General features: G+C 40.7%; 1 protein-coding gene and 1 long non-coding RNA gene across 2 annotated transcripts; one reads left to right on the forward strand and one right to left on the reverse strand.

The window, feature by feature from the left end:
* The first annotated feature begins 36499 nt into the window (after positions 1-36499).
* Positions 36500-37650, forward strand: LOC149201651 (uncharacterized). Its single transcript, XM_089401320.1, has 3 exons — positions 36500-36890; positions 37026-37219; positions 37363-37650. Exons 1-3 carry the CDS (start codon positions 36500-36502, stop codon positions 37648-37650), a joined length of 873 nt encoding a protein of 290 aa, XP_089257446.1.
* A 22166-nt stretch (positions 37651-59816) lies between these two features.
* LOC149201652 (uncharacterized) lies at positions 59817-60402 on the reverse strand. The gene is made up of 3 exons (XR_016253463.1): positions 60280-60402; positions 60088-60151; positions 59817-59941 (listed from the first exon to the last, which is right to left on the reverse strand). It is a non-coding gene; the product is annotated as an uncharacterized LOC149201652 (long non-coding RNA).
* Positions 60403-72089: the final 11687 nt, after the last annotated feature.

Raw genomic sequence — 72089 nt, forward strand, 5'->3', positions numbered from 1 at the left:
ATGATGTAATGGTAGAGACTCCTTTTCTGTGACAAGTGTGGGATATTTTTGACATTTTGTTATATTCTCGAGTTAATTCAAGGTCAACTTGTGAACTTTGACCTAGTTGAATGCTTAGGTAAACACTTTTAGTGGTTTTATTTTAATATTAATATAATAAGGATTGGTTACCCTTATATAAATAGAGAGGGGCCTTATTCACTGTTCATCATCATTCATTGCCGCACTTCTCTCTCTTTGGGAAGTGTGCATTAGATTTTGCCTAATTTATACTTGCACGAAATGTAGATCTATAGTGAAATTGCTCTTGGAGGTGGATTTTTTGCTTGAAGATGTCTTCTTGAGATTGATTGAGGAGATTCTTGTGGAATTTTTTTTAGTTTATTGCTCATCTTCTATATTTTGCATGCTATATTGTGCAAATTATGGTTTCTGCATGTGCCATGGTTAAAATTGTTGTGTTTTTCTAGAAATTCTAATCCTCTATGGCATGTGAAATTGTTTTCTTTGAACCCTTTAAGAGAAATCCCAGTTTTGCATCTCTCAAATCTAAAATATCCCTATTAGGGGAGTCGCTAGGGTTTGTAAGAAGAGGATTTACATCTCTCACCCTCTTAAACAAGGTTGTCCTCATTGAAGTTTGCCTAGGTAACTCCATTGTACATTTCCATCAAGGCACTAGTCTAGGTGGTGGTGATAAAGGCTTCCGATTTTAGAAATTTCTCTTTCTTCTCTCTTAAATTCAAGATATCTAGGGTTAGGGCCTCTTTGAAATATTGCTAAAAGTAATTTTATTTGATATGTTCATTCCCTCTAAGTAGGAATTGCATTAAATATTTATTAGAAGGCAAAACCTAGCAATTTGTGCATCTTAAAACCTTATTTGTAGGGTTGAAGTCATCACTATATTGTTGTTTTCTACATGTTTCAGCCGTAACATCTCAATCGAAAACCCTTATCCTTGCATATCTAATCGATAGTCTTGATTCTTTGTTGATTAATCATTATAAGATTGTTTCTCGTGGCTGTTATATGACATCACATGCCCTATAATTGAATATTTGTCAAACCCTAACTCATATCATCCCTATTCTTTTCTTAAGTGGTCTAGGGATGGAATGTTGAAATGTGTATCTTGGGAGGTACTCTCACAACCCCTGGGGTATTAGGTTTGTGATAAGCTGACCCACGAAAATGAATCTTTGTGGGAAATGTACCTAAGTGGTGGGCTTTGTACCCAAAGTCGTGGATGGAAGACCCAAGGAGGAAATGATTGTTTATTCATTACAAGCATGAGTAACAACCTTGAAGGGATAAAGGGCAACTAGGGCTTCAATGGAGTGGCAAAAAATAAACGAAAATAATTTCTATTCCTTATGAAAATAGTGTTTAAGCATGTTGACTTAGGTTGGCTTGGTTTTGGAGAAATTACCCTTAGTGAAAAGTCATTTCACCATGAACACTATAAGGAGTAAAGATGAGCTTGTCCAATATTGATCGAAGCAGTGAGAGAGGGGATGGGACAGTGAAGTCGGAGGAAGGATTACAATTCCAATGAGTGCATTTATAGAGAGGCAGAGGAACCATAGTGAGGTTGACACAGAGAAATGCAGTAGCCTATAGAGGCAATTTCGAAATTGGTGGGGAGAAGCAAAGTTTCAGTATCAGAAGCTGGGCAAAGGTTCTAGAGGCTAAGAGAGAAATTTTCCTAGACAACTGTTGACGAAACGGCTTGAGGAGAAGTTGTTTCAAGTTGAGTGCAGGAGAAACTGCGCTAGGGTGACAGAGTGACTGCACAGATCTAGTTTGGACGGATCACTTTGAGCTGAGGTCAAAGCCCCGATTTGCCTGTGGAGTGAGGAATTTCCTCACTAGATTTTCTTACTAGTTTTCCTCTATAGGATTTCTAGTTTCGGCATCCAGTTGCACTCAGATTATTTCATTGTTGCATAATAATAAAACCCTCAACTGCTGCACCGATTTTCCCAAGTTGGGTTTTTCTGGGGACATTGCTCCAAAAATAACTATGTAAATTTATGTGTGTGCTAGCATTTCTTCCAGCATTTACTTCTTCCACAGTTTTATTTTGTAGGTTGCAATGTGATTGATTCAGTATTTGCTGTAGAAAATAGTAAATAAATTGTTAAAAATTAAATTAACATTTAGGAGAATTATTTCCAGTTACTGCAATAGGATTCTGGTTGCTGAATTTTCACATCTAGCACTTTTTGCATGTTAAAACCCTATTTCTAGGGCTAACATCATCACTATATTGTTGTTTTCTACATGTTTTAGCCTCAACCTTGCATATCTAATTGATAGTCTTGATCCTTTGTTGAGTAATCATTGTAAGACGGTTTCTTATGCTTATATGACATCAAATTCCCTATATATTTGTCAAATCCTAACTTATAGCAGCCCTTTTTCTTGCTTAAGTGGTCTAGGGACGGAGTACTTGTGCATTGGAAAAGACTATCTTAGCCCTTTTGACTCCACGAGTACCCTATCAAAATGATTAGACATTTCCATCACCTTAAACCCTCCTTCTTGAGTATCCTCTAGGTCATCCATATGTAGAAAATCCTCCCTTGTGGTTCAATATACCACTAAATAGTTGGAGTCAAGATGCTAAGGTGACAGTAGTGGCAAATTTATTGTTACCATGAGGTCTAGAAGCGTTAACAATAGAAAATATCGATGAAGTCTAAGAAGTGAGTGAAGGTGAGAAGAAGAGAAGGAAGGAGAGGCAACAAAGGTAGGGATGAACTAGTGGAGGAAATAGATGTGAGAGGTAGTGAAGCTAGGACTTGAAAACTAAACCAAAGAGGGAAAAGGTGACAACATTAGAGATTAACAACTAAAACCAAGAATTAAAAGGTGGTGACAATAGTTTAGATAGCAAATGAAAGAGGTGTGAATCAACAACTTGGGAGCTTAAATAGTGAAGAAAAGAAGAAAATGGTAACGATGCTAGTTTTGAACTGGGGAAGGAGAGAGCCGAGTGGAAGGAGGAATTGAGGAATGATTGAGGAAATGAACCCAGAGCTGCAGTCTATGGGATGTGACAACCAAGACCAAACTCCCGAGTAGGCAAAGGAGAGGCAAGGTGATTGGTCCCATTAAAGGAGAAGTCATCTTGAGTCAGGCCCTACCCGAGAGAACGACCTAGAGAGACCCATTAGTAGTGATCTACATAGGAAAGGGGTGACCAAAAGGAAACAAAGGGAGATGCTATAAAAGGAAGTTTTCCCCAAGTGGATTAGGAAGGAAAGGAACAAAAAGGAGAAAGGGTTCATGAGTAAAAGTATGAATGGGAGTGCCATAATTTCTTGAGAAATGCTATAGATAAGAGGCCTAGGGGTGTGTAACAATGATAAAATCCCAAAATGAAGCTTCACTCAACTTTGTAAAGCATATTAATTATGAAAACCTTTTGAGGCTAGTAAAATCCACGAGCCACTAGAGAAAGGTTAGGACTAGGAGGCAAGGTTTTCCTTCAACATTCAATGGGTAAGGGAAGGAGAAGAAGAGTAAGTTGAATAACACATCATGGGGCATGAAAAGACAAGAGAGGGGAAAGCATGGGGTGGCTCAAAATGGTCAGGGTAGGTGCAAGTAGGAAGAGAAATGGCATGGCAAGCAGGAGAAAGAACTGACATAGGGAGACTAAGAGAGAACAAGAATGATGAACAAGGGAATATGAGATACAAGTATTTTCTGACTATCTTTGACAATAGCTCCAACCCAATGAGAAGTTTAGGGGCAATCAATATTGATGTGACTAATAGTTGGGGTTTAGGTAAGTTCATTTTGGGAAACCCTATACAATACACCGAGAGGAAGGTGTCTAGACCAATCTATTTCAATGAGATAACTAACCTAAGTGCTAGAAATGAGAGAGAGGGGAACCAAAGAAAACTAACCTTGTGGCCCCAACATTGCCCCCATAGAGATGAGCGTTCATCCTTGAGCAAGTTCCACATGATATAGATCCTCTTAACAATACTCCAGATATTGAAACACTGAGCTTGAAATACTAGGCATTGGACTTTTCGATGATGTACCTAGATGGACCCAAGATGCCCCAAACCTTGCCTTAACCTTGATTAATGAATGAAACCTTATTTTGAAGCCCAAATGGGGATGGCTATCCCTGAGATGACATGGGAGGGATAGTACATCCATATTTGATGCCAATGCTTTCTTTTAGAGGTGCCATGTCACTCCCACATGTTTGCAAAGAGTGAGGTAGGGATTCTATTGGATGATGTCATGGTGGTGGAGGGACCATTTGGAGATGTATGCATGCAATTAAGGACATTATTGAATTAAGGAGCACTCTTGGACCCTTGTCTCAGTTCTTTGGTGCCTTATTGCATATTCTCTAGGATGATGTAATGGTGGAGACTCGTTTTTGCAACAAGTGTGGGATATTTTTGGCATTTTGTTATATTCTCAAGTTATTTCAAGGTCATCTTGTGAAATTTGACCTAGTTGAATGCCTAGGTAAAAACTTTTAGTGGTTTTATTTTAATATTAATATAATAAGGCTTGGTTACCCTTATGTAAATAGAGAGGGGCCTTATTCGCTTTTCATCATCATTCATTGTCGCACTTCTCTCTCTTTGGGAAGTGTGCATTAGATTTTGCCTATTTTCTACTTGCATGAAATGTAGATCTATGGTGAAATTTCCCTTGGAGGTCGATTTTTGCTTGAAGTTGGTTTCTTGATATTGATTGAGGAGATTCTTGCAAAAAAAAATTTAAGTTTATTGCTCATCTTCTATATTTTGCATGCTATATTGTGAAAATTATGGTTTCTACATGTGCCATAGTTAAGATTGTTGTGTTTGTCTAGAAATTGTGATCCTCTATGCCATTTGAAATTGTTTTTGTTGAACCCTTTAAGAGAAATCCTAGTTTTGCATCTCTCAAATCTAAAATATCCCTATTAGGGAAGCCACTAGGGCTTGTAAGAAGAGGATTTACACCTCTTACCCTCTTAAACAAGGATGTCCTCATTGAATTTTGCCTAGGTAACTGTATTGTACATTTCCATCAAGGCACTAGTCTAGGTGGTGGTGATAAAGGCTTCTGATTTTACAAATTTCTCTTTCTTCTCTCCTAAATTCAAGATATATAGGGTGAGGGCCTCTTTGAAATATTGCTAAAAGTAATTTTATTTGATGTGTTCATTTCCTCTAAGTAGGAATTGCATTAAATATTTAGTAAAAAGCAAAATCTAGCAATTTGTGCATCTTAAAACCTTATTTGTAGGGCTGAGTCATCACTCTATTATCGCTTTCTACAAGTTTCAGCCATAACATCTCAATCAGAAACCCTTAGCTTTGCATATCTAATAGATAGTCTTGATTCTTTGTTGATTAATCACTATAAGATTGTTTCTTGTGGCTGTTATATGACATATCATGCCCTATCATTGAATATTTGTCAAACCCTAACTCATAGCATCCCTATTCTTTGCTTAAGTGGCCTAGGGATGGAATGTTGAAATGTGTATCTTGGGAGGTACTCTCACAACCCCCGGGGTATTGGGTTTGTGATATGTTGACCCACGAAAATGAATCTTTGTGGGAAATGTACCTAAGTGGTGGGCTTTGTACCCAAAGTCGTGGACAGAAGACCCAAGGAGGAAATGATTGTTTATTCATTACAAGCATGAGTGACAACCTTGAAGGGATATGGGGCACCTAGGGCTTCAATGGAGTGGCAAAAAATAAACGAAAATAATTTTTATTCCTTATGAAAATAGTGTTTAAGCAATTTGACTTAGGTCGGCTTGGTTTTGGAGAAATTACCCTTGGTGAAAAGTCATTCCACCATGAACACTATAAGGAGTAAAGATGAGCTCGTTCCGGATCAATCGAAGCAGTGAGAGAGGGGCAGGGACAGTGAAGCCGGAGGAAGGATTCCAGTTCTGGTGAGTGCATTTACAGAGAGTTAGAGGAGCCATAGTGAGGTTGACACAGAGAAATGCAGTAGCCTATAGAGGCAATTTTGAAATCGGTTGGCAGAAGCAAAGTTTCAGTGCCAGAAGCTGGGCAGAGGTTCCAGAGGCTAGGAAAGACATTTTCCCAGATAGTAGCAAACTAGACGGCTTGAAGAGAAGTTGTTTTGAGTCGAGTGCAGGTGAAACTGCACTAGGGTGACAGAGTGACTGCACATATCCAGTTTGGACGGCTCAATTTGAGCTGAGGTCAGAGCCCGGATTTGCTTGTGGAGTGAGGAAATTCCTCACTAGATTTTCTTACCAATTTTCCTCTGTAGGATTGCCAGTTTCGGCATCGAGTTGCACTCAGATTATTTCGCTGCTGCATAATAATAAAACCCTCAACCAATGTCACATGGTTCGGGTTTGCGTTCGGGTTCGGCAATGATTAGGTTCGGTTTGAGTTCGAATGTTTTGATGAGGTTCGCCATTAGGTTCGTCTATATATATATATATATATATATATATATATGAATTATAGGATAAAATAGTAAGAAATCAACATCAATAAACATTAAAAATGCTATCACAGACATGGAAACTGCAAGGATAAATTACAAGGTTGAGTTGTGACATGAAGTTATGAGTTTTGATCTATGGACTTGGTCAATGGCTATGAGGTTCGATGAGGTTCGCCGAACCTCAAATTTTTTTAAGGTTCGCCTAAATTCAAACCTCAAGGTTAAAGTTCAACGAACCTTGTGACATAGCCCTCAACTACTGCACCGGTTTTCCCAAGTTGGGTTTTTCCGAGGACATTGGTCCAAAAATAACTTTGTAAACTTATGTGTGTGTGCTAGCATTTCTTCCAGCATTTATTTCTTTCAGAATTTTATTTTGTAGGTTGCAGTGTGAATGATTCAGTATTTGCTGTAGAAAATAGTAAATAAATTGTTAAAAATTAATTTAACAATTAGGAGAATTATTTCTAGTTACTGCAATAGGATTTAGGTTGCTGAATTTTTACATCTAGCACTTTTTGCATGTTAAAACCCTATTTCTAGGGCTAACATCATCACTATATTGTTTTTCTCTACATGTTTTAGCCTCAACCTTGCATATCTAATTGATATTCTTGATCCTTTGTTTACTAAGCATTGTAAGACGGTTTTCTATGGTTATATGACATCAAATTCCCTATCATTAAATATTTGTCAAACCCCAACTTATAGCAGCCCTTTGCTTTGCTTAAGTGGTCTAGGGATGGAGCACTTTTGATTTGGAAAAGACTATCTTAGCTCTTCTGACTCCACTAGTACCCTATCAAAATGATTAGACATTTCCATCACCTTAAACCCTCCTTGTTGAATATCCTCTAGGTCATCCATATGTAGAAAATCCTCCCGTGTGGTTCAATATACAGTAAATAGTTGGATTCAGGATGCTAAGGTGACAGTGGTGGCATTTCTCTTGTTACCACAAGGTATAGAGGCGTTAACAATAGGATATATCGATGAAGTCTAAGAAGCGAGTGAAGGTGAGAAGAAGAGAAGGAAGGAGAGGCAACAAAGGTAGGGATGAACTAGTGGAGGAAATAGATGTGAGAGGTAGTGAAGCTAGGACTGGAAAACTAAACCAAAGAGGAAAAAGGTGACAACATTAGAGATAAATAACTAAAACCAAGAATTAAAAGGTGGCAACAATAGATTAGATAGAAAATGAAAGAGGTGTAAATCAACAACTCGGGAGCTTAAATACTGAAGGAAAGAAGAAAATGGTAACAATGCTAGTTTTGAATTGGAGAAGGCAAGAGCCGAGTGGAAGGAGGAATTGAGGAATGGTCGAGGAAATGAACCCATAGCTGCAGTCTATGGGATATGACAACCAAGACCAAACTTCCCAGTAGGCAAGGGAGAGGCAAGGTGACTGGTCCCATTAAAGGAGAAGTCATCTCGAGTCGGGCCCTACCCGAGAGAACGACCTAGAGAGACCCATTAGTAGTGATCTACCTAGGAAAGGGGTGACCAAAAGGAAACAAAGGGAGATGCTATATAAGGAGGTTTTCCCCAAGTGAATTCGGAAGGAAAGGAACAGAAAGGAGAAAGGGTTGATAAGTAAAAGTATGAATGGGAGTGCCATTAATTTCTTGAGAAATGCTACAGATAAGAGGCCTAGGGGTGTGTAACAATGATCACACCCCAAAATGAAGCTTCACTCAACTTTGTAAAGCATATTAAATTTTAACTATGGAAACCTTATGAGGCTAGTAAAATCCACAAGCCACTAGTGAAAGGTTAGGACTAGAAGGCAAGGTTTTCCTTCAACCTTCAATGGGTAAGGGAAGGAGAAGAAGAGTAACGTGAATAACACAACATGAGGCATGAAAAGACAAGAGAGGGGAAAGAATGGGGTGGCTCAATGTGGTCAGGGTAGGTGCAAGTAGGAAGAGAAATCGCATGGCAAGAAAGAGAGAGAACTCACTTAGGGAGACTAATAGAGAACAAGAATGATGAACAAGGGAATAAGAGATAGAAGTATTTTATGACTATCTTTGACAATAGCTCCAACCCAATGAGAAGTTTAGGGACAATCAATATTTTTTTTCTTTGTTAAGACTAATCTACGCACCCACAGGGATTTGAACCAGTGACCTATCGCAAGGAGTGCCTTAACAGCGCACCCATTCACCGTCAATCCAAAGCCCCGTGGGCAAAAGGTAGTGGGCTTGGCCCGGTTTAGACTAACTACTCGCACGACGAGCTACGACCTTGCTCGGGATCGAACACAAGACCGGTCCGTCATGACGAGACCGACTTTACCACTACGCCGCCTCCACGACCTTTAGGGACAATCAATATTGATGTGACTAATATTTGGGTTTTAGGTAATTTTATTTTGGGAAACCCTATATAATACACCGAGAGGAAGAGAAATCGCATGGCAAGAAAGAGAGAGAACTGACTTAGGGAGACTAAGAGAGAACAAGAATGATGAACAAGGGAATAGGAGATAGAAGTATTTTATGACTATCTTTGACAATAGCTCCAACCAAATGAGAAGTTTAGGGACAATCAATATTGATGTGACTAATAGTTGGGTTTTAAGTAATTTTATTTTGGGGAACCCTATATAATACACCGAGAGGAAGGTGTCTAGATCAATCTCTTTCAATGAGATAACTAACCTAAGTGCTAGAAATGAGAGAGAGGAGAACCAATGAAAACTAACCTTGTGGCCCCAACATTTTCCCCCTAGAGATGAGCGTTCATCCTTGTGCAGATCCACATGATATAGAGCCTCTTAACAATACTCCAGATGCTGAAACACTGAGCTTGAAATACTACGTATTGGACTTTTCGATGACGTACCTAGATGGACCCAAGATGCCCCAATCCTTGCCTTGACCTTATTTAATGGATGACACCTTATTTTGAAGCCAAGATGGCGATGGTTATCACTGAGATGACATGGGAGTGATAGTACATCCATATTTGATGCCAATACTTTCTTTTAGAGGTGCCACGTGACTACCACATGTTTGCAAAGAGTGAGGTAGGGATTCTATTGGATGATGTCATGGTGGTGGAGGCACCATTTGGAGATTTATGCATGCAATTTTGTACTTTCTTGGAGTAAGGAGCACTCTTGGACCCTTGTCTCAGTTCTTTGGTGCCTTATTGCATATTGTCTAGGATGTTGTAATGGTGGATACTCCTTTTATGTGACAAGTGTGGGATATTTTTGGCATTTTGTTATATTCTCGAGTTCTTTCAAGGTCAACTTGTGAACTTTGACCTAGTTGAATGCTTAGGTAAACACTTTTAGTGGTTTTCTTTTAATATTAATATAATAAGGCTTAGTTACCCTTATATAAACAGAGAGGGGCCTTATTCACTTTTCATCATCGTTCATTGTCGCACTTCTCTCTCTTTGGGAAGTGTGCATTAGATTTTGCCTATTTTCTACTTGCATGAAATGTAGATCTATGGTGAAATTGCTCTTGCAGGTGGATTTTTGCTTGAAGTTGGCTTCTTGAGATTGATTGAGGAGATTCTTGTGGAATTTTTTTAAGTTTATTGCTCATCTTCTATATTTGGAATGCTTCTGATGTGCCATAGTTAAAATTGTTGTGTTTGTCTAGAAGTTGTGATCCTCTATGCCATGTGAAATTGTTTTCTTTGAACCCTTTAAGAGAAATCCAAGTTTTGCATCTCTCAAATCTAAAATATCCCTATTAGGGAAGCCGCTAGGGTTCGTAAGAAGAGGATTTACACCTCTCACCCTCTTAAACAAGGTTGTCCTCATTGAATTTTTCCTAGATAACTCCATTGTACATTTCCATCAAGGCACTAGTCTAGGTGGTGGAGATAAAGGCTTATGATTTTACAAACTTCTTTCTTCTCTCTTAAATTCAAGATATCTAGGGTTATGGCCTCTTTGAAATATTGCTAAAAGTAATTTTATTTGATGTGTTCATTCCCTCTAAGTAGGAATTGCATTAAATATTTATTAAAAATCAAAATCTAGCAATTTGTGCACCTTAGAACCTTATTTGTAGGGTTGACATCATCACTATATTGTTGTTTTCTACATGTTTCAGCCATAACATCTCAATTGAAAACCCTTAGCTTTCCATATCTAATCGATAGTCTTGATTCTTTGTTGATTAATCACTATAAGATTGTTTCTTGTGGCAGTTATATGACATCACATGCCCTATCATTGAATATTTGTCAAACCCTAACTCATAGCATCCCTATTCTTTGCTTAAGTGGTCTACGGATGGAATGTTGAAATGTGTATCTTGGGAGGTACTCTCACAACCCTCGGGGTATTGGGTTTGTGATAAGCTGACCCATGAAAATGAATCTTTGTGGGAAATGTACCTAAGTGGTGGGCTTTGAACCCAAAGTCGTGGACGGAAGACCCAAGGAGGAAATGATTGTTTATTCACTACAAGCATGAGTGACAACCTTGAAGGGATAAGGGGCACCTAGGGATTCAATGGAGTGAAAAAAAAACGAAAATAATTTTTATTCCTTATGAAAATAGTGTTTAAGCATGTTGACTTAGGTCGGCTTGGTTTTGGGGACATTATCCTTGGTGAAAAGTCATTCCACCATGAACACTATAAGGAGTAAAGATGAGCTCGTTCAGGATCAATCGAAGCAGTGCGAGAGGGATAGGGATAGTGAAGCGGGAGGAAGGATTCCAGTTCCGGTGAGTGCATTTACAGAGAGGCAGAGGAGCCATAGTGAGGTTGACGCAGAGAAGCACAGTAGCCTATAGAGAATTTCGAAATTGGTGGGGAGAAGCAAAGTTTCAGTGCCAGAATTTGGGCAGAGGTTCTAGAGGCTAGGAGAGACATTTTCCTAGACAACGGCTGACCAGACGGCTTGAGGAGAAGTTGTTTCGAGCTAAGTGCAGGAGAAACTGTGCTAGGGTGACAGAGTGACTGAACAGATCCAGTTTGGACTGCTCAATTTGAGCTGAGGTCAGAGCCCGGATTTGCCTGTGGAGTGAGGAAATTCCTCAATAGATTTTCACACCAGTTTTCCTCTGTAGTATTTCTAGTTTCCACATCTAGTTGCACTCAGATTATTTCACTGCTGCATAATAATAAAACCCTCAACTGCTGCACTGGTTTTCCCAAGTTGGGTTTTTTCCGGGGACATTGGTCCAAAAATAACTATCTAAATTTATGTGTGTGTGCTAGAATTTCTTCCAACGTTTATTTCTTCTGCAGTTTTATTTTGTAGGTTGAAGTGTGATTCATTCAGTATTTGCTGTAGAAAATAGTAAATTAATTTTTAAAAATTAATTTAACAATTAGGAGAAATATTTCCAATTATTGCAATAGGATTCGGGTTGCCGAATTTTCACATCTAGCACTTTTTGCATGTTAAAACCCTATTTCTAGGGCTAACATCATCACTATATTGTTGTTTTCTACATGTTTTAGCCTCAACCTATCATTGTAAGACAATTTCTTATGCTTATATGACATCAAATTCCCTATCAATGAATATTTGTCAAACCCTAACATATAACAACCCTTTTTTTTGCTTAAGTGGTCTAGGGACGAAGTACTTGTGCGTTGGAAAATACTATCTTAGCCCTTCTGACTCCATGAGTACCCTATCAAAATGATTAGACATTTCCATCACCTTAAACCCTCCTTGTTGAATATCCTCTAGGTCATCCATATGTAGAAAATCCTCCCTTGTGGTTCAATATACCACTAAATAGTTGGAGTCAAGATGCTAAGGTGACAGTGGTGGAAAATTTCTTGTTACCATGAGGTCTAGAGGCATTAACAATAGAAAATATCAATGAAGTCTAAGAAGTGAGTGAAGGTGAGAAGAAGAGAAGGAAGGAGAGGCAACAAAGGTAGGGATGAACTAGTGGAGGAAATAGATGTGAGAGGTAGTGAAGCTAGGACTGGAAAACTAAACCAAAGAGGCAAAAGGTGACAACATTAGAGATTAACAACTAAAACCAAGAATTAAAGGGTGGCGACAATAGTTTAGATAGAAAATGAAATAGGTGTGAATCAACAACTCGGGAGCTTAAATAGTGGAGGAAAGAAGAAAATGGTAACAATGCTAGTTTTGAACCCATAGCTGCAGTCTATGGGATGTGACAACCAAGACCAAACTCCCCACTAGGCAAAGGAGAGGCAAGGTGATTGGTCCCACATTAAAGGAGAAGTTATCTCAAGTTGGGCCCTACCCGAGAGAACGACCTAGAGAGACCCATTAGTAGTGATCTACATAGGAAAGGGGTGACCAAAATGAAACAAAGGTAGATGCTATAGAAGGAGGTTTTCCCCAAGTGGATTAGGAAGGAAAGGAACATAAAGGAGAAAGGGTTGATGAGCAAAATTATGAATGGGAGTGCCATTAATGTCTTGAGAAATGCTATAGATAAGAGGCCTAGGGGTGTGTAACTAAGTTGCATGAAACGGGGAAATGGGTACGAGTTTCCGAAACGGGAAGCGATACGAAACACGACCTCCCCAAATTTTGGAAACGGGGAAACGTGAATATATATATATATATATATATATATATATTTATATATATATATATATATATATATATATATATATATATATATGTGCAATCATAAAGCATAAATGATACATTATAATTTATTACACTTAAACATTAAGATTTAATTTACATCACATTTGCTCATGAATGATCACATAATGAAAATAAAAATATCGGAATATCCAAAAGCAACCTTTATTATATATCAAAATCTCAAAATCAGCCTTTATTTATATTAATATATGAGGCTGCAAGAACAATAAAGACTATAAGGCTGCAAGAGAGAGATCCAAATCAGGATTTTCTGCATCCACATCCCATTCTTTAGAATGACCATTGTTGTATTGGGAGTCTCCTCCTACATTGTCGAACGACCTTAGTGCTCTTGATTAAATACACGTTTCATACCCTAGTACCCTACATGATCTTGATTATTGGGAGTTTCCCATGCACATAGGGCTTGGTTCTCTTGATTAAATACAAGTTCCATACCCTAGTACATGATAAAATCCAATGGAAACATTGCAATCCATCCAATCCTGAAATCCTGAAAAACAAATAAGTCTGCTGGATTTTGAGTGACATCTAAAATTCTACTTTCTCCATATGAAATCCAATGAGGGCGAAACCACTCTCAAACATCCTGAGTCATTTCATGGTAATGTTAAAAATTTAAGTAAAAGGATGAAAATGAAAAATAAAGGAGAATATCACTTTTACTTTAAGAATTTAACATTACCATGAACTGCATATCAACACTAGGGCAAAAATCACTTTTATAACTTTAGAGACGCAACTAGAAGCAACAAGAAGTCACTAACATACCCTAAAAGTAAATTAAAAAACAAATTAAAAATAAAAAATAAAAAATAAAACAAGTTAATGAGGAAACGTGGGTCGTACGGCCCTGAAACGCGTTTCCAGCCGTACTGGCCACGTTTCCGTTTCGGGAAACGTGGTAGTACGGCCGGAAACGCGTTTCACGGCCGTACCAAACGCGTTTCCGCGTTTCGTACCCGTTTCCGTATGGAAACGGACCTCTATGCCACGTTTCCTGCAACATAGGTGTGTAACAATGATAACATCCCAAAATGAAGCTTCACTCAACTCTGTAAAGAATAATAATTATAGAAACCTTTTGAGGCTAGTAAAATCCACAAGCCACTAGAGAAAGGTTAGGACTAGGAGGCAAGGTTTTCCTTCAACATTCAATGGGTAAGGGAAGGAGAAGAAGAGTAAAGTGAATAACACATCATGGGGTATGAAAAGACAAGAGAGAGGAAAGAATGGGGTGGCTCAAAATGGTCAGGGTAGGTGCAAGTAGGAAGATAAATCGCATGGCAAGCAGGAGAGAGAACTGACATAGGGAGACTAAGAGAGAACAAGAATGATGAACAAGGGAATAGGAGATAGAAGTATTTTCTGACTATCTTTGACAATAGCTCCAACCCAATGAGAATTTTAGGGACAATCAATATTGATGTGTCTAATAGTTGGGTTTTAGGTAAGTTCATTTTGGGAAACCCTATACAATACACCGAGAGGAAGGTGTCTAGATCAATCTCTTTCAATGAGATAACTAACCTAAGTGCTAGAAATGAGAGAGAGGGGAACCAAAGAAAACTAACCTTGTGGCCCCAACATTGCCCCCCTAGAGATGAGCGTTCATCCTTGAGCAACTTCCAAATGATATAGAGCCTCTTAACAATACTCCAGATATTGAAACACTGAGCTTGAAATACTAAGAATTGGACTTTTCGATGATGTACCTAGATGGACCCAAGATGCCCCAAACCTTGCCTTGACCTTGTTTAATGGATGACACCTTATTTTGAAGCCCAGATGGGTATGGCTATCACCGAGATGACATGGGAGGGATATACATCCATATTTGATGCCAATGCTTTCTTTTAGAGGTGCCACGTCACTCCCACATGTTTGCAAAGAGTGAGGTAGGGATTCTATTGGATGATGTCATGGTGGTGGAGGCACCATTTAGAGATGTATGCATGCAATTGAGGACTTTTTGGGAGTAAGGAGCACTCTTGGACCCTTGTCTCAGTTCTTTGGTGCCTTATTGCATATTCTGTAGGATGATGTAATGGTGGAGACTCCTTTTCTGCGACAAGTGTGGGATATTTTTGCCATTTTGTTATATTCTCGAGTTATTTCAAGGTCAACTTGTGAACTTTGTCCTAGTCGAATGCTTAGGTAAAAACTTTTAGTGGTTTTATTTTAATATTAATATAATAAGGCTTGGTTACCCTTATATAAATAGAGAGGGGCCTTATTCACTTTTCATCATCATTCATTGTCGCACTTCTCTCTCTTTGGGAAGTGTGCATTAGATTTTGCCTATTTTCTACTTGCACGAAATGTAGATCTATGGTGAAACTGCCCTTGGAGGTCGATTTTTGCTTGAAGTTGGCTTCTTGAGATTGATTGAGGAGATTCTTGTGGAATTTTTTTTAAGTTTATTGCTCATCTTCTATATTTTGCATGCTATATTGTGAAAATTATGGTTTCTGCATGTGCCATAGTTAAAATTGTTGTGTTTGTCTAGAAATTGTGATCCTCTATGCCATTTGAAATTGTTTATGTTGAACCCTTTAAGAGAAATCCCAGTTTTGCATCTCTCAAATCTAAAATATCCCTATTAGGGAAGCCACTAGGGCTTGTAAGAAGAGGATTTACACCTCTCGCCCTCTTAAACAAGGATGTCCTCATTTAATTTTGCCTAGGTAACTCCATTGTACATTTCCATCAAGGCACTAGTCTAGGTGGTGGTGATAAAGGCTTCTGATTTTACAAATTTCTCTTTCTTCTCTCTTAAATTCAAGATATCTAGGGTTAGGTCCTCTTTGAAATATTGCTAAAAGTGATTTTATTTGATGTGTTTATTCCATCTAAGTAGGAATTGCATTAAATATTTATTAAAAAGCAAAAGCTAGCAATTTGTGCATCTTAAAACCTTATTTGTAAGGCTGACATCATCACTATATTGTTGTTTTCTACATGTTTCAGCCATAACATCTCAATTGAAAACCCTTAGCTTTGCATATCTAATCAATAGTCTTGATTCTTTGTTGATTAATCACTATAAGATTGTTTCTTGTGGCTGTTATATGACATCACATGCCCTATCATTGAATATTTGTCAAACCCTAACTCATAGCATCCCTATTCTTTGCTTAAGTGGTCTAAGGATGGAATGGTTAAATGTGTATCTTGGGAGGTACTCTCACAACCCTCGGGGTATTGGGTTTGTGATAAGTTGACCCACGAAAATGAATCTTTGTGGGAAATGTACCTAAGCAGTGGGCGTTGTTCCCAAAGTCGTGGATGGAAGACCTAAGGAGGAAATGATTGTTTATTCATTACAAGCATGAGTGACAACCTTGAAGGGATATCGGGCACGTAGGGCTTCAATGGAGTGGCAAAAAATAAACAAAAATAAATTTTATTCCTTATGAAAATAGTGCTTAAGAATGTTGACTTAGATCGGCTTGGTTTTGGAGACATTACCCTTGGTGAAAAGTCATTCCACCATGAACACTATAAGGAGTAAAGATGAGCTCGTTCAAGATCAATCAAAGTAGTGAGGGAAGGGCAGGGACAGTGATGCCGGAGGAAGGATTCCAGTTCCGGTGAGTGAATTTGAAAGAGAGGAAGAGGAGGCACAGTGAGGTTGATGTAGAGCAACGTAGTAGTCTATAGAGTCAGTTTTGAAATTGGTGAGGAGGAGCAAAGTTTCAGTGCCAGAAGCTGGGCAGAGGTTCCAGAGGCTAGGAGAGACATTTTCCCAAACAGACGCTAACTAAATGGTTTGGGGGAGAAGTTGTTTGGAGCTGAGTGCAGGAGAAACTGCGTTAGGGTGACAGAGTGTGTAATATTCCTAATTAGCCATGGCTAATTGGAATATTCGATTTTGCTTAATTTTTGCCTTCTATAGTTATTTATGAATAAAAAAGTGAGGGAAAGGGGACATGACTCACTTTTAGAATAAAAGTCACTTCCTAGTAGCACAACGTTGTGACTTAAATGGGAGCCAAGGGGCCCAAAAGGGGGACGCAGAAATGGAGCCCACACAGACACTTGGAGGGACTTCGTAGTAGGAAAGAAACACGTGGCAAGAGAGGGACTGCGCTAGAGAAGGTGGGCCTTGGGATTGAGAGAGGAAAAGGATATAAAGGAGAGAGGAGCTTCCTCATTTTGGCATTCGATTATGTGAATTTGAGCTAGTCACTTCGACTTAGAGCACGCTGGTTGTTTAGCTAGTCTACAACACTGTTTAGTGCATTAAGTGTCTCCGTTCGGAGATCTCACCCTTAGCCCCGGGGGACTTCGAGTGCCTGCTTGGGCAAGGTATTTCCATCAGTATTTTTGCAATAGTTTCATCAGCATTTTGGTAGGAGGATTGAGCATCTTGGATGACTGCGCAGTCTTGAGAGGGATGACGTAGTTCTTTCTGGCAGGAGTTTTGGATTGAGGTTTTGCAGGGGGATTTGTGCTGGGAGATTGAGCAAGGGATCAGCCCTTGCATATTGGAGGATTTTGGTTGAGTTTCAGGCAGAGTTTTGGTGGGTTTATTGCATTGGCAGCGCAGAGCCTTGAGGGATTGTGTGAGTCCTCAAGGGGGCGATTTTCGGGGGTCGACCATTTCAAAAAATCTTTCTGCGTTTTTCTAGGTTTCTTGAGTAGAGTCCAATTCCAGAGTTTCAGCATTTTTTGAGGAGGGGAACAGCCCCAAATCCTCATTTGATTTCCAGCAGTAGCAGCAGCACGGTAGTTCTCCAGTAGCTTGGACGCAGTTCAGAGAGAGGCCATTCCTTTGTTATTCTGAGTGTATTTCTTCACTTGCCTTGTGCAAGTAGAGGTGCCATATTTCCGATCACCTCCTATACTCATTCTATTACTCAGTATAATAAAATGGCTTAGCATTTCTCTCTGCATTTCTTGAGTATCTGCTTATATTTCATATTTATATTATTATATGTGGCACCATTATTATTTCCATCACTTTGAGGTTCCTGGTTATTATATTGTTTGTACGTATTTCGTTGGAGTTTATTGGGGTTTGGGAAAATACCTCTGAAACGGGATATTACAGTGGTATCAGAGCATAGATCTGGCTCAGCCTGTGAAGCTAGCAATCTATGACATCGAGGGAAAAACCCTACATCTGTTACAGAGGTACGAGATACCGAGACACTGGGCGTAGGTTGCAGAACACCTACGGAGAGGGAGACTGTGTTCCGGTGGTGGACACAGAACAGGAGGAACTTGTGGTGGACATAGAACAAAAGGAGCCTGTGGTGGACGCAGAGCAGAAGGATTCGATTGTAGACGAGGACGAGAAGAGATTTGTGGATATGCTCCTCAAATCAGTGCAGGATCTGTCGAGGCAGATTGAGGTGATGGGCAGAGATTCACGGCAGTAGAGGCCAGACAACGTGAGAGCCCATGGGTTTTTCAGATTGGTGAGGGATCAGGTGCATCCCATCATTTGCAAGAGCAGCATGATACTGTGCAGCAGGTGGCCTCGCATGCCCCTACACACTCTACCATGCCCACCTTCTTAGGAACAGACACGGGGGCCGGAGCCCAGCAGGAGAAAGAGCCCGGTCATATGGGCGATTACTTTGCAGAGTACTAGGCCTATGGGCAGGAGTTCAGGGATGCTCTTTCATTCAAAGACTTTATTCAGCTCCAGCAGGATAGTAGACCCCGCGATCATCACAGAGGGTACCGACATTACCATGATGGTGACACCCACCGTACAACGAGTAGATTCCACTTGCCTATGTTTGATGGTTCATCAAACAGTTCGGCAAAGTCTTGGGTGGAGAAGCTGGACATTTATGTCCAACTTAACCAGATGTCGAAGTCAGAGGCCATCAAGGTGGCAACATTGCATTTGGATGGTGAGGCTCAGGATTGGTGGTTTCATGGGATGGTTACACTCGAACACTCCACAGTGACGACATATGCCGAGTTCACCAGGAGATTGATGGAGCAATTTCATCGAAGGGATCCAGAGCAACATTTTGTTAAGCTAACGAGGCTCAAACAGACAGGGAGCCCAGAGACCTACATTGCAGATTTCTTGAGGGTCTCAGTGATGGTGCCAGATCTATCCACGGCACGGAGGATCTATATGTATGTTGAGTGGTTAGCAGAGCCACTTCGGGGTTTAGTCCGATCCACTAGACCAGCCACACTCCAGGACGCCATTAGCAGGACCCGGGACTTACAGGATGTCTTACCCAGGACCCGGACACCTTATCCCCAGAGACAGACTTTTCATTCTAAGGGGAAGGATGTGAGGATTCAACCTCCAAAGGGGAATCCAGGATGAACACAGATTGACGATGATGCCAGGAGGGAGCTGAAGAAGAAGTGGTTGTGCTTCAATTGTCAGGAGCCGTGGGCACCAGGACATAGATGTGCTGCTGGCAAAGCACATTTTATTGAGGTCTTCTCCGAGAGCAGTGGGGAAGAGGATGATGAGGATGATGTGGAGGTAGGAGACAGTCATGCCATGCAGGGACCTTTGCCACCTCCACCGCCAGCAAAAGGTATTGCATCTTTTGCACCTACCAGAGGGGCCCTTGCAGCACTACGAGGAGTTCCCAAGTATTTGACACTACGTGTACGGGGGACAGTACATGGCTAGCAAGTATCAATTTTGGTTGACAGTGGGGCGACCCACAACTTCATCGATGCACAGATGGTTGAGCGGAGAGGTATACAGACAGATAGCTTCGATGGGTTTTCGATTTTGGTCCCAGGAGATCAGACCATGTTGTGTGCTCGTTATGTTCCAGAGCTATCAGTGACGATGGGCACTTACACACTGACTGACCACTTTTTCGTGGTCGATATTCCGGACACCAATGTGATACTAGGTGTTTAGTGGCTTATCACTCTAGGGAAGGTCACAACAGATTGGAAGACCCTAGAGATGGAGTGGGATGATGAGAAGATAGGGAGGCATGAGAAGATACGGGGTCAGCACACATATCCGCCTTAGAATGTTTCGGCTCATTGGATGGAGGCAGTCTTCCAGAAGGGAGACATAGAGTGGGCAGTAGAGTTGCATGCATTAGAAGCAGGGACTATAGGGCAGACAGTACATCAGGAGATACAGCCCATCCTTGACCTGTATGCCATAGTGTTTGGGGAGATTCCGCCGGGACAGCCACCTGACCGGGGGTTTGAGCACACCATCAAGCTTGAGCAGGGCATACAAGCAGTGATTACCACCCCCTATAGGCACCCCAAGGCCTATCGGGATGAGATTGAGTGGGCTATCCAGGAGTTGCTGGCTCTTGGGCACATTCGGCCGAGCACGAGTCCTTTTGCTTCTTCCGTGGTGTTGGTGAAGAAGAAGGACGATACATTGAGGATGTACATTGACTATAGGGCCCTGAACAAGAAGACACTAAAGAATAGGTACCCCATACCTAGGATCGACGAGTTGATGGATGAGTTGAGAGGAGCACGGTTCTTCTCAAAGATTGATTTGAGATTTGGGTACCATCAGATTCGCGTGAGGGAGCAGGACATTCCCAAGACTGTCTTCAAGTGTCACTATGGGCACTTTGAGTTCTTGGTGATGCCCTTTTGGCTAACCAACGCCCCCGCCACATTTCAGTCCTGCATGAATCACATCTTCCGCAGTCACTTGAGGAAGTTTGTGTTGGTATTCTTTGATGACATTCTCATTTACAGCAGGACTTGGTAGGAGCATCTCCAGCACATTGAGACAATGTTGCGTATCTTGCAGGAGTAGTAGTTCTATGCCAAACTATCCAAGTGTGAGTTTGGGTTGACAGAGATGTTGTATTTGGGGCACATCATAGGGGTGGACAGAGTGAGAGTTAGCGGGGAGAAGATCAAGGCCATTAGAGAGTGGCCGGAGCCGAGGAACGTGACAGAACTATGGGGGTTCATTGGCATTTGTACTTACTACTGGAAGTTGGTCAAGAGTTTCTCACAGCTTGCTGCACCCCTGACAGATTTTACGAGGAAGGGGGCTTTCAGTTGGTCGAATACAGCACAGCGAGCCTTTGATAGGCTTAAGGAGGTTATGAGCAGCTGCCCAGTGCTTGCATTGCTAGATCTCACGCAGCCATTTTGGAGTGTGACGCGTCAGGAGAGGGGATGGGCGCATTATTGATGCAGGGAGGTCACCCTATAGCCTATGAGAGCCGAAAGCTCCTTCCACACGAGAGGTTGTATTCTATAAATGACAAGGAGATGTTGGCCATCGTGCATGCATTGGCCAAGTTCTGGCAGTATTTAGTGGGCAACAGGTTTAGGGTGAGGACTGATCACAATAGCCTCAGATTCTTTTTGGAGTAGAAGCAGCTACAGGAGAGGCAGCAGAAGTGGATTAGCAAGATCCAAGCATATGACTTTGACATTGAGTATGTCAAGGGTAAAAACAACGTGGTAGCAGATGCTCTTTCACGTAGACCAGCCACGTTGTCTCTTATGAGCTTGGACACAGACTGGAGGGCTCGACTCTTAGTAGAGTACTCCAAGGACAGGTTTGCATGTGAGGTTTTGGATGGGCAGGTGGCGGATGACAAGTACAGGGTGGTCGATGAGATCATCTACTATAGGGACCGGATCTTCTTGACTGAGGGATCTCACCTCAAGAAGAAGATACTCTAGGCATCACATGATTCACCATTGGCCAGCCATCAGGAGTTTACCAAAACCTACAGGGCCATCAGAGAGAGGTTCTCATGGAAGGGCCTCAAGGAGGACATACTCCAACATATCCGGGAGTACGACATTTGCCAGAGGAACAAGGGGGAGATGAGCCATCTCGCGGGTTTATTGCAACCTCTTCCCATTCCGAAGGGAAAATGGGAGAGTATTTCAATGGACTTCATCACAGGGTTGCCCATGGTATAGGGCAAGGATTGTATCTTTGTCATCGTTGACTGGCTAACGAAGTACGCACATTTCTTTGCCATATCTGCACACTACACAGTGGCACAGGTGGCTGAGCTGTTCTTCAGAGAGGTCTTCAGGCTACATGGTCTTCCTAAGACCATCGTCAGTGACATAGACAGTCGTTTCATGGGCGGGTTTTGGCAAGAGCTTTTTCGGCTAGTGGGGACGGAGTTGACACCGAGCACCAGTTATCACCCACAGACAAACGGACGGACAGAGATAATTAACAAGTGGCTGGAGGGCTACTTGCGTAACTACGTCAATAGGCAGCAGAGAGCATGGCTGAAGTGGTTGCATCTAGGGGAATAATGCTACAACACTACACATCACATGTCCATTGGTATGTCACCATTCTATGCTTTGTATGAGTATCATCCTTTATCTTTTGTTGACATGGTGTTTGGTGATAGCAAGGCTCCGAGAGCCAAGATTTGGATCCAAGAGAGTCAGGATATCCTCTGAGCTCTCAAGGATAACATGGCCACAGCGCAGAACCAGCAAAAGTTGTATGCTGATAGGGATCGGGTGGAGAGACAGTTTGAGGTAGGGGACATGGTCTACCTATGATTACAGCCATACCGACAGTTGACACTGAAGCAGAAGGGGGCTGAGAATCTCAAGCCCTGCTTTTATGGGCCATACAGGTTGATACGCGGGATTGGACAGGTTGCATATGAGTTGGAGCTACCCCAAGGCAGTAAGATTCATAAAGTTTTTCATGTATCATGCCTGAAGAAGGCATTGGGGCAGCGGGTGACAGTGACAGATGAGCTACCACCCAAGGATGATGAGGGGCATTTGGTGTTGCAGCCAGAGGCTATTACTGATACCAGGGAGAGGCAGCTGCGAAGCAGGACGGTCTGGGAATTCTTAGTGAGGTGGAAGAATTTGCCAGATGAGGATGCCACTTGGGAGAGTGAGAAAATCTTGCAGCATCCATCACTTCAGTTGCTTGAGGACAAGCAACATTTTGCCGAGGGAGATTGTAATATTCCTAATTAGCCATGGCTAATTAGAATATTCGATTTTGCTTAATTTTTTCCTTCTATAGTTATTTATGAATAAAAAAGTGAGGGAAAGGGGACATGACTCACTTTTAGAATGAAATTCACTTCCTAGTAGCACAACGTTGTGACTTAAAGGGGAGCCAAGGGGGCCAACAGGGGGCGCAGAAATGGAGCCCACGCAGACACTTGGAGGGACTGTGCAATAGGAAAGAAACACGTGGCAAGGGAGGGACTGCGCTGGAGAAGGTGGGCCTTGGGATTGAGAGAGGAAAAGGCTATAAAGGAGAGAGGAGCTTCCTCATTTTGGCATTCGATTATGTGCATTTGAGCTAGTCACTTCAACTCAGAGCACGCTGGCTATTTAGCTAGTCTGCAGCACTGTTTAGTGCATTGAGTGTCTCCATTTGGAGATCTCACCCTTAGCCTCGGGGGACTTCGAGTGCCTGCTCGGGCAAGGTATTTCCATCATTATTTTTGCAGTAGCTTCATCAACATTTTGGCAGGAGGATTGAGCATCTTGGATGACTGCGCAGTCTTGAGAGGGATGACGCAGTTCTTTCTGGCAGGAGTTTTGGATTGAGGTTTTGCAGGGGGTTTGTGCTGGGATATTGAGCAGGGGATCAACCCTTGCATATTGGAGGATTTTGGATGAGTTTCAAGTAGAGTTTTGGTGGGTTTATTGCAGTGGCATCGCAGAGCCTTGAGGGATTGCGTGGGTCCTCAAGGGGGCGATTTTCGGGGGTCGGCCATTTCAAAAAAGCTTTCTAGGTTTTTCTGGGTTTTTTGAGTAGAGTCTGATTCCAGAGTTTCAGCATTTTCTTAGGAGGGGAACAGCCCCAAATCCTCATTTTATTTCCAACAGCACGACAGTTCTCCAGCAGCTTGGACGTAGTTCAGAGAGAGGCCATTCCTTTGCTATTCTGAATGTATTTCTTCACTTGCCTTGTGCAAGTTGAGGAGTCACCTTTCCAATCACCTCCTGTACTCATTCTATTACTCAGTATAATAAAATGGCTTAGCATTTCTCTCTGCATTTCTTGAGTATCTACTTATATTTCATGTTTATATTATTATATGTGGCACCATTGTTATTTCCATCACTTTGAGCTTCCTGGTTATTATATTGTTTGTATGTATTTGGTTGGAGTTTATTGGGGTTTGGGAAAATATCTTTGAAACGGGATATTACAGAGTGACTGCACAAATCCAGTTTGGACGGCTCAATTTGGGCTGAGGTCAGAGCTCGGATTTGCCTATGGAGTGAGGAAATTCCTCACTAGATTTTCTTACCAGTTTTCCTGTGTAGGATTGCCAGTTTCGACATCCAGTGGCACTCAGATTATTTCACTGTTGCATAATAATAAAACCCTCAACTGCTGCACTGGTTTTCCCAAGTTGGGTTTTTCCAAGAACATTGGTCCAAAAATAATTGTGTAAATTTAAGTGTGTGTGATAGCATTTCTTCCAACGTTTATTTCTTCCGCAGTTTTATTTTGTAGGTTGCAGTGTGACTGATTCAGTATTTGCTGTAGAAAATAGTGAATAAATTGTTAAAAACTAAGTTAAAAATTAGGAGAATTATTTCCAATTACTACAATAGGATTCGGGTTGCCGAATTTTCACATCTAGCTGTTGATTTAGGGTAGCATCAAATGTGGTCTAGCCACGAAAATTGGTGGAGAAGTTAGGGCACATGAGATATCCAATACCGAGAAAGGGTTTGGGGAGATTCTAAACAAATCAAGAGATATTAAAATAATTAATAATTTTAATGGAGTCCCTAAGTCTAAACTTAGGGATAATAAAATATTAATGTGTGTTAATATGAATCTATGTTAGAATGGTCCAAAAGACAAGGATCAAGCCATATCTAATCTTAGCCATTGATTAGGGACTTAATCTCGGTCGTTGATATGTCAACAGGAAAAGTATAAGAGGAGGCATGAAGGTCACTTGGAGAGAACACCAGAGTGATCAATCATTCTATTCTCTAGAGCGCGGTTTGTTAAGAGAGATAGAATTAGTGATCAGGAAATGCAGCTGAGGGGCATTTGAGTACAAAGAGACAGAGAGGCAGAGATAGTGCCGGGAGAGCAGTGCAATAGCCAAGCAGAGTGACGCAGAGCCAGCCAGGGCTCACGCAAGGCCACACAAAGGTATCTGGGAGCTGTGCAGAGCCTCAGAGAGGCCAGTGTTGCTGACGTAGGGGGCCAGAGGGCTGACCCAGAGCTTCCCAATGTTGACACAAACCCATCTGAGGTGACGCAGGGCTAGCGTGAGGCAAAGAGGGGCTGAAGCAATCCAGAGAGATGCTGACACTGGGGTTTCTGGGGCAAATTTGTGCTGAGTAGTTGCTGGAAGGATTATCCGGGGTTTCAGCCAGAAAATTTGTCAGAAACTGAGAGGTATTACTGCCAAGGAAATTCTCTGTTGGGTAGGCCAGTTTCAGCACCTAGATTGTACTCTGATATTGCTTAATAAGAAAACCCTCAGATAATTCCATCGGTTTTCCCACATTGGGTTTTTCCGGGGACATTAGTCCAAAAGTAATGGTGTCATATGGTGTGTTTGTTTTGTTTCTTTTAGTTGTTGATCTGTAATATGTTGAGCATGCACTAGCGTTTATTTTTTAGCATTTACATTGTAAATAACTTGTTAAGGAAAATAACAAGTAGGTAGGAATAAATCAGATAAAGTGCATGGAGGGTTTCTAACTAAGTAAACTTAGAAACTTCAACACTAGCACTTTTTGCATGTTAAAACCCTATTTCTAGGGCTAACTCATCACTATATTGTTGTTTTCTACATCTTTTAGCCTCAACCTTACATATCTAATTGATAGTCTTGATCCTTTGTTGACTAATAATTGTAAGACGGTTTCTTATGGTTATATGACATCAAATTCCCTATCATTGAATATTTGTCAAACCCTAACTTATAACAACCCTTTTCTTTTCTTAAATGGTCTAGGGATGGAGCACTTGTGTTTTGGAAAAGTCTATCTTAGCTCTTCTGACTCCACCAGTACCCTATCAAAATGATTAGACATTTCCATCACCTTAAACCATCCTTGTTGAATATCCTCTAGGTCATCCATATGTAGAAAATCCTCCCTTGTGGTTCAATATACCACTAAATAGTTGGAGTCAGGATGCTAAGGTGACAGTGGTTGCCAATCTCTTGTTACCACGAGGTCTAGAGGTGTTAACAATAGAAAATATCGATGAAGTCTAATAAGCGAGTGAAGGTGAGAAGAAGAGAAGGAAGGAGAGGCAACAAAGGTAGGGATGAACTGGTGGAGGAAATAGATGTGAGAGGCAGTGAAGCTAGGACTGAAAAACTAAACCAAAGAGGCAAAAGGTGACAACATTAGAGATTAACAACTAAGACCAAGAACTAAAAGGTGGAAACAATAGTTTAGATAGCAAATGAAAGAGGTGTGAATCAACAACTTGGGAGCTTAAATAGTGAAGGAAAGAAGAAAATGGTAATGATGCTAGTTTGGAACTCGGGAAGGCAAGAGCTAAGTGGAAGGAGGAATTAAGGAATGGTTGAGGAAATGAACCCATAGCTGCAGTCTATGGGATGTGACAACCAAGACCAGACTCCCCAGTAGGCAAAGGAGAGGCAAGGTGATTGTTCCCATTAAAGGAGAAGTCATCTCGAGTTGGGCCCTACCCAAGAGAACGACCTAGAGAGACCTATTAGTAGTGATCTACCTAGGAAAGGGGTGACCAAAAGGAAACAAAGGGAGATGCTATAGAAGGAGGTTTTCCCTAAGTGGATTAGGAAGGAAAGGAACAAAAAGGAGAAAGGGTTGATGAGCACAATTATCAATGGGAGTGCCATTAATTTTTTGAGAAATGCTCTAGATAAGAGGCCTAGGGGTGTGTAACATGATCACATCCCAAAATGAAGCTTCACTCAACTTTGTAAAGCATATTATTTATGGCCTTGTGAGGCTAGTAAAATCCACAAGCCACTAGAGAAAGGTTAGGACTAGAAGGCAAGGTTTTCCTTCAATATTCAATGGGTAATGGAAGGAGAAGAAGAGTAAGGTGAATAACACATCATGGGGCATGAAAAGACAAGAGAGAGGAAAGAATGGGGTGGCTCAAAATGGTCCGGGTAGGTGCAAGTAGGAAGATAAATCACATGGCAAGGAGGAGAGAGAACTGACATAGGGAGACTAAGAGAGAACAAGAATGATGAACAAGGGAATAGGAGATAGAAGTATTTTTCTGACTATCTTTGACAATAGCTCCAACCCAATGAGAAGTTTAGGGACAAGCAATATTAATGTGACTAATAGTTGGGTTTTAGGTAAGTTCATTTTGGGAAACCCTATACAATACACCGAGAGGAAGGTGTCTAGATCAATCTCTTTCAACGAGATAACTAACCTAAGTGCTAGAAATGAGAGAGAGGAGAACCAAAGAAAACTAAACTTGTGGCCCCAACATTTCCCCCCTAGAGATGAGTGTTCATCCTTGAGCAACTTCCACATGATATAGAGCCTCTCAACAATACTTCAGATGTTGAAACAATGAGCTTGAAATACTAGGCATTGGACTTTTCGATGATGTACCTAGATGGACCCAAGATGCCCCAAACCTTGCCTTGACCTTGTTTAATGGATGACATCTTATTTTGAAGCCTAGATGGGGATGGCTATCACCGAGATGACATAGGAGGGATAGTACATCCATATTTGATGCCAATGCTTTCCTTTAGAGGCGCCACATCACTACCACATGTTTGCAAAGAGTGAGGTAGGGATTCTATTGGATGATGTCATGGTGGTGGAGGCACCATTTGGAGGTGTATGCATGCAATTGAGGACTTTCTTGGAGTAAGGAGCACTCTTGGACCCTTCTCTGAGTTCTTTGGTGCCTTATTGCATATTCTGTAGGATGATGTAATGGTGGAGACTCCTTTTTTGTGAGAAGTGTGGGATATTTTTGGCATTTTGTTATATTCTCGAGTTATTTCAAGGTCAACTTGTGAACTTTGACCTAGTTGAATGCTTAGGTAAACACTTTTAGTGGTTTTCTTTTAATATTAATATAATAAGGCTTGGTTACCCTTATATAAATAGAGAGGAGCCTTATTCACTTTTCATCATCATTCATTGTCGCACTTCTCTCTCTTTGGGAAGTGTGCATTAGATTTTGCCTATTTTCTACTTGCACGAAGTGTAGATCTATGGTGAAATTGCGCTCGGAGGTGGATTTTTGCTTGAAGTTGGCTTCTTGAGATTGATTGAGGAGATTCTTGTGGAATTTTTTTAATTTTATTGCTCATCTTCTATGTTTTGCATGCTATATTGAGCAAATTATGGTTTCTGCTTGTGGGATAGTTAAAATTGTTGTGTTTGTCTAGAAATTGTGATCCTCTATGCCATGTGAAATTGTTTTCTTTGAACCCTTTAAGAGAAATCCCAGTTTTGCATCTCTCAAATCTAAAATATCCCTATTAGGGAAGCCGCTAGGGTTTGTAAGAAGAGGATTTACACCTCTCACCCTTTTAAACAAGGTTGTCCTCATTGAATTTTACCTAGGTAACTCCATTGTACATTTCCATCAAGGCACTAGTCTAGGTGGTGGAGATAAAGGCTTATGATTTTACAAACTTCTTTCTTCTCTCTTAAATTCAAGATATCTAGGGTTATGGCCTCTTTGAAATATTGCTAAAAGTAATTTTATTTGATGTGTTCATTCCCTCTAAGTAGGAATTGCATTAAATATTTATTAAAAATCAAAATCTAGCAATTTGTGCATCTTAAAACCTTATTTCTAGGGTTGACATCATCACTATCTTGTTGTTTTCTACATGTTTCATCCATAACATCTCAATTGAAAACCCTTAGCTTTCCATATCTAATCGATAGTCTTGATTCTTTGTTGATTAATCACTATAAGATTGTTTCTTGCGGCTGTTATATGACATCACATGCCCTATCATTGAATATTTGTCAAACCCTAACTCATAGCATCCCTATTCTTTGCTTAAGTGGTCGAAGGATGGAATGTTGAAATGTGTATCTTGGGAGGTACTCTCAAGATACTCAAGAAAATGAATCTTTGTGGGAAATGTACCTAAGTGGTTGGCTTGTACCCAAAGTCGTGGACGGAAGATTCGAGGAGGAAATGATTGTTTATTCATTACAAGCATGAGTGACAACCTTGAAGGGATAAGTGGTTCCTAGGGCTTCAATGGAGTGGCAAAAAATAAATGAAAATAATTTTTATTCCTTATGAAAATAGTGTTTAAGCTTGTTGACTTTGGTTGGCTTGGTTTTGGAGACATTACCCTTTGTGAAAAGTCATTCTAACAAGAACACTATAAGGAGTAAAGATGAGCTCGTTCACGATCAATCCAAGCATCTCTCTCTTGTGATTTCTGCCCAAGAAAGAGATCCAATACCTCAAGGAGCCACACAACTTAAGGAGAATGAAAATTGGAGCAAGTGTGGTCTGTCACAAGTCTGTTGGATGGCCGAGTTTTTCCCAAGTTGGAGAAGAAGTATCTCGATGATTTTTGGCCCTCAAGAAAGTATTTTTTGTGCACAGGTTTGAGCTTTGTTCTTTGTATTGGTTCGTCCCCTAGTTAGGGTTTCTTTTATGCAGGTACAACTGTCCTAAGTTCATCCCTAAGTTTGGTTACATTTGCCCCAATTTTGGTGCAAAAAAGAGGATTGAGACCTGAAAAGAGTGGATGTCTAGTTCTGTGATAGTGTCGCATTCCTCAGAGCATTATGTAGGGGTTTGTTATGGGTAGGTTGAACCTAAGGAGGGATAAAACCAGTGTTCAGTGTGAACGAAAGTGCGTGGCTTGGACAAAAGTCAAGGCATCCTTGAAGTGAAGAGTCAAGGAGTAGATTCATTGGAGGAGAGTGCTGGAATAGGAGGGTTAAAGGTCTGTTCAACGTGATGTGTTTGGACTGCGTGTCTCATGCCTATGATCAGTCTCTTCAGTGGTGTAAAGGGATTGTGTTTTGGTAGACCTTGAATCCCTAAGAATAGTGAGGTTTGAAGGTGTAATCCCATTGTTAGATGACAAATTTGATGTGCCCTAAGTTTAGTGAGTTCAAGAGGGAATTCTTTAGTGTGATGGCAGTGTGTTAAAGACCCTAAGAGAAGAATCCTTTGGAGCAGCGGGAGGATTGATAGGAGGTAGATTGGGAAATGAAGATGAAAGCAATTCTAGAGCAGAAAAAGTACTTGTGAGTAGCAGTGGAGGTGGAAAAGGACCTGCCAGGTGTTCAAGGTACGTGGACTAAAAGGGTTGGTGTGAGATATCCTTTAGAAAGTAATTCAAGTGTGTCTTGTTCAAGGGTAGATTAATTGTCATACATTGTTGACATCAAGCCCTACTTTCCTTGTATAAGGGTTAATTGTAAGGTGTGAAAATTCCTAGATATAACAATCTCAGGAATCCTACTGCAACCAACTGAATCTAACTTTACATAGATTGTAAATTACATTACAAGCTTATTTCAAGTTTCTTCTTGAAACATTGAAGTAAATTACTGAAGCAACCTACGCCAATTTAAATATGATTCTGAAACATAGAAACTGAAAAAGGAAAATAGAAACACATAGGACACTATTATTTTTGGAGAAATGTCCCTAAAAAAACTCAATGCGGGAAAACCGGTGCAGCAGCTCTGAGGGTTTATTATTATTAAGCAGTAGCAAATTCTGAATACATCACTGAATACCTCACAGGGTTACTCAGTTACAAAGAGAAATACTGGTAGAAGCTTTGTGAGTTTACCTCACACAATCACGAAGAAAAGTCCCGGATGTTCTGGTTGCTAGATGAGGTGCCCCTGGCAGGCCCTACAATATCTTTGTGCTGCCTCTACACTGTCCTAGCATCAACCCTTTCAGGCACTGCGTCACCCAATTGGGGAATCGATTAGTAGCCCAGAGTCACTGCTCTCAGCCTCTCAGTCTCACACCCCAGTTTCCGACTGCTAAAACTGACTCACTGCACAAATTTTTGACTTTCTCTCTCTGCCTCTACGCTACTGGATCACTCTCTGCCTCTCTCTACTGATGATTCTCTGGCTAAGAATCTCACTTTCTCTCCGGAAGCTATCCCTACCCCTCTGCTGCAAGAAATCTCCTCAATCGATTTTCTTCCTGAGAACTTCTCACTTCAGAAAAATCGATTTCCTTGATCTCTCTGTGTGTTTTCCAAATGACCCTCAAGCCCCTTCTTATATCTTCCTATTGGACAACCAACGGCCTAGATTAAATCATAATCAAAGGCTCAGATCGTTTTGGCTTGATCCATGTCTTTTTCTAGAAGTTTCACCCCTGATTAGATTAATACCCATTAATATTTTAATTTTCCTAAATTTAGACTTAGGAACCCCATTAAAAATATTAATTATTTTAATAAAATCACTTATGGGTGGAATTTCACAAAACACTTTCTAGGTTCTTTGGAATGCATGTGCTCAAGTCTCCCTGCAAAATTTGAGGCCTAGATCACATCTGATGCTACCCCAAATCAACACTCCCGCTTAGTGAGGAATGTGCTCTAGCAATACACTGCTGCATAATACTATTTTGACTCAGAAGCATCGTCCTCTGCACTGCTGATGTTTGACATGTTGTCCACCAACTACTACGCTGTTGCTATAACTGTATCGTTGCCTTTGACACTGCCACTGCTAATGCTACATTTGTACTACAACTCCCTCTCAAATGCTACATTTGCACAGCTGCTAGCACTACCACTACTAACACTGCATCTGTATTGCAACTTAGTTTCTGAGAGAAGCAACTGAGAAACATCCAAAATTACTGAACTAACTGTGTTCAGTATGATACCATTTGAATCCTGGAATTGACTGCTTCTAGTATCTACGTTGTCCCTTTGAATCTACTACACTGCTACTGACCTCTGCTATGTTCCATCTGCACCGTTGACAACTCTGCTCTATGTTGTTCAGTCTCTGGCGCTCCTAGCCATTGTAACTGTCTCCCCGACACTCCTCGGCACCATCTGACACTAGTCCATCCTGCTACTACAAAACTGGGCTCCCATAGCAAGGTATTGATCCAAGAGGTGGACTCCTCAAGAATCCTACCCATCTATAGCTCTTTCGAACTACAACTCCAAATCAGCCCACCTCCCTCCTAGAGGTATCTCGACTGTCATGGCAAACTCCTCCTCTTCGATCTTCACAGGCACAACCTTCATATCATTTTTCTCATCCTTGTCCTTCTTCTTGAGATGACATTGTGTAGCATAGTGACCCATCTCACCACACCTAAAACACTTGATCTTCAAGACTCCCTTCTACCGTCTCTGCTGCTCCTGTTGTCCCTTCGATGCAAGGATTGCATTATCCTCCTCCTCCTTGGGCTTCGACCCACTGCTACTGCAACTTCCGTCAAGTTTGACCTTGGCCAGGTCTCTCCTCAGCTCCTCTTGTTTTAGAGCTGCCCACATCTCATCCCAATTAGGAAATGCTGCTTTGCCCAGGATACTTTGGACAAAGAATTGCCACTCATCTGAGACAAAATTGAGGGCTAGTCTACCCAACTCTGAATCCTGAGGTGTATGCCCCACAGTAGATAATGCATCACGAGTTTCCTTCAGCTTCGTGAGGAATTGATTCACACTCTCTCCCTTCTGCAACTGAGAAGATCTCAGCTTCTGCTCTAAGTACATCTTCAACTGCTTGGAAGATCCCTGATATAACGTGGCTAAGGTATCCCACATCTCCTTAGCAATCCCTCTGCTAGCAACATGACACACCACGTGATCCTTGACTCCATCTAGGATCATCCTTTTGGCCTTTGACATCTCAACCTTGTGCTTCTTTAGCAGATCTGCATCCACAGGTTCAACTACCACAATATCAACATACGTCTTGAGGGCATGCTCTTCTGGAAGGAAAGGCATTCTAGCCTTCCAGATGACATAGTTGGAAGCCTTGTCCAACCTGTCTTGATCCCTCAATCCACTGGTTGCCATATCCTCCAAAAAAATGTCGAACAACTCCTCTTTCTCCCTACTTCGTAGCTCCTACGCTGCCTTACGCACTCCCTGATGGAGCTGGTAAGCCGATGCTCCTCTGCAGCTCAACAAATGAGAAATACTAAATTCCTCAGCAAGAAATCACTGAGGAAGTATTCCCTCACTATGCAATCTACTTCTTCCTTCTAACGGCTTTTCTGCCCAACACTTGCTTGCAGAAAACTGCGTCCCTCTAGCTCTGCGTGGCTCTACATAGCTCCCTTTGCCTTGGCAAGTTTTCGAACTGGTAGTCTTATCTCTCTTTCGGCTCACTCAGAGAGAGACACCCATGAAAATATAGCCCTCCTAGCTAGAACTGTGCAATCCCTCAGGGGATTCGAACTGCTGCTTGGTGTAGCAAGTTGGCCCTTTCTTCAGTGCTAGATCTGCTCTTCCTATTTCACATCAACTTGGCTCCAATACCATGTGAAAATTCCTAGATCTAACAATCTCAAGAATCTTACTACAACCAACTGAATCTACTTCACCTAAATTGTAAATTACATTACAAGCTAAGTCACAGGACACATCCTCCAAGGTCTCGTGTCACGTATTTAACGTGCTAGACATGAAAACGGCCCTAAAACACGTTGAAATTCTTTTTTAATGTGTCCTAAAAAATGTAAAACGTATTCGGGCGTTTTAGTCATGTCCTACTCCTAGAAAACAAGTATTCAGTTTATAGAAAACGTTGCCCTAACGTTTTTCCTCCGGTTCAATACTACCCCACGAAATCACTAGTTTAAAGCCCACGCAATTATTCTTTCGGGTTTCTTTTCCTATTTTCATCCACCGTTTTCCTCCAACGTTGTTGTATATTCGTAGTTTGGAGTCGAGTGTGGACTGAGTCATCTCTATGGACTCGTGGAGCTATTTTTTCACAACGTGTGTGAGGTTTGGCAACTTGACAGGCTGCAGCGTTCAGGTAAACCGTCGTATATTCATCGCGTGGACTGTGGAGTTTGGTCGCAGGCTCGCAATGTGTGTGAGGTTTGGAAACTTGGCACTTGGCAGGCTGCAGCGTGTGTGAGGTTTCCCGTTCAGGTAAATCGTGGCCCGTAGATCATATGGTTAGCCGTTAATGGCACCGCCGAACCAGACATATAATGATATATATTAAATTTTAATATATTCAATAAACGTCAAATTTCAATTAATGTAGGTCACATATCTTCTAGTCTCTAGAGTCTTGATAGGCTCTTACCCCAGCAAAGAACTGTTTGATTGCCAAAATGAAGTAGTGAAAAATAGCCTAGGAGTTAGGATGATAACAGTCTAGACATGCTAATAGAATCTCAAACAATGAGTTATCCTAGAAAATTTATTCCAAAAAGAAGATCAACATTCCTAGATTGCCAATGTGTATTCTTGAGGGCAAGTGTTTTAAATGAGGAAAGCTAGTGTGCCCTGAGTACATCCTTAGAAAGTGTGAAGGTCCAAATGATTCTGCAATATGTGAAGCTGAGTGCCATGTCCGCTTTCAATTATGGAGACCAATTTGCAAGTGTCTAATCTGCATACGGTTGAGGTAATTTTGTGCAATCAAAGGGCAACTGCATTCGAGGAAGCATTCACCTGTAGGCTGTCTTACATCACTCTTTTCATTTTCTAATCTTCTAAAACACAGCAAATGGCTCCATGTGCTTTGTGAATCATTCTGGAAGTACCTTCAGCATCAGTAGCTCACATTCAGCTTGAATCCACTGCATATGAGTTCAGAGTCCAGACAATAACCTCCATCCCACCCGACTCTTTATGCTGACATGATAGCATCCTCCGATACAAACATCACCGAGTCTTTGTTTGCTATGGTTTTTATCTATGTGATGTAGATAACTACAGAAAGTCTTACTACAACAATGTCATATCCTATGTTGGCATTTCATTCCACATTAAAATTTAGTAGCAATATTCTTATTTGTCCTACTCTTTCTCTGCTCCAGCATTATTTATGCTTGTGTTCTCCACTGGATTTGGACCCATGGCTCTTTTAATGCAGGTTTCTCCTAGATAGATCACTTATGATTTTCTCTAAATCTCAAGACCAAATGCAGAAATGACCACTTGATTGGATGGAGAAAGGACTTCTATTTATGTGTGAGATGTCACCATATTTCTGCATTATGATAATAGGACCTTTGGATAATTGACGTACATGCCTACATGTGTGAAGATGAGCCATGGTACCACCATTTGATGATTGTATTCTATTCACACTAAACCTTTGCCACCAAATGCATTCCAATAAACCACTAAGTAGAGGACCTACTATTTAATTCCATTGTTTCTGTAATTAAGTGCGATAATATTAGATAGTTTAAGACCTGCAATTGCAGGTGGATGAGAAGCGGGAAATGCAGGGGACAACTCATGAGAACTTTTCACCCTGTAGATGCTGCCTTGTAACATGTAGAATCTCAAGCCTTCTTTGGAAGGTCAACAAAGTGCTCAAAGTGATCTTTATTATGAAGTTACCTCCTTGAAGTCCTTGTTGAAGACTCAGGACTAATATTTCAAGAATCAACACATATCAGGTCCTAGGTTCTTACTCTTTCATGAAAGCCTAAAGGTATGAAGAACTGTTTGTAGTTCCTCTCTTGAAGCATTTCCCATCATCAGACTTTTTGTCCTGATGATAAACCCCCCTACAGAAAACAAATATTAAAATATGCTTGCTGAACAAACAGTGAACAGAATTATCAAATCTAAACAATGAAATCTGAGGTTTAAAAAAACAGTTATTTCAATTTGATATATTTATAAAATTATATATAAAACCCAGATTCCAGAATGATATTTATAGTTAATTTTTTAACTTTAATCATTTTTTTTGTAGGTGAAGGAGTGTGGACTTTATAACAGCAAGAAGATTAATGGCTCAATCATCCAAGGCAGTGGGCAGAGGTCAAAGGAAGGGTGGTGCTTTTCGTGGTCCCCCCCCTCCAAGTTTTTCTGTTTCACCTTCTATTGGTCATAGTGCCCCAAGTGCTTCAAGTGAAGCTTTAGGTGCTTCTCAGCTGACATTAACATATGATGCTGCTGCAGCAAGACAACAAGCACAACTAAGAAAATACCCTCTCTGGAAGTATGTAACCAAGAAGCAAGGGCCAAAGGCTGGTGCGGGAGGGAATGTGCTTTGGTCTTGTAATTTCTGCAAGGGTGAATTTAAGAGCACTTACTTTCGAGTTAAGGGCCATTTGTTGGGCCTTCCTTGTGGAATTGGAGCATGCAAAAAGATCAGTCCTAAAGAAAGAATGGATTTGGAAAGGGAGGATGCAGCTGGCTTGAATGTTGTGGTAGCAAGAAGGAAAACTAGTAAAAATGAAGATCCTCTTCCATTCTTGAGGAATGCTAATAGTAGTAGATTTGGGAGAGAGGCTGAAATTCAGCCAACAAAAAAGAGGGCAGCCCAAACTTGTGGTGGTCCAATGGACAAGATTTTTCAGCGTGAGAAGTGAGATGAGGTTGATCTTACAATGGCATTCTTTTTCTATCTCAACTTCATTTCTTTTAATGTTGCACGGTCTCTTTTGTTTATTGAGATGTGTCGAGCTCTAGTTGATATGGCTCCAATTGGGTATGTGCCTCCAAGTTCAGAGAAACTTAGAACCACATTGTTGGTTAAGGCAAGGAAGGAGGTGGATAAAATTCTACAACCTATTAAATCATCATGGATCTCATCTGGTGTCAGTGTTGTTTCTGATGGATGGACAGATACAGAACGCCATCCTCTCATCAATTTCATGGTATATTCTCAAAATGGACTGGTTTTCTTGAAAGCAGTTGATGCTCTTAGACAATACAAGGACGCACAATATATGGGTGAGCTGTTTAATAAAGTTATTGAAGATGTAGGCGTTGAAAGTTGTGTGCAAATCATCACAGATAATGCACCTATTTGCAAAGCAGTTGGCTTGATTGTGGAAACTAAATATCCACAAATATTTTGGACACCATGCATTGTTCACTCTTTGAATTTAGCACTCAAATCTATTGCTTCAGATGTGACATGGATTGGCAATCTTATTGAGGATGCACTCCATATTCGAAATTTTGTGCAAAACCATACCAATGCTCTCACAATATATAAAGAGTACACACATCTATCATTGTTGAAGATTGCAGATACTCGGTTTTCTTCCTCATTCATCATGCTTAAGAGGTTGAAGGAGGTGAAGGCCGCTCTTGGGGCCATGGTTATTTCAGATCTTTGGTCTTTTTGGAGAAAGACGGATAAACTGCTTCAAAAAAGGTAAAGGACACAGTGTTAGATGATGGTTGGTGGGAGAGGGTGGATCTTACCATAAAGATCATGAACCCTATCATTTCTTTCTTGCAGTTTGCAGACATGGACCAACCCATCTTAGGAGAGGTTTATGAGGGTTGGGATTCCATGATTGAGTCTGTGAAGACTATTGTTATGGAGAATGAGTGCCTTGGATATGAGACATCAGCAAAGAGCTTATGGTCCACCATACAGAATATTCTTATCTCTAGGTGGGATAAGAATTGCACACCTTGGCATTGCTTAGCTCACTCTTTGAATCCCAAGTACTATAGTCAAGAGTGGCTCTGTGGTGGGACCTCACACAGATACCCTCCTCACATGGATGGAGAGATTTCATAGGGGAGGAAGATAGCATTCAGAAGGATATTTTAGGATAGAGCATCTTTTCTTGAGGTGGAGGAAGGCTTTGTAGAGTTCTCCACTGGCACCAGGAGATTTGGGGGGTATGATGTACTTGGAGATAGGGGGGTCAAAGGTGCCTATGCTTGGTGGGCAACTCATGGGGCAACATGCCCTATTCTACAACAGTTAGCCTTGAGGGTCCTCTCTCAAATTACTTCATCTTCTTGTTGTGAGAGGAATTGGAGCACTTATGGGAATCTATATAGTTTGAAAAAGAGCAAGCTTGAGCAATCCAGGGCGGAGACAATGGTGTATGTGCACACCAACCTTCATCTTATTTACAGCAGAGACAGGAGTGGTTGAAGGGAAAGACAAAGATGTGGGATGTGTTTCCTGATGATATGGGCTTGGACGACAGTGTTGAGTTGGCATTAGCCAACATGGATCTTAATGACCCAGTGCTAGAGCCAGTGACTTTTGATGATGAGCCAGAGTATCTTGAGGGGTCATCCTCCACACCAACAAATGCAACAGTAGATCTTGGATTGGGCATAGAGGAGGAGGATGGAGTACAGTCAGATGGCAGTGGCAGTGATGGTGACTATGACATAGAGGACATGGACTATTGATAGAGTGATGAGTCATGGACTCGTGGCTCACTGGCTAGTGGCTAGTGACTCGTGAGTCATGACCAGTACCGAGCTATGATATTCCTACTTATTTTGTATCTACTCTTTTGTATTTCCAGTGACATTCTCTCAGGAGTCAGTATCTATGTAAACACTAAACAGTAATACATTTTGATTTTGACGACTTAATGGAAAATCTGCATTTTACGGTTTTAATATCTAAGTTCTAAATTTATAGTTAGTACTTAGTAGTTTCTTATGTGCTTGTAAGTTGTACATGAACAATGAACATTGAATATTCAGGAATCAAGACCAAGCATATCACATTCTAATTTCTAAATAGTAAATTCTGATTCTATTTATTTTTTTTAAATGAACTATGAACTTTAAAGTACTTATATTTTAATTCGATTAGATAAGCTGCAGCCTACAATTTAATATGGATAAAAAACTATATTTCGATATATATATATATATATATATATATATATTAATTTATTTATTAAATATATATAAAACGTGTCGCTCGTGTCCTGTTTCCGGGTCGCTGCGTTTTGTATTGAATACTCGTATTTACGTGTCCTCCGTGTCTCGTGTCCTCCTGTCATGTGACTTAGATTACAAGCTTATTTCAGGTTTCTTCTTGAAACATTAAAGTAAATTACTCAAGTAGCCTACACCAATTTAAATATGATTTTGAAACATAGAAGCTGAGTAAGGAAAATAGAGACACATAGGACACCATTATTTTTGGACAAATTTCCCTGGAAAAACTCAATGTGGAAAAACCGGTGCGACAACTCTAAGGGTTTATTATTATTAAGCAGTAGAAAATTCTGAATACATCACTGAATACCTCATAGGTTTATTCAGTTACAGAGAGAAATACTGGCAGAATCTTTGTGAGGTTACTCACACAATCACTGAGAAAAAGTCTCGGCTATTCCGGTTGCTGGATGAGGTGCCCTTGGCAAGCCCTGCACTATCTTTACGCTATCCCAATGTCAATCCTTTTAGGCACTGCGTCACCCAACTGGGGAATCGATCAGTAGCCTAGAGTCACTGCTCTCAGCCTCCTAGTCTCACACCCCGGCTTCTAGCTTCTGAAACTGACTCATTGCACTAATTTTTGACTTTATCTCTCTGCCTCTGCGTGGCCCTTCTGGCCCTGCATCAACCTCTGCGTCAAGGCTACTAGATCACTCTCTACCTCTCTTTGTTGATGATTCTCCAGCTGAGAATGTCACTTTCTCTCCGGAAGCTATCCCTGCCCCTCTGCTGCAAGAAATCTCCTCAATCGATTTTCTTCCTGAGAACTTCTCACTTTAGAAAAATTGATTTCCTTGATCTCTCTGTGTGTTTTCTAAATGACCCTCAAGCCCCTTCTTATATCTTCCTATTGGACAACCAACGGCCTAGATAAAATAATAATCAAAAGCTCAGATCGTTTTGTCTTGATCCATGTATTTTTCTAGAAGTTTCACCCCTGATTAGATTAATACCCATTAATATTTTAATTTTCCTAAGTTTAGACTTAGGAACCCCATTAAAAATATTAATTATTTTAATAAAATCACTTCTGGGTGGAATTTCCGAGAACGCTTTCTGGGTTCTTTGGAATGCATGTACCCAAGCCTCCTTACAAAATGTGAGGCCTAGAGCACATCCGATGGTACCCCAAATCAACATAAGGGCCATGATCCCTTGTACAAGAGCCCTATGTTTGTTGTATTAAATTTGTAATATAACAAGTTTTCAGTTTACAAAAATCTATTGTCTACTACATTGATTCACTGTTATACATTTTCCGCTGTCCAAAGTGCTTGTGTTGTGGTATTTTAGTGTGTTTGTGATCATGTTTTAGACATAGACCCAATTCTGAAGTGCCAAGGAGAAATCCACATGGTATCAGGGCTACTTTGAAGGGACAATTGAATCAGAGTGTGCACAACCTACAACTCAAGAGGGAGTTGGTTGCCTTGTTGTTGAAGGACTAGCAACAATGGCGAAGTTGGAAACTAGTCTAAGATATGAGGACAGGTTGGATGGATTGTCTAACTATAGCCCTTGGAAGGAAAGGATCAGGTTGGTCTTGTTGGTGAACATGATTTGGCAATTCACTGACAAGGAGATTAAGAAGCCAATTGACCCTAAGTAGTTGGAAGTATATGAGGATTTGGATATGAAGACTAAGCTAATCATCCCATACAGTGTCAAAGATCACTTAATACCTCATCTAACTTGGAAGACCACTTCCCACGAGTTGTGGAAAGCTCTTCAGGATTTGTTCCAAGATAAGAATGAGAACCGACTATTTGTATTGAGAGAAAAGGTGAAGAGCACAATATATCGGATGGTGAAGATGTGGATTCGTATATGACAAGAATTTGTCAAGTTCGTGATTATATTGCTGCCATAGGAGATAATGTTCCAGAGTCTGAGCTGGTGAGGACTGCTTTGAAGGGCTTTTCCAAGGAATGGAAGTCGTTTATCAAAGGGATCATTGCTCAAGATAAGTTGCCAAATTAGAACAGGTTATGGGATGAAGTCATCCAAGAATAACTGCAAGACAAGGATCTTCACAAGAAGAAGAAGTCTTTTGATGATAATGCGACTCTTGTAGGAAAGATGAAGGGCAAGGAAAAGAAGCACTTGAGTAAGTTGAAGTATTATACATGTGGCAAGTATGGTCATTATGCGAGTAAGTGTTCGTGGAAGAAGAAGGGAGAAAATAAGAAGAGGAAAGGGAAGGAGATAGTTGGTGATGCTACATCTTCTAAGATGGATGAATTCTCAAGAAGTTTCAAGGAGTACTTTGCTCTAGTTTCTCATTTCTCGGAGGTGCCATCAACGAGGATGCATGGTATATCGATAATGGAGTGTCGAAGCATATGAAAGGTTTCACATGAAGTTTTTGAGACTCTAAATGAATGGGACTCAATGTTGCACATGGAAGTTTTCCACAAGAGTCAGAAATTGTCAGACGGTCAGGTGTTGTGCCACACAAGATGGAGTTAGGTGGGTTGTTACAAGTTTAAGATGTATTTTGAGTACCAGAGATCAGGTACAACATGTTGTTTGTATCAGTGATTGAGGTAAAGGGGTTGAGGTGATATTCTAGTATGGGAAAGCGAATCTCAGGCCCAAAGGATCTAACTCTACTGGATCTATGTTAGGGAGCATGGTCTATATTGGCTGACGGGCAAGCCTATAGATTAAGGGAAGAAGTCAAGTTCAAGTGGGAGTATGTAGGTTCAGAGGGAGAATCTGCAACCCAAGAAGATCACATGGTCAATGGGGAGTAAGGAAACTTCAGTTGGCAAGAAGGAACCATGGAATGCCTTGAAGGAATTTCAGGAGAAGAAGAAGGAATTTCAGGAGAAGAAGCAGGAAGCTTCTAGTGGCAGGGACACTACTGAGACTAGTGTGGTTCATTATACAAGGTATGTTGCAGTGTTGAACACCAAAGATTGGGCTAGTGTCGTTGATGATGACGAGATACTTTTGAGTGGTGGAAGTAACTCCATTGCTAAGAGGGAGTGTTGAAATGTGTAGCATGGGAGGTACTCCCACAACCCTTGGAGTATTGGGTTTGTGAGGAGTTGACCCACGAAAATGAAGCTTCGTGGTCAATGTACCCAAGTGGTGGGATTTGTACCCAAAGTTGTGGGTGAAAGACCCAAGGAGAAAATGATTGTTTATTCATTGAAAGCATAAGGGGCAACCTTCAAGGGCTAAGGGGCACCTAGGGTTTCAATGGAGTGGCGAAAAATAAATGAAAATAATTTGATTCCTTATGAAAATAGTGTTTAAGTATGTTGGCTTAGGTCGGCTTGGTTTTGGAGACATGACCCTTTGTGAAAAGCCATTCTACCATGAACACTATAAGGAGTAAAGATGAGCTCCTTGAGGATCAAACCAAACATCTCTCTCATGTGATTTCTGCCCAAGAAAGAGATCAAATACCTCAGGGAGCTGCGGGACTTGAGGAGGACGAAAATTGGAGCAAGTGTGGTCTATCACAAGTATCTTTGTGATTTTCAGCCCTCAAGAAAGTTTGTTTTGTGTTCAGGTTTGAGATCTGTTCTTTGTATTGGTTTGTGCCCTATTTAAGGCTTCTTCTATGCAGGTACAACCGTCCTAAGTTCAGCCCTAAGTCCATTTTGCTTAGTTTATGTGCAAAAAAGAAGGCCGAGACCTTAAGAGTGAACATCTAGTTCTATGATAGGGTCACATTCCTTAGCGTATTGCACAGGGTTTTGTTGTGGTTAGACCGAACCTAAGGAAGGTTGAAACCAGTGTTTAGTGTGAATAAAAGTGCATGGTTTGGACAAAAGTCAAGGCTATCTTGGAGTGAAGAATTAAGGAACAAATTCATTTGAAGAGAGTGCTGGAAGAGGAGGGTTAAAGTTTGTTCAATATGATGTATTTGGATGACATGTCTCATGCCTATGATCAGTGTCTTTAGTGGTGTAAAGGGACTGTGAGTTGGCAAACTTTGAATCCCTACGAACAATGAGGTTTGAAGGTGCAATCCCATTGTTAGAAGGCAGATTTGATGTGCCCTAAGTTCAGTGAGTTCAGGAGGGAATTCATTAATGTGAGGATAGCGTGTTAAAGACCCTAAGAGAATAATCCTTTGGAGCAGAAGAGCACTATTAGAGGGCAGCCTATGTTTAGTCTTCTTGGAGCAGCAGGAAGATTGATAGAAGGTAGATTGGTCAACTGAAGATGCAACCAATTTTGGAGTAGCAGTAGAGGTGGCAAAGGACCTGCCAAGTGTTCAAGGTATGTGGACTAAAAGGGCTGGTGTGAGATCTCCTTCAACAAGTAAGTCAAGTGTGTCTTGTTCAAGGGTATATTGATTGTCATACATTGTTGACATCAAGCCCTACTTTCCTTGTATAAGTGCTAATTGTAAAGGCCATGATCCCTCATATGGGAGCCCTGTGTTTGTTGTATTAAAGTTGTAATATAACAAGTTTTGGGTTTGCAAAAATCTATTGTGTACTACATTGATTCACTGTTGTACATTTTTTGTTGTGCAAAGTGCTTGTGTTGTGGCATTTTAGTGTGTTTGTGATTGTGTTTTAGACATGGACCTGATTTTGAAGCGCTAAGGAAAAATCAAAATGGAATACTTGTGTTTTGGAAAAGACTATCTTAACCCTCCTGACTCCACCAATACCCTATCACAATTATTAAGCCTTTCCTATCACCAATACCCTATCCTTGCCCTTCTTCTGAGGTCACTGATTGGCGAAATGTCCCAGTTCCCCACACCTGAAGCATCTGACTTTGGATATATCCTTTTTCTTCCTCTTTTGCTGCCCTTGCTGTCTTGATGATGCGAGAGTTGCATCCTCCTCCTCCTCCTTCTTGGCTCTGATTCCTTTACCGCTACTTCCCGCCTTGGTTAACCGCCTAATCTCTTCCTGTCAAAGAGCTGCTCACATATCCTCCCAACTAGGGAGAGAAGCCCTACCCAAAATGCTCTGGACAAAGGTTTCCCAGTCTTCAATGACTACATTCAGGGCAGTCCTGACCATGAACTCAAGATCTGGTGTAGACCCCATGAAATTTAGCCAGTCTCGAATCCCTTGCAACCTGAGAAGGAAGGGATCTATTTCTTCTCCCTTTTGCATCTGATACTGTCTCAGCTGGTTCTCAAGCAAAATCTTTCGTTGAACGTAAGTTCCCTCATACAAGGTGATCAAGGCCTCCCACATCTCCCTTGTTGTGTCCATTTCAACAATATGTGGGACCACATGATCCTTGACCCCGTCCAAAATCATGCACTTCGCCTTCGCTTGAGCCTCCTCGTATTTCTTGAGAGGATCAACATCGACTAGAACAACAACCACTTTCAAGGCATACTTGTTGATGTGATTCTTGTCCAAGACTGCTAGGATCTTGGCCTTCTAGATGACAAAGTTGGATGCTCCATCCAATCTGTCCTGATCCCTCAGTCCATTAACTATCATCTCTGCTCAAACAAGTATAGAACAGGTTCTCTTCTCCCTCTCCCACTTCTGCCCCAGCACGACTCAGATCTGGATTTCTTTGGCGCTAGAAATCCTCTAAGGAACAAGTTCCTTCTAGACTCCCTCTAAGTCCTGATTTCCTTCGTGGAAATCCTCCCGCCAAATAATGTCGAATCACCCCTCTTTGATCCTCCTTTGGTGCTACTCAGCAACCCGGATGTAGATTTCTCTGGAAAGAAATATGATAAGGCAGTGACTCCCTCTACTTGGTTCAATCTCTTCAGACACTTGTTCTGCACCAGCAGCAACAACATCCCACCAACACCTCAGATCTAATCTGCACTGCTCCCTCTACCCCAGCAACTGAAGAATTTGAGCTCCTCAGGCCCTGCGTAGTCATTACGTGAGCTAGATCAGCTCCTCGTGGTCACTGTGTCACTCCTTCCTGGCTCAGAAATATGACGTGGCTTTGTGTGAGCCTGATCTGCCCCTCTCTACTTCCGTGCTGGCCTAGATAGTTGATGCAGTTACTGCGTGGGCTCCTCCCAGCTACTGCGTCACCCTCACCTGGCTCAGAATGTTGATGCAGGCATTGTGTGAGCCTCCGTGTCACCTCTTCTGCATTGCATCACTCTCCCTCTACGTCTCTGGCCCTGGAACAGCGCTATCACTCAGGACAACTACCTCTCTGCAGCAGATTTGCTAGATCTCCCGGACAATGGCTTCAGTAGCCTATGATCTGCAATTCTCTGATACCATGTGAAAATTTCCGAATCTTTACAAATAGAAATCCTACTGCAATCATTGGTTTAGCATCTCCTACATGTTGTTTCATTCAACAAGTTATTTAATTCATAAACAATGATGAAAAATACTACTGCAAACTACACTGACATACAAATCATAAACTGAAATGATAAATGAGACAAACACACAAGGGACACCATTATTTTTGGACAACACGTCCACTGAAAAACCCAATGCGGGAAAACAGGTGCAGTAGATAGAGGGTTTGTATTATTAAGCAAGAAAAACCTAAGTACAACAGGATGCCTCTCACATCGGCTAACCTTATAGAGAAATCACAGCAACAAGAAATACATTTGAGGGTTTACCTCGTTCCCCATGTCACAGCTGATCCAATGAGTGATCTGACCCTCTCGGCAAACACTGCGAAGTCCCTGCGCAATCACTGCGGGGGCCAGCGTCTTGCCTCTAGAAGACTGTGTCAGCCCTTCTGCTGGATTGATTTACTGAGTGAAGTATGTCGTTTAGCCCTTCCAGCTCAGAACCTTGCTTCCTTAGCGAAATCTTAGACTACTGATGAATACTCTACCACTGCCACTACAAGAGACCCTCCTCGCTTGCGTCAGCTTTGCGTGATCCCCTCCTAGACTGCGTAGGCCTCTACGTTGCCTCTCTGATGCTACTGTTGCCTCTCTGCCACGTACTCTTTGGCTTAGAAATCCTTTCCGATCCAGATCTCTACTCCTGCCCCTCTCACTACAACTCAGATCACTTGTTCAATTTTCTCAACAAACCTTGCCCCAGAAAAATCGAACTGATTGATCAACTTGGTGTATCTCCAACTGACCCTCAAGCCTTCTCTTATACTTTTCCTGTTGATGAATCAACAGCCAAGATTAATTCCCTAATCAACGATTAAGATTAAAACAGACTTGATCCTCATCTCTTAGAAGCTTCTCACCCATATTTTTATTAATACCCATTAATATTTTTATTTTCCTAAGTTTAGACTTAGGAACCCCATTAAAAATATTAATTATTTTAATAACTCACAATTTGGGTGGAATTTCTCCAAACGATTTATGGGTCTTGGAGATCTTATGTATTTTAGCCCCTCCACAAAATTTCAGAGCTAGAGCACATCCGATGCAACCCAAAATCAACACTCTCTCTTAGCGAGGAATGTGCTCTAGCAATACTTCCCAATAGAAGTATCACACTGATCCACTGCATCGGTCCTGTACATTGTTGATGCTCGGTCTACTGCCCTTCATCCACTGCGCTACTGCAATCTGTACGGCTACCCATGACACTGCCACTGCCACTGCTACATTTGTACTGCAACTCCCTCTCAATGTGCTGCATCATGCTGCACATAGCACTGCCACTGCTAACTGTTGCACTGCAACTTAGTTGATGAGAAGTAAGCAACTGAAAAAACCACCCAAAAACTGACATGCTAGCCAGTCTCGATGCCCCGTGATGCTGAATCTACCTCTGCTGCTAATCTGTGTTGACCCTCTGATACTATTGCGCTGCTTCAGACTTTGGCATTCTAGATCTGCCACTGTTGCTCCATCATCCCTCGCACCCACTGACTCCCGTCATTCTGCTACTGTCATTAAGGGCTCTCATAGTCGTATGTGATCCAAGAGTTTGGGCACCTCAAGGATCCTGCCCTTGTGTAGTCCTCCCGACTACAACTCGATGTCACCCCACCTCTTCTCTAGAGGTGCATGAGCACTCATGGCGCAATCGTCATCCTTGCCTTCTCCATCAGATTTTGCTGGAGCAGCCTTCGAGTCAAACTTCTCTTCCTTGCCCTTCTTCCAAGGGCACTAAGTGGCGAAATGTCCCAGTTCCCCACACCTAAAGCATCTGACTTTGGATATATCCTTTGTCTTCCTCTTTTTCTACCCTTGCTATCCCGATGATGTGAGAGTTGCATCCTCCTCCTCCTCCTTCTTGGCTCTGATTCCTTTAATGCTATTTCCCGCCTTGGTTAATCGCCTGATCTCTTCCTGTCGAAGAGCTTCCCACATCTCCTCCCAACTAGGGAGAGAAGCCCTGCCCAAAATGCTATGGACAAAGGTCTCCCAGTCTTCAATGACTGCATTTAGGGCAGTCCTAACCATGAACTCAGGATCTGGTGTAGACCCCACAAAAGTTCGATGGTCTTGAATCCCTTGCAACTTGAGAAGGAAGGGATCGATTTCTTCTTCCTTCTGCATCTAATACTGTCTCAACTAGTTCTCAAGCAACATCTTCCGTTGAATGAAAGTTTCCTCATACAAGGTGGTCAAGGCCTCCCACATCTCTCTTTCTATGTCCTTTTCAACAATATGAGGGACCACATGATTCTTGACCCCGTCCAAAATCATGCACTTCACCTTCGCTTGAGCCTCCTCAAATTCCTTGAGAGGATCAACATCAACCAAAACAACAACCACTTTCAAGGCATAATCTTTGATGCGATTGTTTTCCAAGACTACCAGGATCCTGGCCTTCCAAATGACAAAGTTGGATGCTCCATCAAACCTATCTTGATCCCTCAATCCATTAACTGCCATCTCTGCTCAAACAAGTATAGAAAAGGTTCTCTTCCCCCTCTCTTGCTGCTGCCCTAGCAAGACTCGGATATGGATTTCTTTGGTGCTAGAAATCCTCTAAGGACACAAGTTCCTTCTAGACTCCCTCTGAGCCCTAATTTCCTTCACGGAAATCCTCCCGCCAAATAATGTCGAATCACCACTCTTCGATCCTCCTTTGCTGCTGCTCAGCAACCTGGATCTAGATTTCTTTGGCAAGAAATCTGATAAGGAAGTGATTCTCTCTACCTTGCTTCAGTCTCTTCAGACACTTGTTCTGCACGAACAACACCAACGTCCCACGGGCACCTCAAATCTAATCTACGCTGCTCCCTCTACCCCAACAACTGAAGAATTTGAGCTCCTCAGGCTCTGTGTAGTCATTGTGTGAGCTAGATCAGCTCCTCCTAGCTACTGTGTCACTCCTTCCTGGCTCTGAAAGATGACATGGCTTTGCGTGAGCCTGATTTGCCCCTCTTTGCTTATGCGCAGGCCTAGATAGCTGACGCAGTTACTATGTGGGATCCTCGCAGCTATTGCGTCACCCTCACCTGGCTCAGAATGCTGATGCAGACACTATGTGAACCTCCACGTCACTTATTCTACACTGTGTCACTCTCCCTCTGCGTCTTTGGCTCTGGAACAACGCTATCACTCGGGACAGGTGCCTCTCTGTAGCAGATTTGCTGGATCTCCCGGCTGATGGCTTCAGTATCCTATGATCTGTAATGCTCTGATACCATGTGAAAATTTCTAAATCTTTACAAACAGAAATCCTACTGCAGTCACTGGTTTAGCATCTCCTACTTGTTATTTCATTCAACAAGTTACTTAATTCATAAACAATGATGAAAAACACTACTGCAGACTACACTGACATACAGATCATAAACTGAAATGATAAATGAGACAAACACACAAGGGACACCGTTATTTTTGGACAACACATCCCCGGAAAAAACCAATGCGGGAAAATTGGTGCAGCAGATAGAGGGTTTGTATTATTAAGCAAGTAGAATCTGAGTACAACAGGTTGCCTCTCACACCGGCTAACCTTACAGAGAAATCACGGCAACAAGAAATACATTCGAAGGTTTACCTTGTTCCCCAAGTCACAACTGATCTACTGAGTGATTTGACCCTCCCGGCAAACACTACGAAGTCCCTGCGCAATCACTGTGTGGGTCAACGTCTTGCTTTTAGAAGACTGCGTCTGCCCTTCTGCTGGATCGATTTGCTAAGTGAAGTTTGTCGTTTATCCCTTCTAGCTCAGAACCTTGCTTCCTCGGTGAAATCTCAGACTATTGACGAATACTCTGCACTGCCACTGCAAGAGACCCTCCAGGTCTGCGTCAGCTCTGCTTGAGCCCCTCTTGGGCTACATAGGCCTCTGCACTACCTCTCTGATGCTACTGCTGCCTCTTTGCCACTTACTCTTTGGCTCAGAACTCCTTTTTGATCCTAATCTCTACTTTTGCCCCTCTCACTGCAACTTAGATCACTTGTTCAATTTTTTCAGCAAACCTCACCCCAGAAAAATCGAACTGATTGATCAATATGGTGTATCTCCAACTGACCCTCAAGCCTCCTCTTATACTTTTCCTATTGATGAATCAATGACCAAGATTAAGTCCCTAATCAACGACTAAGATTAAAACAGACTTTATCCTCGTCTCTTGGAAGCTTCTCACCCATATTTTTATTGATACCCATTAATATTTTTATTTTCCTAAGTTTAAACTTAGGAACCCCATTAAAAATATTAATTATTTTAATAAATCACAATCTGGGTGGAATTTATCCAAACGATTTCTAGGACTTGGAGATCTTATGTATTCTAGCCCCTCCACAAAATTTTGGAGCTATAGCACATCCCATGCTACCCAAAATCAACATTGAAGGCACAAAGTAGATATAACAGCAATGCAGTAGCATCAGAGGGTCAGCACAAATTAGCAGCAGAGGTAGCTTCAGTGTCTAGGGCATCCAGACTGAACGACATGTCAGCTTTTGAGTGGCTTTTCAGTTGCTTACTTCTCAGCAACTGAGTTGCAGTGCAGCAGTTAGCAGTGGCAATGCTATGGATAGCATGATGCAACATATTGAGAGGGAGCTGCAGTACAGATGTAGCAGTGATAGTGGCAGTGTCATGGGCAGCTGTACAGATTGCAACAGTGCAGTGGATGAAGGGCAGCAGGTCGAGCATCAATAGCGCAAAGGACCAATGACGTGGATCAATGTGATACTTCTACTAGTTAGTATTGCTAGAGCACATTCCTCGCTAAGAAGGAGTGTTGATTTTTTGGGTAGCATCGGATGTGCTCTAGATCCGGAATTTTGTGGAGGGGCTAGAACACATGAGATCTCCAAGGCCCAGAAATCATTTGGAGAAATTCCACCCAAATTGTATTTTATTAAAATAATTAATATTTTTAATGTGGCTCCTAAGTCTAAATTTAGCAAAATTAAAATATTAATGGGTATTAATGAAAATATGGGTGAGAAGCTTCTAAGAGATGAGGGTCAAGTCTAATTTAATCTTAGCCATTGATTAGAGACTTAATCTCAGTCGTTGATTTCTCAATAGGAAAAGTATAAATGGAGGCTTGGGGTCACTTGGAGAGGACACACAGAGAGATTGAGGAAATTAATTTTCTAAAGTGAGAAGTTCTTAGGAGGAAAATTGATTGAGGATATCTCTAGCAGAGAGGGACAATTCTACAGAGGGACTTCTTGTCCAAGGCCGAGGATACATAGCAGAGAGGCAGCAGCACCAGGAGAGACAACGCAACTCCAGAAAGGTTGACATAGAGGCTAGAGGAGCTGACGCAATCACTTATAGGCAGCGTTGGGGTTTCCGTGAGGCAGATCGAGCAGCAGTTTAGCATATCAAAATTTTGAGCCAGGAAGGCTCACTGGGAGGGCGACGCAACTCCTAGAGGAATTGACGCAGTTCCAACGCAGAGCTTGGAGCAGCCATCGCTGCCCAACACTGGGGACAACTCAGTCACCTATGGGGTTTGTTAATCTAGTTGCTGGATTCACCAAAATATTTGTCTCCGGATAGATGTACTTTTGTCAGGTTTATTCTTTGTTGGGTGAGCCGGATTTGGCACCCTAGTTGTATTCAAAAATCTCCTTAATAATAAAACCTTCATATCTGCTGCACCGATTTTCCCGCATTGGGTTTTTCTAGGGACGTTTAGTCCAAAAATATGTGTGTTCTTTGTATGGTTGTCTCATTTATTTTTCAGCACGTGATCTGTATAGTGGTGTAGGACGCAATGTATTTACATCAATATTTTCTAAAGAATTCTGAAAATAACTTGTTAAACCAAAGAACACAAGTAGGTAATGCAAATCAGTTTACTGCAGTAGGATTTCTGACTTGTTCGATTCAGAAATTTTTACACCCGACATGTCCTATGAAAAGAGTGGCACATGTCTCCCCCATGACTAGCTCCTCAGGTATAGGCTCAGTGATGAACAATATGCCACCCCTGCAGAAGAACACCTCATCTCCCAGCCTGTGGCTGTCATCTTGCACACTGACCCTGTTCCTCCACTGGAGAATACCTATCATGCCCCTGAGGCACTGAATCTCATAGTGTCATCTCAGGAAAATATCCCAAGTCCTGTTATCCACATTGTGGGTTTGGATCGAACACAAGGCTCCCCTCAACTGCATGTGGTGCCAATGAGTGGAAGATGCGTGGATTTCGATGGGTAAGATCATGAACCTGCGTGGATGCTCCCAGCCCATCCCCTAGCTGATCTACTCTCTCAACCTGGGTATGTCCACTCCAATGACATGCCTGACATCCTCGTCAAGGAAACTCCTTGCTAGTAGCACTCCCTCAGTCCGTAGTGCAACCCTGCACACTACTACATATAACCATGTATCCTTGGGTCTCCTGGCATACAACTGAACCCAATCGCACATCTCTGTGCACCGCCCGACCCTGCTACATGCTACTGCATCATCCCGGATCAACTGGTATCCCTCATGTATTAATGTGTCCGTCACTCTATGAGGTAATGCACTAATATGTGAATTGTTCCTCCTACACCACGATGCAACCCTGCACACCACTGTGCACCACTATACACCTCTGTGCTCCTCCGCATACTATTGTGCACCATCGTATACCCCTATACACCCCTGGATATCAAGGTCTAAGACTGAGTCCATAGGCAACATCTCGCATCCTCTCAGGATCACCATCTCTACTACCACTCTGTCGGTAAGTCCTCCACGATGTGAGCTATATCTCCTCATCTGCCTAGATAGACCTAAGTGGCCTAACTCCTCACAAGCTAATGAGAGTGATACTATTGTGCCTAGCCTCAGTAACTCCTGCGTCCCATATGTTAATAAGAGAGCAATGTCTCCATACAATGCCCTGTCAGATAGCCTGCTGATGTCACCTCCTCCTACCAGCTCCTGCTAGAGTAAGCTAATCACCTTGTGACTCCACGCACAATCAATATGCCAAGACAACTCATGAAATCTATCTACTCGCCTGTCAAGCCATCCTGTCACTAGTGCTGATTGGGGCTCTGATGGAGATTTGAAAATGTGTGTGTGCCCAAGCGTCAAATCCATCACATAACTACTACCATCACCTAATAGCTCTATGATGTGATGGGAAATCCTACCTAGATCCCAAAAATAGCCTAGCCCTTGAGTCCCTTTAGTAATCCTCAGCCTCTGTTGAACTGTGGCCATGTATGTATCCAACTGCCTAGCCTAGTCCATCGGGTACCATCTCAATACCTCCTGCCATCCAATCTCAAAGGAGGGATCGAATGTACTATCCCCTGTGGAAGGAACAATCCCTGCAAGATAATGCAGTGTCATACTTAGTTCATGTCGCTCAGTCCTGCTAACTTGGCCATCCCCTCGAGTATGTCTAGACAACTCTGCCTCCCTCAACCCAATGCATAAGGGTGGGATAATAACATTGTAGATCAGTGTGCCTCTAAAGCGAACTATGCTGAAAACTCGACACATGGCCTCTCTGTTGCCCCTCATCAATGGCTAGCCCAAAGGATCACTGCACATCCTCCTCCATCATGGACCCAACATGACCCTCCAACTGCTCCTCCATAGACAACCCAACACACAAGATTTGTTGTCTGGTAACTCTGTCATGGACCTAGAGGCCTTTGTACTTATCGGCTCCTCAACAATGGTGGAGTTGTCTTTTGGCACCTCATCAACCTGTGGTGCGTTTCTATCACCTATGAACTCGGTCACAACCCCGGATACATTGTCAATGGATACCTCAACAATGGATGATGCCTCATTAATGGGTGTATGCTCAACTCTCTCCTTGCCAACCATGGCTCCTTCAACTACTCTTTCATCTTCTTCCTTAATACTCCTCATCATCCCTGCAAAATCCCACTGAATCTCCATTGGTTTGTGCATGCCCCTTAGTTCACAAAATTCCCAAAAAGAGAGGAACGCCTGAATTCCATGACCCAGTGATTGGTATGCCCTCCAGTTTTATCCCAATAACTCCACATCAGTTGCAATCATGTCTGGATTCCCAATTGTGGAATGAATCAACTTCTCCCCCACATCAACCATCATTTATTGCAACCTAATCACCTCATTCAAGGTTACCACCATCTTGTTTGATTCTAATATTTCCCACCGACTGAGCCAAGGTTATAGCTCTGATACCACTGTAATGTTCCAAAATAGAGAAAATAATGATATGCAAAAAATAGCAAATTTACACCACAAATATTTGTAAAACAATTTAATAAACACCCAAAACAACCAGAGATATGGAAGCAGACAAGCCATTTTATTATAAATTGGTGCAAGAGTACAAAATATGGAAGGAATGCACCCAGGCTTGCCTCAAAGGCAAGCAGAGAAAGCCTAGGTGAAGCAATGACAACCTGGAGCTACAATCAATTGACCAGTTGCTGCACTGCGTAGTCCCCAACAATTTTGCATTGTCTGCTGCAAAGATATGGCTGAAAACCCCACCTATGGTACTCAAAAAATTCTGCAAATTTATATCTAAGCTCCTCAGGAAAACCCCAAAAAAACCCAAAAAGGGTTTGGCCTATCCCCAAGTCAAAGTCGAACCCACAAAATGGTGCAAATCCTCGAGCTAACTAACAATTCGCCCTGTTATAAGATTGAAGATTTCATACCCGAATATCACCCGGAAAATTCTGAAATTGTAACAATAAACTCCTCTCACAAAACCCAGAAAAACCCAGAAATTATTTGGCCGGATTTTGAACTTCCAAAATCGACCTTCAATATGCCCCACGCCCTCCAAACTACTCAAGAATACGCCTTGCAAGGGACACCAACGAAATCCTTCTCCCAAGCTCTGAAAATGAAGCAATATCTTCCACAAATGATTCCCTTAACTTCACTGGCAAAGTTCAGCCTCAAAGACTGATACTCTACCTCCCACATGTGCACTAAGTGTTGCCTCTGCACTGGCCCAGGAATTACGAAAATCACACTACAAAGAAGCACTCTCCTCCAACTCCCAAACTCTAAAAGATGACAGCAAATATATTAGGCCTCCTCTCCAGAAAATCTTCCAATCAAACTCCACAACAAGCCACCACAAGCGAACTCGGCTTCCTCTTCACTGCGTCCTCCAGTAATACGCAACGAAATCTCTCCTCTAGAAGAATGAAGAAAAACCTTCCTAGGGTGGCACGCAAAGTCCCCTGAAGAAAGGGTGAGCTCTTTGCTTGAAGAACTTGTGCTGGACAATAAGTGACACGAGTAAGCAGCTAGAGCAACCAAAGAGAAATCGATATGCCAAAAAGATGAATTAAATGAGGAGAACTGCCTTCCTTATATAGATTTCATGGAGCACTTTTCCCTCCAATTTTACCTCCATCGTGGGCCCTCACTTAACCATCTCCATGCAAATTGAACTTGGGAGTGCATATTTCCCTAGTGTGGGTGGCCCCCATGTGTAATTTAACAACAACAAAATAACTTCTCCTAAGTCTAATCTCCTAATAAAAATTGAATGGGCCCCACTATCTCCAAAATTGGCCCCCAAAATGCAATAATTAGTCTTGTTCCAAATTAATTTAGGAAGGGACATGACATTAAACTCTCCTTGTTGATATCCTTTAGGTAATCCATATATAGAGAATCATCCCTTTTGGTTCAATATACCACTAAATAGTTGGAGTCGGGCTAGTGAGGTGATAGTGGTGGCCAATCTCTTGTTGCCATGAGGTCTAGAGGCGTTAAAAAAAGCAAATATCAATGAAGGTTGAGAAGCGAGTGAAGGTGATAAGAGGAGAAGGAAGGAGAGGCAACAAAGGTAGGGATGAACTAGTTGAGAAAATAAAAGCTAGGACTAAAAAACTAAACCAAAGAAGCAAAAGGTGGCAACAGTAGTTGAGATATCAAATTAAAAAGACGAGAATCGACAACTCTGGAGCTTAAATAGTGAAGGAAAGAAGAAAATCGTAACGATGCTAGTGTTGAACTAGGGAAGGCAAGAGTCGAGTGGAAGGAGGCATTGGATGAATGATTGAGGAAGTGAACCCATAGTTCTAGTCTATGGGATGTGGCAACCAAGACCAAACTCCATAGTTAGCAAAGGAGAGGCATGGTGATTGGTCCCACTATGGGAGAAGTCATCTTGGGTTGGGCCCTACCCAATAGGACAACCTAGAGAGACCCATTAGTAGTGATCTAACCTAGGAAAGGGGCGACCAAAAGGAAACAAAGGGAGATAATATAGAAGGAGGTTTTCTCCAAGTGGATTAGGAAGGGAAGGAGTAAAAAGGAGAAAGGGTTTATGAGAGAAAATATGAATCGTAGTGCCATTAATTTCTTAAGAAATGCTATGTATAAGAGGCCTACGTGTGTTTAACAATGGTCCTGTCCCAAAATGGGGCTTCACTCAACTTGTTAAAGCATATTAATTATGGAAACCTTATGAGCTTAGTATAATCCACAAGCCACTAGAGAAAGGTTAGGACTAGAAGGCAAGGCTTTCCTTCAACATTCAATGGGTAAGGAAAGAGAAGAAGAGAAAGCGGAATAACACATCATGGGGCATGAACATGCAAGAGAGGGGAACGAATGGGGTGGCTCAAGATGGTTAGGGTAGGTGCAAGTAGGAAGAGAAATCCCATGGCAAGCAGGAGAGAGAAATGACATAGGGAGACTAAGAGAAAGCAAGAATGATGAACAATGGAATAGGAGATAGAAGTATCATCTGAATATGTTTCAAAATAGCTCCAATCCAATGAGAAGATCATGGACAATCAGTGTTGGTGTGACGAATAGTTAGGTCTTAGGTATGTTCATTTTGGAAAACCCTACACAATACACCAAGAGGATGGTGTTTAGATTAATGAGGTCAAGTGGACAATCAAAAGACAACATGTAGATAACAACAAATTAAAAAAGAAAACCAACCCCTAACATGGGGTTATATTATAAATCTCTTTCAATGAGATAACTAACCTAAGTGCTAGAATTGAGAGAGAGAGAGAGGTGAACCAAAGCAATATGATAGTGTTGCCCTAATGTTATCCCCCTCGAAATGAGCATTCAGCCTTGAGAAACTTCCACATGATATAGAACCTCTTAATGATCCGTCAGATGTTGAAACACCGAGCTTGAAATAGTAGGTATTGGACTTTTCACTGAATACGTAGATGGACCTAAGATGTTCCAAAGTTTGCCTCGACCTTGTTTGATGGATGACACATTGTTTCGAAGCTTAGATGGGTATGGCTATCATCGAGATGACTTGGGAGGGATAGCGCATCCATCTTTGACGCCAATGTTTTCTTTTAGAGGTGACATGCCACTCCCACATGCTTGCAAAGAGTGGCATATTGGAATCTATTTAGAAATAACCCATGAATTACTAAAACCAAAACTAGAGAAATTAGAAATTCCAATTGTTGTTAATCTAAAGAAACTAAAGCCATATCTCGCTCACTACTACTTTGATAAAAATGAATATATACCAAAAAAAATTAAAAAAAAATCCAACATAATTAAATATAAGTTTAAGTAGAACCGATTCAATTAACCTAAAGTAGAATTCAAAAAAAACTTTTAAATTATATTTAAAATGAGAATGCAAAATTATTTAATGTTTTATTATTATTTAAATTTAACAATAAAAAACAATTAATATTTTAAATTAATTAATATTTTTAAATATATTTAACTAGTTAAATAAAAAAATATTGATAATAATTAATTAAATTTATTTTTAAATTATAAAATATTTATTAATACATGTTAATATAAATTGAGTCGTTTTAATATTTAAGAATATGAATTTTTTAAAAGGTTATCAATTCAAATTCAAATGAAGTGACAAAATATTAGTTAATGTAATTTTAAAATTAAATTATTATTATTATTAAATTATATATACTAATTAAAAGCAATCATTCTATTAAATTAAACTAATAAATTGCTGCTTCCTTTTATTATATGTACTCATTTAAATGCGAGCATTCTCGTAATAATAAAAAAATTGTGTAATGTGAACTTTTAAATAGATATAAAAATTATTTCAGTAGGATATGTATGAAGCGCAAGGACCACATCGTATTCATGAGTCTACTCTGCAGGGTCAGGGAAAAGGGAAAAATAAAAAACATGGATTAATATCCGTGTAAGTGGATCCACCATCGACATCGAATCAGGGACTAAAGGCATTTCCTTACCGGTCAAAAGATTTTGAACATGTGTGAGTGGTCACTAGGCCCCACTATCCACGTTAGATAATTAAAAAACCGCCTCCCATTTCAACGACAGCTCAGAATGCTTTACCCGGTTGGCTTTAGTCATGGGTTCGACTCCCATGGGCGGAGAAACAGACTTCCTTCGCATCAAAACATGGGTTATATTCTCATTCTAATCAATTCGATTTCCACCAAAGGCTAAACAAGCCTTCATATTCAGCAACGTGAGTTCGATTCTCATATTTTCTAAATCATCAACCAAAAGCATACATAGAGGTCAATATTTTTGGAGAGTCAAAATTTTTATTGTTCAGCTAAGGACTAATTTTCATCAACTCCGTTGTGAAACAGGGCGCTGGAAAAGGCCAAAGGAAGTGTGGGAGGAAAGGGTATGCATTTTTTGTTCTTCCGGAAAAGTGGAAACAGAAAAACATTTCATTTTAGAATGTGAGGCCTTCAAAGACAACAGGGAAAGTTATGCATATACGCTGGCAGCTAGCTCTTGGGATAATCTATTTAACGAGGGGTTTGTCGAGAAGACGGGAGCATTTATTGTGAAGCTTCACAAAAAAAGGGCCGAATACATCAAGCGGATGAAGAAGCAATCTGTCCCATAAGCTATCTTTAGCCTCGTAGACATTAAAATAATTTCTTTCTTCCTTTCTATGCTTAGCGACCCTGCCCAGAGTACGACCCTACTTTCCAATTCTAACGGAAGTTAACTCATAAATACATATTTATTCAAATTTTATTTAATATAAATTTATTTAAATGTGTGAATTCTTTTTTATTTATTCAATTTTAATCAATATTTCACAAAATAAATATATGAGTTCATATATATTTAATTTCCATTATTGCAGTGAAAATCCTACAGCATGACAAATATAACAGCGGAGCTGAATTTCACTAGCACTCAGAGCAATGTATTGATGGAGTTCTATATAAAGGTTTGACATATCGAAACAGGGGAAACGAACAGGAATCTCCACTGCATAAACGGACAGAGATTTGGAAACAGAATAAAAAATCACTGGTTGCAAGTTTAATCTTACATAACGTTAATCTTCCACAACCACAGCTTCGACTTAAAGAAGAAGTCTAACAGATACAAACAAAACCCTGAGCTCCATATAAGTTTTATTTTATTATGGCACTGACAGACCTGAAGACCTGAAGTTCAATTGCACTCGGGGAAAATCCATTGAAGTTCAATTGACCTATATAGAGGTCTGTGGTAGTCAATTAGGAGAAACGGGGATTTCGGCTGCTGAATTTTGGAAAAGAGAATAGAACCAAAGAAAATCCACTCAAGTTCAATAGCTTTATATAGAGGTCTGTGCCATGTGGTAGTCAATTAGGAGAAACAGGGATTTCGGCTACTGAAATTTGGAAAAGAAAATAGAACCAAAGAACACTGGTTTCAGGTTAAGAAACCACCACTTCGACTGAAAAAACATTTTAACTCACCATAAAGAGAATTGAATAGAAATTGATCCAATTAAAAACACGGATCATAAAAAATGTTAAACTATAATTTACTAATGAATCGTGCAGAGAATCGGCGTCAGTGATTTATCAAAGAAGACGTTGAGGGAGTTACAAGATCATCATCAGAGTCAATAATTTTCCCGGGCTCTCTCACCGGGAACGTGGATACCTGGTATTTTTTGGCTAAATTTAAATACCAGGGCATGATCAATCGGACTAGACTAGTGCGGATGCGTTCTTGAATTTCAAGACATCAAAAGCAACCACCCTTTATAACTTCTTGTTTGTCTAGAGAAACTGCAAATCTCTTTGGAGTCTAATGATTCAGACATGCTAAACAATAATTTACTAGAGAATCGCGCAGAGAAACGGAGTCAGTGATTTATCAAAGAAATAACTCTGGACGTTGGGGGAGTTGCAAGATCATCATCAGATTCAATAATTCACTACGACAGCCTAAACGAACTCACATAACTTAAAGATCTCACAAGTGGCCAGACTAAGTGAATGCCAATTTTCCTGGGCTCTGTCATCGGGAACGTGGATACCTAGGTATTTTTTGGCTAAATTTAAATACCAGGGCATCATCAATCGGACTAGTGCGGATGCGTTCTTCAATTTCAAGACATCAAAACCAACCACCCTTTATAACTTCTTGTTTGTCTAGAGAAACTGCAAATATCTATGGAGTCTAATGATTCATAAAGAAACCGCAGAATAAACATTTGGAGTCTAATGATTCATAAAGAAACCACAGAATACACTTATTACTTGATTTCAGAAGCAATTCACATCCTTATACCAAATCTTTATCCCAATTCCTCTACATTAATTTAAACAGAAATTTAAACGCACTGTTGCTTTTTTCAAATTAAACAAAATTTTTACGTCATCACTTAACTACACATTTAAAAGACCTGCTTCATTTTTCAACAATAATTCCGAATCTCACAGGGAATTGATAATTGCAGTGAAATCAAGTATCAGAAAGGTACCTTAGATATTTCTCCAGGGCAGTGGTGCTCACTCATCCTGTGCACACGGACCTTATTCTTCAGAGCATCAGGGTCACTCGGCCCTTTGCACATGGACCTCTCCACGCTATATACTCAAAAACTCACTGAAAGCAATAAATGAACAAACAAAGCACCATAGCTCATAAATTCTGAAAATAATTAATGACCCATTGAGACAGATAGAAAATACAGTTCACAAACAAATCAAATGACAAAATACTACAAATATGCACAAACCCAGAGGTAGTACCTTGCAAATATGGCTCTGTAGCAGTGTTCACTCAGAGCTTTGCATCCAGTGCTCAGTCCTTAAGCTGGAAGCAAAAAATTAAAAACGAACCAACAAAGAATTATCAAATGCAGAAACATTTAGAAATAACAAATAAATTATTTTAAGATATTGTTGTTAATATGAAGAAACTAAACAGTATATCTCCCTCACCTCATTCGTTCATTTTAAATGGAGATTGTGCTGGCCAATTTGTTTCACCCAAATACCTCTGTTTCAGAAATGCTTTCTTCTCTATTCTGCGCTGGCTCGCCCTAAGTGATTAATTTCACACGCAGACAACATATAAAAAAAACAACATATCAACAGACGATAGAAGAACTATACACGGAAAAAAAAGGGAACGCTCCACATATTCAATCATAACACACCACACAGAGGAGATCAAAGAAAAGCAGAGGAAGCAGAATAAACGTTAATTGCACTGGGTAGTAATAGATCAAAGAAAAGCAGAGGACGCAGAATAAACGTTAACTACATTGGATAGTAATATATATATAGACAGCGTCATGCCATCTTTTCCCTCTTGATCTTATCTTTACACAACGGTCATGTTTTAAGAGTTTTTGACCATCAAGATTCTTTAAATTTGAGGTGCCAATTTAAAATGATTTTCTGAAAAAGCTAACCTGGTAAAGGGGGTTCTGGTCTTCGATTTGAACACGGTAGTGCTTTTTGTATTTACTTTTTGCAAAAAATTTCAAAACCTTCGATCAATCACCTCCAGGAAGGAAACCAGTCAGCATTGTATCCACTCCAAAATTTAAATAAGTTCATCAATATCATCTTGTCTTTACTCTCCATTTCCCAAATTCCTATCTTTGGCCTTTTAAACAAAAACATTCAAAAAACTAAAGATAAATAACCTACTCCTCATCTGAGGAGGCTATTTGAAATGTCGCCTTCTCTTCCGGGCTCAGCGTCTTCCTGCAAGAATTTTGCAGCTTCACCCTTGGGCCTGGGAGCTCTCTTCCCTGCTAGAACATTTGCCACTTTATCTCCGACAAAGTCTGCTCAAGTCGGCCCAAGGCAAGATTGTTCCTGTAAGTTTGTGTCTGGATGGTCGCCAGTTCTTTCATAATTTCCCCTCTTCCTGGTTCTGGTTCCTTGTTTCTCTCTTGCCTGTTCAGCACTTCCCCTTCCATATGTTCTTGATGCAAGGTCATGGCTCGAGCAACAATATGTTTCATTATCCAGTACTGTTGCAGAGTCCTGTGATAGAGAGATTGCCAACCATTTGTTGTACCTGGGTCCTGTAACATTTCTTCCCACTCATGCATAGAGAGATCTTTGCCTCTTATATTTTTTCTCAGGTTGCGTTCCCAACCCCAAATTTGGTCCCAGATTTCCTGCGAATTTGCCTCCATGTAGGTGTCAATTAGTTTCTTCATCTGCTCATTGTTCGATTTCCTTCCTTTTTTCTGTCCTGTGCTGCTTGTTCCTTCTTCTTGTTTTACATTTCTCTTGCTGCGCCTGGGTGCCATGTTTTTGCTTGTCAGTGTCCTGGTGCTCTTATCCTTAGAATTCTCTGACTGGGTTGTAGTTGCCCCCTTACCGTTTGTTAGACCTATCACATTATAAACACAGTTGTCAGTTTTAGCCTTTGGGATGATATTATTGAGTAGGGTAGTGCTACCACCCCTTAGCATAGTTCCTCTCATGCTATGTCTTTCTCGTTTGTGCAGAGCTAGGGCCTTTCTATTGCTTTCAGGCTCTGAGCCTCCAGCACTTAGAGTTGCGCTATGAGAGTTAGCATACTTTTTCTGGGATGAGTGATCCACCTTTCTTTCAAGGCCTCTCCTATCTCTCCTAGGCTTGCCTATCCCTATCCCCGGTTTGGATTCCTCTGGTCCAGAGTCACCCTCCCGATTTTCTTCAGTTTCTCTTTTCCCAATGAGATGCTTCTGGTTCTGCTCTCGTTTTTTCTGGGTTTTCCTTTCCCCCCTGACCGAGTGCACCTTGGTAGGTGAAGGCTCAGGGTTTGAGATGCCCGGGACTTCAAATCTGTTACAGGGGACATAGGTGGATGGGTCCTTCATTTCCTTTCTTCTCTTCTCCTTACTTTTATACCCGCCCTTCCTAGCCATGGATTCCAGGGGTTCTTCCCCATCCCAAACTATCCTAACTCTGTAATTGAATATGAGATGATGAAGATCATCCCTATCTACCTTCATGCCTACTCTATACTTCATAATAGATCTTTTTTCCAAGGATGGGGAAGGAAATTTAACATACCTGTCAACCTGGTTGCGCTGTTCTATCTTCTGCAGCTGTCATTTGCAATCTATGCATTCTCGCTCACCACCTTCCTTCTTTCGTGTCCACATGCAAAGTGCATGGTTTCCCTCAGACTCTACTCTTTTAATATTCCCCTGTCTTAACGTTCCCTCCAGCTGTCCCCGTTTCCGCCCATCCTTGGCTCGCTTTCTGTCCCACTTTCCTTGGGATGCTACCCAAATGTCTTGTCCTCCATGCTTCATTAATGTTTTTCTTCTCCCGGCTGCTCTTGCTGTCCATTTGCTGACTCTGCATTGCCATCTGGCTTCCCCTTGCTATCCCTTCTCGGTCTTGCTGTCATGTTCTCCCTTCTCCCACCCCTTTCCATTTCTGCCCCCGCGCTTCTCGGGTTAGTCCTTTCTCTTCCCTCTTCCGTCATCCAAGTCCTCTCTGTCCTTTCTTCCGTCCTTTGTTGTTCCGTGGGTGATCTGTGCTGACCTACCTGCACCTGCCCTCGTCCTTCTACCCTCCCATCAGCGTCACCCGAATTCTCTAGATGTCGCCTATCTGCTTCGACTGCTTGTATCATTTGGTTCATTTCCTCATTCTGGCTAAGCTCTTCTTCTCCCGCGTCTAACTGTTGCTCTCTATTTCGGCATCCCCAGTTCGCAAGGAGGTCCGCCGGGGCATTTCCTTTCCTTTTCACATGGGACGAGATGGTGTATGCCAACCGCTGAAGTTGCTTTTTAACGTCTGTTATTACCCACACCGTCCTCCAGCTTTTGCTTAGTTTTTCAGCTGGTGTTCCCTGTTGTAGTTGTTTTATGGTTTCTATGACCAGCATGGAATCACCTTCTATCTGCAGTCTTTGGTACCCTTCTCGTATCGCTATCTCCAGTCCCCTGTTTAGTGCATGGTATTCTGCTTCATTGTTTGTGGCAATGCCGCAGTCCATTGCATATGCCCATTTGATCTTTCCTTCCTCGTCTCTGAATATCCCTCCAATACCCGCCTCCCCTGGGTTGCCTTTGGCTGCCCCATCGAAGTTTAGTTTTATGAATCCTTGTGGAGGGTTCCTGTATCTTTCTTCGGCTCTTGCCTTGCCTGCATCATGTTCCTTCCCTATGCTGCTTGAGTTTTTTGCTTTGATTTCCAGTCGGTTCATGATGTTGGTTTCCGTTCCTTCCGTCTTCCAGTCTTCCTCTTTCCAGTTTCCCAGGATGATTGTTTCTCTTATGTTTTTCATGATTTGGTTCCAGATTTCTCCTTTATCTTTTTTTTTCTTCTCTGAATATTACCCTGTTTCGTGCTTTCCAAAGGTTCCACAGGAGAAACCCGATTGACAGGTTCCAAGCATGGTTTAGGATTGTGTTGCGGTACGGCTTGCTACTCCACTGCTCTATTGTTATTTTGATGCTCCCTAAATTTCTTTCTGTAATCTCAAAAAGTTGTTGGTGATTTTGCCACAGGTTATTACTTACACTGCAAGAATTTACGACGTGCTCCATGGTTTCTTCTTGATTTTGGCATAATGCACATCGTGAAGGCCCATGCGTCCCTTTCCTTCTTAATTGATCCCAAGTCAAGGCTCGCCCATGTAGCACTGTCCAGGTAAAAAACGCCACTTTTGGCCAGGTTTTTAACTGCCAAATTCTTTTCCATTTTTTTATGTCTGCATTTCCAGCTCCTCCTGTTTTCATATGGTAGCCTTCTAAGATTGTGAACATGCCTTTTATGCATTTTCCCCATCTTATTATATCTGGTCCTTCTTTAATTGCTATTTTCCTGGTTGCCAATTCTTTTTGATAGGTTGTCCATTGATCAGTTTCTGGGGCTTCGGGCCAGTCACTCTTCATCTTCCATTTTCTCCAATAACTATTTTGTTCAACTACCCAATAGTTTCTTACTGCGTCTTCCACTATTTGGGTTGTGTACTGTTGGATTTCGTGTAGCTGGGGTTCTTGAATTAGGGTTCCTCTTTGTTGCCACGCTTCATGCCAAAAATCTGCTTTGTCTCCCTCCCAAATTTCCCAGAAGTTGTTGTCTCTTATCAGGGCTCTGTTCATACTTGCCAGGTTCCAAATCACTGAGCCTTTCCTTTCTGACAAGGTTCAGAGTTTACCTTCCGGAGTCCTTGCTATCTCATATTTCTATTCCCACAGCATTTTCCATAGGTCATTCCCTCCTTGAATCCATCTCCACCATAATTTTTCCCCCATGACTTGGTTTAAAACATAAGGGTCTCTTAGTCCTAGACCTCCCTCTGAGAAGCTTAACCATGTCCATGAAAGTAGAGCCCATTTTTTTATTTGTTTGCCCCTTGCCACAGAATTTTTTTGAAGATTTGCACCATTTTCTAGCATATGGTCTTAGGGATCGCTTGACTGGCCATCTGATAGACTGGCATAGCTTGAAGGACTAATTTCAGGAGTATGAGGCAACTCGGTGTATTGAGCATTCTGAACGTCCAATTGTCCATTATTTTTTGAATTTTCCTTATCAAACCTTGCCAATTCGCTACTCTGTACTGTTGATCACTCAGTTGTACTCCTAAGTATTTTGTTGGAAACTGCCCAATTTTGAACCCCATTGTTCTTGCCAGGAAGGCTTGGCTCACTCTTGGCGTGTTGAAGAAGAAGATTTCAGTTTTCTCTTTATTCACCTTTGTTCCTGAAGCTTTTGTAAATTCTGATAGGATCTCCCCTAGTTTTTTGGCTTCCTTGAGGTTTTCTTGGCTATACATCATTACATCATCCACAAATTGTTGATGTGTAATAGTTAAGTCATCCCCCCATAATCTTAGCCCTTTGAACTCTCCTCTGCTTACTCTGGCGTTGATTAAATGACCTAATCCGTCTGCTGCTAAAATGAATAGGAACGGTGAGAGAGGGTCTCCCTGTCTTAGGCCGTGGGATGGCTTAAAGGTGTCAGTAGGGGTCCCGTTAAGCAGGATTGACATGCTTGGTGTGGATATCATGGACATTATCCATGCTATCCATCTATCGTCAAATCCATAGGCTTGTAGGATTTCTTGAAGATATTGCCAGCTGAGTTTATCATAGGCTTTTGCTAAGTCAAGTTTAACCATCATTCCTTTATTTCCCATCTTCTTTAGGGAGTGGATCACCTCTTGCGCAACTACAATCCCATCCACAATCTGTCTCCCTTTCACAAACCCTGTTTGTTCTTTTGCTATCAATTCTGGGAGTAGAGGTTGTAATCTTTTTACCATTATGGTGGCCAGAATTTTATAGATTACATTGCAAAGAGCTATTGGTCTGAAGCTATGGGGTTCTTCAGCCTAATCTACTTTTGGTATTAATGCCAGAAAGGTAGCATTCCATGCAGGGTGCATTCTTTTATGGCTTCTTGATTCTTCTACTGCATTAACAATATCTTTTCTCATGAAACTCCAAGTTGCTTGAAATAATTCTGCTGTAAAACCATCCTGGCCAGGGGCTTTGTTTTTAGCCATTGACTTGACTACTTCCTCGACCTCATTCTCGGTAATTACCCTTAGAAGAGCCCAGTTTTGATCCCTGTTTACCTTTTTTGGGATGTATTGTCTTATCTTTGCTATCTCCTCATCTCTATTACTTTGCGACTCTGTCAGTATGCCCTTGAAATGTTGGATTAGGAGATTTTCCATTTCCTCTTTCTGGATTACCTTGTTACCTTGTTTATTTTTGAGGGAGAAAATTTGGTTCTGTTGCCTGTGTTGCTACATCGCTCGATGGAAGAATTTGTATTCCGTTCTCCCTCTTTCAACCACTGAACTCTTGACTTTTGTCGCCATAGGATTTCCTCCTGCTTTCTTCTTTCCTCCAGTCTAATTAGCACCTCTCCTTCTTCTTGCGCAAGCTCCTCTGTTCTTCCTTCTTCTATTATTTTTTGTTGTATCCTTTTCATTGCTATTTGGAGTTGTTCCTTGTCTTTATGGATGTTGCCGAATTCTTCTTTATTCCAAGTCTTAAGTTTGCTTTTCATCTCCTTGAGTCTAAATTGGAGTGTGTGCATCTTATTCTTACCTTGAATTTCTACTTCACTGTTCTACCACCAGGTTTCCATCTTTTCTATGAGTGTTGGATCTCTTAGCCAGAAGGCTTCAAACCTGAAAGATTTGTGCTGGTTTTGATTGTTCATGGCAATTTCAAGTTTTATTGGCTAGTGATCTGATCCTTGGCATGGTAAGATCATTGCTTCGTAGAAGATATCTTTTCCAAGGAAGTGTTCTGTTGCTAAGAACCTGTCCAATCTGGAGGCTATCTGCCTGTTGCCTCCTCTTCTATTATTCCATGTGTATTTTCCATTGATAGTATGTATATCAATCAATTGGAGGGTTGTCTGGGTTTCCCAAAATCTCTCCATATCTGCATCCTCCCATTGCAGTCCTCCTTTCTTTTTCATTGTGGTTGTGATCATATTAAAATCTCCTGCTATCACCCATAGTTTTTCTGTGTGCAGGTTGCCCATTCGAAGCAACTGTGTTAGGAAAGCCTCTCTTTCAAGCGATATGTGAGGCCCATACACCACTGATACAAGGAACCAATCTTTATGTCCTACCATTCCGAATCTCCCTGATAGAATCTTTCTCATTCCTATCCATAGGTCAACCATTACTTCTGCTGAATTCCACAGTATTGCTATACCCCCTGCACTCCTTTTTGCATCTACTATCATGCTTTCATAATAAGGCTTGATTGTTTTAAGGATTTCCTCCGTTTTTGCTCCATTATTTTTGTTTCTTGAAGCAGCATGATCTGACGCTTTTCTTTTTTGATCCTCTCAGCCAAATACCTTTGTTTACCCTTGCTGTTAAGCCCTCTTATATTCCATGATGTAATAATCATTGAGACGGTTGGGTTGTTTGATGGAAGACCACTGAAAGCGACACTACTCTTCCTGTGTTGACTAACATTTCTCCCATTATTTGAATGGATTCTTGTAGGTTCTTCCGTCCTCGTTTTCCCCCTTTCCCTTTATTTTGATGTTCCTAGCTATTGTCATCTTGTGTTCCAAGTTGTTCATTCATCCCTGCGTTTTCACTCTCCCGTTTTTCTTTGTATTTTTGGAATATGTCTTTGTATAGTTTTTTGTCTTCTTCTGGGATAAACCGCTCATCTATTTTTTTCCACTTACCAGTAAATTTCTTAGAATTTCCTCTTCTATGGTTGGGTCATCCCCTTTATTTATGTCTACTTCCATTACTTCATACTCCTGGTATACCTCCTTTTCTTGTTTCCTCTTTACTTCTGTTTCTTCTTGAGCTTTCTGCTTATTGTTGTTGGCGTCCTGATTTTTCCCCCCGCCTTCCTGATCTGTCTCTTCTTGGTAGTCCATCTTTCAGGTTTCTTCCTCCCCTTCTTCTGTTTGCAGTATTTCATACCTATTTGTCTCTTTACTTTTGGTTTGTTGTTCTTTCCTGCCATCCTTCTGGATTTCTTTGGTAGGTCGTTTCTTGATTTTTACTTCTTGAAACCCCTCATCGTCTTCAGTGGTTTTCCTCTATTGCTTGGTCTTTCTCTCCTATTCCTCTGCATTTAAGGGGCATTCCTTGAAAAGGTTTCCATATTCATGACATTTTCTACATCTAAAAGGTATATGTTCGTAGTCCAACGCCTGCTGCCAGACCTCCTCATGATATTCTAGTTCAACTGCACCTGGTGTAGGGTTTGCAATGTTCATGTAAACACATATTCTTGCATATGAGGTATATCTTCCTCTTTTAGTTGAATCCACTATTTTTACGAAACTACCTATGGTGTTCCCTATTCCTTCAAGTATCTCTGGGTCCCAGAAATCCATAGGTAGTCCAAATAGTCTAACCCATACAGGCGCTGCTAGGAATTTTTCTTTGTTCAGGTTGTGCATTCCTCCCAATACCTCATAAATAAACCTGCATTGTTATGGAAATATGGTCTGTTTTCAAAAACTTTCTCTTTGTCTTGCAAGTTTGAGAAGATTACCGTAAAGAATCCGCGTGCACCTAGCTTCAGTTCAATGTGGCCACGTGGCTGCCATTTTTGCTGGATCCATCTTGTCAGTTCTTTTTCTGAGGGCCAGACTCCGATGAACTTGCAGATCAATGCATGGTCTTTCATATAGCTTCTATACCTTTCCAGTTTGTTCATCGGAATGACAAACCTCGGTTTCTCCGCTGCGTAGGGCAGACATCTTCCTTTGCTTCCTGCTTGCCAGCGTGCTCCCAGGACTGGTCCCGGTGTCCTTTGTTCAGCCTCCACTTTGTTGTTGCTTGTTCCTTCTTCCGTTGTCGCATCCCTGTAGGAGGGGATCTCTCCCCTCCTAGTCTCCTCTGCCATTTTTGAGCCGCCTGTTCACTTCTTTTCGTGCCTGTCCGCTTGTTTTCGAGGTATTCCGCGCCACCTACCTCATGGCCGCAGGGTCATTAGGGTTGTAGAGCTCCAAGAATCCCTCAAAAAAAGATGCATGGTTTTGAAAATGTTAGTGTTGAAATAATAAATGATAAATGATAAAATTAGAGTGTCATTTTAAAAAATGATATCTAAGAAATTATAAAAAAACTTATCGTTTTGAAAATGTTAATATTAAAATAATAAATGATAAAATTAGAATATCTTCTATCATGTTAACTAAATAAATTAGTTTTAAATTTTTTTAATATTTTAAATTAATATATTTATTTATATATGTATTATTATTATTATTTTATTATTATAAATTTTTTTTTTAATATATATAGGATTGATATTTTTAATATTTAATGGCTATTATTATAATGATTATATTTGAATTAGTATTAATATTATAAATGACTTTTTTATATTTATATAAAGAGATTTTTAAGTAATATTTGTATTTTGGTTAACTAAACAAAAATATTAATGATATTTTTAAACTATTGAATATATTTATTAGTATTTGTGTTTTGGATTATATTTATATAGTATCTCAATTAAATGTCATGTTTTTGACAATATTCACTTGTATACTTTTAACATGTTGACCTTCAATAAAAACAAATTATGCCCATTTATTTGGTATTTAAATGTCACTTTCTCTTGAGAAAAGGTCTTTCAAAATCTCTTTCTTACAATTTGTTACAAACAAGGTGTCCAAGGGGCATATGCTTAAGAAAGTCCTTCATCCCACCTATATATTTTACAAGGCAAAAAGAAACTTGTCATTGGCTAGAAAACGTGAACTGGTGGTTGTGCTTGGGTGTAGAGTAAAGTTGGGATGCCTCCAAAGAATTTCTTACATGGAGTGTATGTTGTGGGTGACTTTGTGGAACTAATATACCCATTTATTTGGTATTTAAATGTAATTTTCTCGTGAAAAAGGCCTTTCAAAATCTATTTCTTACAACCTATTATAAAGAAGGTGTCCAAGGGATATATGGTTAAGAAAGTCATCAAATCGGTGAGAAATGGGAATGAAGAGAGATCTTTGAAATCTTCATCCCACCTATATATATCAGGCTACCTCAAACCTCACTATGATTTCTCCTACAAGGCAAAAGAAACTTGTGATTGGCTAGAAAAAGCAAGGTGGTGGTTGTGCTTGGGTGTAAAGTTTAGATGCCTCCAGATAATTTCTTCGATGGAGTCTAAGCTACGGGTGACTTTGGGGCACTAATATAGTTACTAGATCATGGTTGTTAATATGTTCATGTGGCTACTACGGTAATGGTTTTATGGTTGTATTTTCACATATGGATGGGCTCTTACACCCATTTCAAGGTGTTGTATTAATGAAAGCATGTTGATCTCTTAGACACTTCAAGCAAATGAGTTTTTCCACAAGGTATTTTGTTAGTGGCAACTATATTTATTGGTTTGCAACGGTATTTGCTGTGGGGCCACATGAACAATCAAACTCTTTTAATCAATGTTTTGTGGAGTTCCCAAAGTGATTTTTCTCATAGATATTTCATAGGGTTCATGGCTAGTGAACAATATGCATGTACAATATGGTTTTCTCAAAGGAAATGATAACAGAAACTCCAATGTTAAAGTGATGGAGTTTATGTTCATTAATCGACAACCTTCTATTACGAGTATGTTATAGGCTTAGGGTTACTAAATTTTGGACCTTTGCTTATAGTGGCCTTGTGAAACCCCACACACATTATCAACATGTTATGGGGGAATGTATTATTGGCTTAAAGAGGTATATGAGCAAGACACTCCCTTGTATGTATATGGTGTATTTAAGGGGGTTTTAAATGTTTTAGTAATGTTTTAGTTTTTACAATGTAATTTTATAATAGATTTTGGTATTGGAATAGCCATGCTTGTGATTGTGGAGGCATGCTTATGCAATCCACTTTTATTTTATAAAATGTTTGCTTATACATTAAATAATATTATTAATAAATGAAGGGAACATTTTATCAAATAATAACTTTTTATAGACAAACAAGATAAATGTGCCTTATAGCAACAAAATGCATCTCTTATATGTGATCATAATTTAGTTCTAAAATTAAAATAAGTATGTTAGTTTACAAAATATGCATTGAATCTAATAACCCATCCTCAATTAGCATAATGGGTAATCTCCACCTCTACCCTTGTTTGTATATATCACACATTTAAAAGATAGTATGAAATAAAATGACTAAAAAATTAATTTATTTTTTTGCTCATAATTTATGGTTAACACAAGCAATAGGCAATTGCTTTATTTTAGATATTCAATGGATAGAGACAACATCCTATGAGTTAGCACAACTTGTTGTCACCATTGTTGTTGGGCATTCAATTAATTCAATGCTAGCTAGTGCCTCATTCAAATCCCCTTGGGTGAGGCACACTAGTTTATGTCTATGGGTTTACTAGGGATTCAATTTATGAATGTATGGAAGCATCCTTTAGGTTTCCCTATGATATTTTCCTTGGAAAAAAAGAAATGATGCTCTAGCATGCCACATAAGAACCTTTCAACTAATGAGCCATGAGTAGGGGGTATTTATTATGTTAAAGTTGCATAATACTTGCACCTAACCATCAATAACATTACTTAAAATCATCTTTAATAACCCATAATGTGATGCAACATGAGTGAATTAGAAGGATAATGGTTTATAACTTAGAAAGGAAATGAGGATGAACAAGTGGCCTACTAAAGTGACTTGGATTATCTTAAGTGAAAGACATTTCTATTTGCCCCATATTTCCTTTGAACTATACTTCATTTTCCTAATTGTTCACATTATCCTTATGTAGTACACCTTTAATAAATGATAAACCATTTTGAATTAAAATAACTTAAGATTATATGTACTTCTAAACTAATTAAAATTATGCACTTTTTTAAATATTTAGACCTAATCACATTAATAAGAAGAGAAATATCATCTATGATTACCCTAACATTTAGCATAATGGGGCCTTTAAAAGGGAAATGAATATTCCCACTACCATTTTTCATTAAATTTCTGATAATTTTCCCTAATAACTTTGTTATATTATATATGTTTCTATACTCCTTCCCGTTGTTAAAAAAAATATTATGTATATATATATATATATATATTTGAAGAAATACCTTCATATTTCATATGAGGAATATACATGTTTTGATCCTCAAGGACTCTCAAACAACAAGAATGAAAAGCCATTATACTAGATATACTCATTATGAGCTCAACATGCCACATGTGGGAATTGAACACAAGTAGGGAGGATAACAATATTTCTTCCAACCACCAGCTACATCCAATTGATATTTAAAAATATAATATTATGTACATGCATTTTATA

The sequence above is a fragment of the Pinus tabuliformis genome, chromosome 2_1 (genome assembly GCF_031772625.1).
Source record: "Pinus tabuliformis cultivar Carrire ecotype Pingquan chromosome 2_1, CPIR1, whole genome shotgun sequence".
Taxonomy (NCBI): domain Eukaryota; kingdom Viridiplantae; phylum Streptophyta; class Pinopsida; order Pinales; family Pinaceae; genus Pinus; species Pinus tabuliformis.

What these genes read in the sequence shown, in the direction of transcription:
- LOC149201651 (XM_089401320.1), top strand. Translation starts at nt 36,500, where the DNA reads ATGGCATTCTTTTTCTATCTCAACTTCATTTCTTTTAATGTTGCACGG. An exon ending in AGATGTAGGCGTTGAAAGTT is followed by an intron (nt 36,891 to 37,025) that starts GTGTGCAAATCA and finishes CTATTGCTTCAG; the next exon opens with ATGTGACATGGATTGGCAAT. An exon ending in AGGCCGCTCTTGGGGCCATG is followed by an intron (nt 37,220 to 37,362) that starts GTTATTTCAGAT and finishes TCTTTCTTGCAG; the next exon opens with TTTGCAGACATGGACCAACC.